Source organism: Cololabis saira, chromosome 6 (genome assembly GCF_033807715.1).
Source record: "Cololabis saira isolate AMF1-May2022 chromosome 6, fColSai1.1, whole genome shotgun sequence".
Taxonomy (NCBI): domain Eukaryota; kingdom Metazoa; phylum Chordata; class Actinopteri; order Beloniformes; family Belonidae; genus Cololabis; species Cololabis saira.
Window position 1 is genome coordinate 30,842,839 of NC_084592.1, and position 72,089 is coordinate 30,914,927.

The window sequence follows — 72,089 nt, forward strand, 5'->3', positions numbered from 1 at the left end:
ACAGAGGAGCTGCAAAGATGCCAGCAGATGTTTACAGTAGAAGATCACCCACAGCGGGCATTTTGCTGTGTTTAGATGACACTGGGATAGTATAAACTTCAGATTACTTTGGTTAGCTTATTAGCTGACGATGAGATGAGGAAGTGATAATGGTAGCCAGTGGCTGAGCCAACTATCAAGCATATTAGAAATAAATATATTGCCTTATATAAATCCCCTAACGTAATACAAAAAAAAAAAAATCATAACTCTTGGAGTAGTCATGGACATTTTAACATGGAGGTCATCGGAGATTAACTCGCTTTTGGAGGTCAGTCGAGGAACTGCAGCTTTTGTTACTTCTGTGTTGGTATCAATGTGGCAGTTAGATAGTTGGAGCTTGGCCTAAATGAGCAATATTGGTCTTGTGAGCTCACTCAGGTGGAGTCTTTTGAAGAATCTGTTGATGAATAGAAGGCGTTGGCCTTAGCGTGCTGATCCTCTGGTTTAAAAAACTGGTTTATATGACAGAGTTTCCTAATATGAGCCAGAACCCATTAGTTCTTCCTGGTAAAGACTAAATCAATTTAAATTCACTGTAACAATATCTTCAATCTATTTAAAAAAAAATGTCCAAGCTTATGTACCTTTATTCCGAATATAACAGATTTGATGTGAGTTCTCCTGAATTCATGAGCATATCTGCTTGCATTTTCTGCTTGAAAAAATTTTTTCTTCTTTGAATTGTTTATGTTTCACAGAAGAGAACGCAATCATACTTTTAGCTATGTTTGATTAAATGTGAAAACTGTGAGCAGTTTAGTTGTGTTGTTTTGGAAAAACAAAGTCTGGCCATGGTCACTGCTTTCAAAATTCCTGTACAGCCAGGCCTGGATCGTGTTGTTTAAATCTCAACAGCAGCTGTGTTGCCTAACTGGAAAGAAGAGAAAAAAGAATATTTTGGAAGAAGACACAGCTGCTGCTCTAAATCCATTCGTATGTTTGTAGAACTCGTCATTCACCCTTTGCATCAAGCTTACACAAACCTCTCCACTTGGATGGATGAAAGGATGATTGTTTCTGCTAGGAAGTTATTCAGCAGCATTATTACACTGGTGAGACCAGGTTTGCTTATACAGCTCAGACAGTCTGATCCACAAAAGTTTGGTTTCCGTTCAAGTTCTGTTTAGTGTGCCAAACCACCAGATCCTCCCTTGTGACCAGAGGGATCTCAAGAAAGAAGCACTTCTGAAATGGACTGGACTCAGTTCCGAGCAACTGAATCCAGTGTATTGTCTTCAGTTTCATACAATAATTACATTTATTAATAATGCAATTTAAAGTAGAATAAAAAGCTGTTGCCTTTCAACTGCTGTTGCTTTGTTACATCTTGTTCGAAAAATCAGCAATATTTTATGACTCAAATGTAATCCTTCCCCAAGTCTTTTCATGACATCAAACATCATTTCAAAGAACTGGCATCTGGAAACCTCACTGGTCCTGGCGATGAATTACGAATGTCCCTATAATTATGTTTTTAACGACTTAAATTGTAGCAGCCAATCAATGAGTAAAACAAGAGAAGGGAACATCTTGTCCAACTGCTGACGTATACAAATCACAACCTAAAAAGCAATTCACAAGGCTGTAGAAAAAACACCAATGTGCGTCCATGGGGCTTGCCAGAAGCTTTCTTAAAGAATTGCTTGTGGGTGACTACAAAATTTGTGTGTGGAGCTGGTATGGTGGATTTATTATGTGTCATTGTGACACAGTCAAGATAAGGGGTTCTTTACCAGCAGCACACAACTCACAGTAAGTTTTCCCACACCAGTTTATCCATAACACCCTTCTCATAGCTCAGGGACACACGCAGTCAGTATGATAGCAGGCCTGAGTTCTTGTCCTTTCCTTTGGTCCCAGCTGCTACTGTTTAAATATCAGAGAGGTTAATAAGAAGAGTGGATGCAGCTGGTCCAGCCTCTTCTGCTGCGATCAGACATTGTAGTTTTGTTTCATGTGGCACAAGCAATGACAATAAAGTGTTCCGATTCTAATTCTGACCTCAACCGCTACCCTACAGCTCCTCCTACAGCTCCTCCTACAGTTGAAACGACACCCTACCACCACAGTCCTCTACAGCCGTGATTCCCAACCCCCCGGCCCGGTACCGGGCCGTGGGTCATCTGGTACCGGGCCACACAGAGAGAAAAAATAATTTCTGTAGCATCCCCTGATGATCGATGACTCAAACTGATGGTTCACAATGTTTTTATTCCTTGGATGTACAATAAATACACTGCAAACACACCGTAAGAGCTATAAAGGAATAAAATAAAATAGAGTTAGTCTTTCTACATTCATATAAGTTTCATTTAACTTAAAAACAGACCGACGCAGCTGCTGCTCGCTCGGTAATAACAGCTACACAGGCTGATTTATGGTTCCGCGTTAAGGCTGAATTATACTTCTGCGTCAAAACGACGCCGTGTCTACGGCGTGTGGTTTTTGGACACGCAGAGGACACGCCGTCACATGCGCCGTCAGTGACGTGCACCTCCCGAAAATTGTAACTACGCGTCGAGGAGACGCCGTCCACACGCAGACCGAGAGGGCTGTGATTGGTTCGTTTGAAAGCGAAGCATTTCCGGTTTCCGGTTTGAATCAGTAGTGAACTTCCAGGGCTTTTTTCTTCGTTTATATGTGATTTTTTTTGTTTTTGTTTTTTGCACAATAGTTGTCCTTATTTCTTTGATTTACTGTGACCGGAAAAAGTCGGATAAACCATTCAGAAAAAGATCGCTAACTAGTGGCCGCGGGGGGTACTGCACCGCGACCAAACGGAGAGACGGAGAAGTCTGAACGATTCGTGACGGCACCACGGGTGCGCCGTGTGCTCTGCGTGTGTGTGACGCAGAAGTATACTCAGCCCTTTACACCTACGCAGGGCCTACGGCGTAGGGTGCGCGGCGACGCCGTAGGCTACGCCGTCGATTTAACGCGGAACCATAAATCAGGCCTACAGCTGACAGCAAAACTCAATATGTACATAAATAAGGCATAACATTTGCAAAGAAAACAAATCCTTATCAGAAGGTGCTTTTTGTGTCAGTTGGGCAGCACTTTAGCTTTCAAGACACTAGTTTAGTCTTTCAGACACACTTTCTACTGCCATTAAACTTTTACCATCAAAGTCCGAAGCTCAGGATGTTTACAATTACTCGGCAAGACGCCTTCAAAATAAAAGCACTAAATATCGGTCTCCTTAATAAATAAAATAAAAGCCTGGCTTTAAATAACGTTAATGACACATAAAAACATAAAAACACATTTATAGAAATACTCATATTAAAGGTAATTTATTATTTTATTTTATTTTTTCGAAAATTATGTTTTATTATTATTCATTATTATTATTACTATAGAGAAAATATCACAGTTTTTCATGCCGATCATGTGATTTTATTTAGTTTTTATCAACTGCACCTTTAGATTGGGCCGTGAAAATATTGTCAGAGATTAAACCGGTCCGCGGTTCAGAAAAAGTTGGGGACCACTGCTCTACAGCATGCAGTCAAAAGCACAAATTCACCCTTTCTAGTTTTCAACATAATTCATACTGGTGCAAATGTCCTACAGTGTTCACAATGCACTTTCTTTGTTTCTTCTTTTTTTTTGTGTATATTTTGAGTTTGACGTAGGAGGAAGTATTCCAAGACTTGCACATTCGTCAAAAAGATGTTGTAAGGGTTATGGAAGCAAAGCCAAACCAATCTCAACAGTTTGTAAAGGACCTTTACGTCTTATGATCAGCCAGTTATTAGCTGTTTCAGAACGGCAGCTCAGGACTCTTGACTTGTTTTTTAGGAGCTGCGCTTAGGTTAGAGGTCCTTCTGCATATATGAATCTGAGCTCAGAGCTATTGAAAAACAAACCATTTATTCACAGTTTGCATCTCACTGTAATCTTATTCATGGCCTTTTTGTCCTCAACATTTTGTCAGACCAGTTACTTCCTCGATGTGCAGAATGTCTTCGGACCCTTATATCCAACAGCAAGAAGCATCTTCCACACAGAGTCACTTTGTTTTTTTAGATAAATTAAATCATTTTAATTGTTTATGTTTAAAAATATTATTTTGGCAGAATTATGATATTTTGCATCCTACATAATTTTATTCAGTGTTATCTTCATTTAATGTTTTAAAGGAGACATACCCTCTTTTATCACAAAGCTGTCAGTTTTGTTGGGGTTGTAATGTATCATCTGTGATTATGTTTTTGTTGAAATGACTTTTTCACCCATCCATCTTCTAAATGTACTTTACCCTTTTAACTCATTTTACAAACATGTCTTTACTTCTGTTTGCAGCCGCTTCCTTACTGGACTCTACTTCATCCTTCTCTGTGAGAAGGATCCTTCTCTGCGTATTCAAGTTTTGTGCAGTCACGCAAATGTAAGTAGGGCAGAAATTGCACTTAATAACCCTTGAAGTGTGTTATTACCTTATGAGAGACATTGTACAAACACATGCCACAAATCGAGCTCTTACTCAAATCCTTTCCCACAAAATATATAAAAGAAGAAGAGGAACATGGCAAATTAGATTTGTTTGAAGTTACCTTTGAACAAATCTCAAAACCTCTGGAACATTGAACAAGTGCCACATTTAGTGAAAATTAAACAACATTACAGCACAAAAACCATATACCAACTGTCCAGCATGGCAGCGGAGGAGAGATGATTTGGATTTGTTTTGAAGCCATATGGCATTTGCCTTTTGCAGTCACATAGTTGACCGGGATGTCTTCTTTATTCAGAGGTTATAGATGAGAATACTCCGGAAGAACCTTCGGAAGGCAGAGAATAAAAGCTCAAAGAACTAAAGCAACGCTGTAACGAACAGTGAGCTAACATTCCTTCACACTTATGTGAGAGACTGATGCAGTATATCCAGGTTTTTTTTCACACTGCTTCTGCATTTGGGCTTTGCTTGTGTCATGTGTTGTTGTCCATCTGAGATTGTATTTACCTAGTTTTATGGCCTTGGCCTTAAAAAAAAACCCCCACTGAATTAGGAGGTTGTTTTTTTCTCACATGACTGTAAATGCCTCAGGGCTGGCTTCAGCTTTTGGATTGAAAATGAGATGTGACATTTGCGTTTAATTAGAATTGCCTCTTCACACCACATTGTCTTATTTTCATTTCTGAGGCAATGAAGGGTGATGATGTGGAACTACCACATCCCGAGCTGTGTTGAATTACAATGGAAAGTAACAGCCCTTTTAGTATTCTTTTGTTTATTTTCCTGAGTCACTTTCCGACGTGGCTGGTAAAACCTGTGATTCAAATGACCAGATGTTCTAGTCATGCCGTCTAAGTGCTGGACTGTTTCTCTCAGAAAAGCAACTGAACGTACTATATCTGTAGCTTGTAATTTTACTCATGTTTTTTTTATAACAGGGAATCATTTTGACCATGAGGACAGTATGTGTAATTCGGCCCACACAGTTTACACATATAGTCTCCCTAAAGTCTAGCTTTGGCTCAGTTAGGAGGTAACAAGAAGCTGTGGGATCGGAAAAACCTGTTTTCATGACATCACCTCTCTAAAATGGGAGGGCAGGACCAATGGGATAAACACATGTGCATTGCATAAGAACAGACATGTAAAAGCTACTCATTTTAGCGTAACTACAAGGCCCCACCAACCCTCATACCTCACATAGTTCCATCGGTTCCCCAGACATCAATTAGAAAAATAAAAAGTAATGTTCAGTGGAAATTAATTTTTTTTTTTAACAGATGTTTGTGAAACAATCTGTCAGTGACCCTGTTAAAGTCAAAATTCTCATAATTCTACTCCAAAAGGCTTGAGCCTTTGCTTCGTGTTGTGGACACAGATCATCCTCTCTCTCCTCAGGAATCTCACAGCCCTGCACTGATTTATTGTCTCATTTTGTCTTCATCCGGGAGAGAGCTGCTGAATCAACGGTGATCCGAGCAGATTTACTCAGCCCATAACTCCTCTTCTTCAAGCTTCCCTCAAAAGACCTGCTGATTTGGTTGCCAAGTCTTTGAAGCATTCATGACTCTTTAGCACAGTCATGCTGACATCACCAGAGGAACTTGTTCATAAAAAAAGACTCAGGGTGTTTTTCTTTTCTACTTTTTTATGCCTAATGTGCAAAATAGTGTTCATAAAAACTTTTGAGGTCTGAAGCCCTGTTTGGACTTTAGTGTCTGTCGTGGCATGTGGCATTAAAATGAGTCTCCATCTGAGCGGCAATCGGTAAACAGATGAATGATTTCCTTGCAAAGACAAAATACTTTTTCCTTTTTACATATTTTTACATTTTTAATCGCTTAATCTATTTTTTAGTCTCTAACTTTACCTTTTCTGTTTGCAAGTTGCGTTTATTATGAAATCTGTGTTTGTGCGGTGGGCTTCTTGTGCTTGACTTTTGGGGGGGGTAGCAGGCCTGGATGAAAGAAGTTACTTGTACTTTAGGCTGTCCAATTGTGACTCGATTACTTGGGATACATGTTGATACCGGGTGTAAACAGGGCCTCAGCTGATGAACTTGACATAAATCTGATGCAAGCAGATGGAGAGCTGAGATACAAGCAAGTCAATTTCATCAGGTAGCCTTTTATTTAGTGAACAACCATTTTAAATGGAAAATAGTTAAATGTGGACAACACAACCAAAGTGAAAAATAACTAAAAAGGAAATATGTAATGAACAATAGTTTTGATGAATTTCAGTAGTTTATTAATTCAAATGTCTTTACTTATGAATTCTGTTTTTTCTCATTTCAAGTATTTTTTATTGGAAGTAAGACTAGAAGTGGTGGGAGGTCAATCTAGAAACGTTGTAAGCAGTAGATCCACCAGAGGCTATCATCAATGACCAACTAGATTTCCTGTCCTGCAGAGTTTCTTTTGTCTTTCAAAAGGACTTCCTTTTAGCCTCAAGCATGTTCTCTCTGAAGTATCAAACTTCTCTTCTTTATAACTTGTGGCCTTGTTCCTTCCTGTACTTGTTGTACATGAATTACAGCCTTGGGAGGCCAGATTGAGCAATAGATGAATGAGTGCAAGGGTTTATAAATGCCACTGCACAATAATCTGAGTTTAAAATCTAAGTTTGTTTTTTTTTTTACTTGGCCATTACGGAGACAAAACAATAATAACACTGCAATCATGTTTTTGAGTAATGCATTTTAACAATTGACTATAATGAGACATTCCTTTGCAATCTTTCTTTCCTAGAGTACCATGTTATTTGGGTTTTTTTCAGGCTGGCACCCCACTGCGCTGTTAGTGGCTCCATTTGGTCTGGAAAAAGACTGAGACACTTCTGTAAAAAAAATCCTGCATTCCAGGAGTCAGGGAAAAGGGACATTCGAAGTTAGTCAAATTAAGTGCCTATCCTTTAAAGTTAAAAACAGATGTTTCATGTTAAAACTAGAAAATTGAAAGATAACCACTTAATTTGAGTTAATTTGAGTTTCTTACTACCTGTCTGAGGAATGCTGATCAAGTCATTGTGCTTGTACAAAGGGCTTATTCATGCTACATACAGTGCAAAGGAAATGTATAGCTCTGCAAATAACTCTTTTTTCTGCTTTAATTTGGCTTAAAATGTAGTAAGATTTTCATCTAAGTCAAAATAACAGACAAACACAATGTGCTTAATATGATAATACACAAACAACTATAATTGTTTTGCTGGTGTACAAACCAAAAGCCCCATTCACATTGGCAGGCCCGGGAGTCGAACCACAAACATTCTTGCAGTGAGGCAACAGTGCTAACCACTATTGCAACGTTGGGCTTAATGGGGACCAGAATCTCCTGTAGTTTTACTAATTGTCTGAGCAACAATACAGAACTAAGGATTCATTTGCACGGTTTTGCTCTTGTCCCAGAACAGTATAACATGAAAAATAATCTCAGTCATGTTGTTATGATGTTATTTATTGAAAGAACTTTACCATTTATTTACAATGATAGTCCCAGAAACAGTTCTTGTCCGGCGTACAGAGGCGAACATCACATTTGCTGCATTGGGTATTAATATACCCTTTACTACAATGTCTGCCACGTCCTCTGTTCACCTTCATCAGGAAATTTTTTAATTCAATTTTATTTATATTGCATCTATTCCTGGGGTGATGGGCACCGCTCAGCGTATCATGTTGGTGCCCCCCTGCAGCCTGAAGACGAATTGCTTGTTCTGTAGCTGCAGCTATGACTACTGGCCCTGACACACTAGAGTTTACACTAACTATAGGCTTTACTAAAAAGAAACATTTTAAGTGTGGTTTTAAAGGTGGAAGTGGTGTCAGCCTCCTTAACCCAAATTGGAAGTTGGTTCCATAGTAATCGTGGCTGATAGCAGAAGGCCCGTCCTCATTTGGATACTCTAGGAACTACGGGTAAACCTGCACTCTGAGAGCGGAAAGCTCTATTAGGAACATAAGTGATATTAGGTCTTGCAAATATCGCGGAGCTAGGCAGTTTTGGGTTTTATACGCAAGTAACAAAATTTTGAATTGGATTCTAATGATTCTAGCCAATGGGGTGAGGCTTACACTGGAGAGATGTGGTCTCTCTTGTTGATTCCTGTCATACGCGTGCTGCAGCATTTTGGATCAGCTGGAGCCTATTCAGCAAATTACTTGGACATCTTGCCAATTATTCATTACAGTAATCTATTACATGTATATAGTCTAGAAGATACAAATGTGTGAATTAGTTTTTCCACACTGTTTAAATGACAAATCCAGATCGAAAATAACACCAAGGTTTCGCACAGTAGTACTGGAGGCCATCACAACACCATGTAATCGCTTACTCAAGTATTTGGGACTAAAGATAATAACCTCTGTTTTACCTAAAATTCAAAAGCAAAAATGTGTGGACATCCAGTCTTTGATGTCCTTAAGACATGCCTGAGGTTAGCTAACGGTTCTGTTTCATCTGGCTTCATAGACAAATACAGTTGTATATCACCAGCATAGCAATGAAAGTGTATGCCGTGATTCTGGATTATACTTCCCAATGGCTGCATGTATAAACTGAACAAGATTGGCCCTAGCACTGATCCCTGCAGAACACCATAGCAGACCCTTGTCTGTTCTGAAGAAACTTCATGTACATGAACAAACTGGAATCTGTAAGATAGATTTTTATTCCCAACCACATGCTCTAACCTGTGCAGTAAAAAGCTGTGATCTACAGTGTCAAAACCAGCAATAAAGTCTAGTAGAACCGGTATGGACAGTAATCCCTTATCTGAGGCCATAATCTTATCTGAGGTGTGCACATGCTGTCTTGGAAGAGGGACGGTTTGGAATCTCTTCATCTGGGGATGATCTCTTCCCAGCATTCAAAGGACTCCCTGCGGCATCTAGGCTCCAGTTGCCTGAAGATGGTCTTCCTCTTTTTAGAGTTTCCAGTATTGTGTCCACCTGGAAAGAGAATATTCAATATTGATATTAACAATCAATTAATGTACATGCCAAAAATGCATGATGATACAAGTCAAAGATACAGTATCACAAACATGGTCAATAGCAGATTCTTACCAGAATGAGAGAAGATGCTAGTTTAGCCTGGAACTTTCTCATGTTCAGTATCTCCTTCTTTGGCATCTTGAGAGCTTGGCAGTGCCGCTTGTAGAGGAGCCAAGCTTTGACCACAGCAAGGGTGATGGTGTGCCAGAAGATGTACATGTACCAACGATGGGATTTCAGGGCAAACTATTTCGCTGTAATAGAGTTCTACAAATACACACCTCCCATGTACTTGTTGTAGGTACCCACAATGTAAGGCCTTTCAATGTCAATGTAGGTTTTGGTGGCTTTGTTCCAGTGTTGAATCTCCTGCACAGTTTCTGGTCCAGCGAAGGATGACACAAGTGTGACTGCCCTATTTTCATACCATTTGATAGCACAGATGTTGTGTTTACCCTCCACACTATAGTCAAAGCTTTGTCTACCCTTTTTCTTCAAACTCTTCGGGTTGCAGTTGGGTAGGCGTACCTGCCTGACTGCTCCCACATAATGGATTTCATTCTGAAGAAGCTTCACTACCAATGGAACAGAGGTGAAGTAGTTGTGTGCGTAGATGTTGTAGTTGTGATCCTTTGGAAGTGTGAAGGCACGCTTCATCGGAATCACCTGACAATCCTGACAAGTTCAGATTTTACTCCTATTCCAGTGTTGCTCCCTTGGTAAACGTCAAAGTCAAGCATCATCCCAGAGACTCTAGCTCTCACCCATACTTTGAAACCCAATGGGTATATAATGCTTGATGCTGCTGAACTTCCCTTTGAAAGGAATAATCATCTAATTCAAAGAATTGTGTTTTTCGGGTACCACCTGCAGGCCTTTCTCTTTGAATGATTCAAGCCATGATCTGAATTTCCAGAGTTTGTCCCTCTTTTCAGTCTCTGACACTGTTAAATTGTTCACAAAATGTAATGTCAGCAGAGATTGGAATCTGTTGTGGGACATCACATCAGCAACAGGGGGGTTGACGCATATCTGTCTCCCAATACATACGGGTTCCAGCCATTTGTACAACATTTTCTGTATTTCCTTTGTATTAGTGTTCACAGATCTTCTATCATTTTGAACGCTGTACTCATTTGTGATTGCCAGAGCTTGAATCGTGTCTTCTGAGACAAACTTTTTGAAGGGTTGTGGCGGTGTATGGAGGGAAGCAGCATCTTCTGTGACAACTGGACCAGAAAAATCAGTATTAGGACTGATAAAATCCTTTTCTTGCCAGTGATATCTGTCACGGGGCTTGATATGTTAATTTAATTGAGGCTCAATGCCCACATTGGCTGAGCAATCATTAGTTTTTTTGGTTTCCTTTTTTCCACAGAGGCCTTGTTATCTGATTCATTTTGACGATCAAAATTACATTGTGCGAACTGTACCAAGGATCTCCCTTTGCTGGTGGCATTTTGAAAGGGAAAAAATTAAATTGCATTGAAGTTACCTATTCACACATTTAACTGGTCACACAATGATGTATAGCAGACCAATTTAAAATTATGATTATGATACCAATAGGTATGAAGGTAGCCTCAAACTTACAATAACATACGGCAATATATCTTTGCACACTAGTTTGAACTAAGACAATAATGTTGTGAAAGGTTCGGGTACCCTGCGGAAATCATCACAGTTAGACTGCAGCTGAATCACTGGACTTTTATTCAGTAGCACTTTTCAGTGCAGCACACAGAGCCTTTTCCACAAAGGCTGCTCTTCCAGGCCCCCCTTTCCCTCTGCTTGTGCAGTCACTATATACAGGGAGGGGAGTGATTGTTAAGTTGATCCAGGTGTAGTCCCTAATTGGCAGTGCCCCCAGAGCCACCGACTCACCTCTGCTCTGCAGCTGAGGTGAACCACAATCCACCGCCATATATGTAATCTGATATAGGGCCAGAATGTGTAAATCGTGTGTAGTTTAAAGTTATATTGGGAAAATTTCAATTGAAGTGCTTCCCAAGACATTCCTCTCAAAACAGGGTTAATTTCAATTCTAATGCCTAGCTCTGAGGCCCAACTCTGAGCCCAGCCTCAATTTCTTAACGTTGACCGCATGGTTTGAAACAAAGGAACTTCCATAATGACTCAATGCCCCAGCAGACTTTGTATTTACGGCCCTTTGGTGATAAGGAATAGTGCCCTCATTGGGCATAGACCCCAAAATGAGATTTATGGCAGCCCAGGTAGCTATAAAGAGCAGCCCCCACCCCCCTTTCTTTTTTATTCTCCCAAGATCTCTTCCCCCTCAGCACTTTCTACTGCCCCATGGAGTTCTCTGTGAGCTATGAAGAAGGCTGCAGCTCCTATTTTAGCATGAAGAGCTACTAGCTATGGGCCGGCCTTCTCCATTATTGTGCCTGAAAAAGCGTCTGGTTGCCTTGAAATGGCAACCACAGTCGGCAGCGCTGCAACGAGTGACCCGCAAATGTTCAGAGCCCCAGATGAGCCGAACGGGGGACCCTTGCATGCCTCGATGAGAACGCCTTTGGACCGACCTAGAGCTGAAGGAGGCCCAGCTGCTGTGCCCATGCTGCATCCCCTCATCCACATGGAGACGAGCAGAGCAGGAGAGAAAGAGAGCTGCTCTTTATCAGGACCACCCACGGAGTGTAACCATCCAGCTGTTCACCAAGGAATGCTGGCTGGCCAGACCAAACCACCTTTTTCTTCACTTACAAAGATCTACTTAAGTGGCTGTTTTTGTGTCTGGGCAGAGAAACATAGTTAACACATTTAACTAGTTTAGTTTTACGTTGTGAGCTGGACCGCTGATCCCGTCACAACTGTGTTTATTAGCCTAAGTGTGTTTGTTTATTTTATCATCTATTTTATGTACTGCTGCATCCACGTTGCTGGATCTTGAAGACATGTTCTTCCACAACTGAAAACAAAGCCCTTCCTCATTTCCCAGTTGAATGACCAGAGCACACATGTGAAGTTAGTTTCACATTGGTGTGTCTCTGTGTGGTCTTTTGGTAGTGAGAAGTTATTCTAGTCTTGGGTTTTACTTTCTTCTCTATTTCTCTCATTAGCTCCTACTAACCATTGCACACACACACACACACACACACACACACACACACACACACACACACACACACACACACACACACACACACACACACACACACACACACACACACACACACACACACACACACACACACACTTTCGTCCGTCATTTTTTATATATTTTTTTTCTATAATACTCAGAGGTACTAGCAATGACAAGCCAAAAGCCTATAAAACAGTTTTCTCATCATTGTATGAACTTTTTTTTTTTTAATCTGCAAGAGAGAAAACAAACAAACAGAAACGGGGACAGGCAGAGACACAAACAGCAACCATTTCAGGTCTCTAAAACTAAATCAAGACTAGGCTACAGCGATTATCTGTGGGGTGAGTATGTAGGTGAGTGAGCAGGTGTGTATGTCTGTGTAACTGTGTGTGTGAAAAGTGAAAACAAGGCTTTACCTGAACTGCAACACCTGGCATACCTGAACTGCAACACCTGGCATAGGCCGATCAAGTGGCCAATAGGTCCACGCCCTCCAGGCCCAAAACCCCAACCCAGCAAGAGGCAGCCTGGCCGGAGAGTCGGGGCCACCCCGACAGTCGACGCCGGCACTTGCCCCAGTGAAAGCGGGAACCCCACAGCCAAAGGCGTGTCCAGCTGCAAGGGTAGCGGGAGGAAGCGGAGACGGGCACGGAGCGAGAGACTCCCCCAACAAGGAGCCACCTAGACAAGCCCAACAGCAAAGAGCCCCAAACCCAGGTAAGATAACGGACACCCATTCATCCATCCATCCATCCATTTTCTATACCCACCTTATTCTTAGCAGGGTCACGGGGATCTGCTGGAGTCTATCCCAGCTAATTACAGCTGAGAGTCAGGGGTACACCCTGGACATGTCGCAAGTCCATCGCAGGACACCCATTCACACAGACACTAATGGCCCTTTTCGACTAGTACCTACTCAGCGTGCCCCGGCTCGGGACGGCTCGTCACGCCTCGTCCCGCCTCCACCCGCTTTGTCCCCATTTGTTTTTCGACACCCAGGTGAGAAGTGGGCGGGTTGGCGTGAAGCTGCTGCGACGTACTTGATTGTGCAACCCCTTTGTTTGTGTCAGCGCTGATGAGAAATCAGCTGGGAGCCGCGAGCGGCTGAGAGTAAAACAGAGCGCCTAGTGGATATGAACATCTGCACCTCAGAGTTGGACGTTTGCGCTGTATAATAAAATCGCTGCGAGCCGCGAGTCGTTCTCTCGCTGACTCCCTATTTCCTGATTCAAACGTCTGATGGCCCCGCCCCCCGACCAATCAGTGGCGTGGAGGATGATGACATCAGGTACAGGGCCGACTCAGCATGCTCAGAACCTCGGCAGAAAAGGTACAGAAAAAGTATCTACTTGGTCAGCCTTTACCCGTCTCGGCCCGTAGTGGAAAAGCGCAAGACGGGGGCGTGTAGGTACTAGTCGAAAAGGGCCATAACATACACTCACTGCCAAAAACACGGATTATCATTCTCTCACCACTCCCATCTCCCCCTGGAGGCCTGGCACAGCCCAGCAGCCGTCAAGTCATCTTCTTCTTTATTAATTATGAATAACTATTGTGAGTAGGGATGCCCCAATCCGATCACGTGATCGGAAATCAGGCCCGATCACGTTTTTTCAGACTTGATCGAAATCGGATGTTGCATCCCGATCAGGGATCAGACATATATTTTATTCTCAAAATTTTGATCAGTGCATCAAACAGATGATGGAAAAAATGCTAAACAACTGGTGTATCAACAAGCAACAGGTTGCCTTAATTTTGCACGACAACGCTGCTAATATGAGGAAAGCTATGGGTGGGATGGGGGTGTGGAGTGTGGCCTGTGTCACGTAAAGTGAGTTCAATAAAGTTGTTTGTTTGTGGTGATCTGCAACAGTGTTACATCGGAGGCAAATAAATAAAAGTTAAGTTACAACGGTGACTGAAACCCGAACGAAGCTGGCGTCTGTGTTGTCTTCCTGGCGGTCAGAAAAACGCCACAGATGGTTTCACGCATTCTTGCCAACTTCGCGGGCACAAGGGCAGCCTGATGGACACCCTGGCTACTGCAAGGAAGATTGTAAGTCCCTTCAAACACAAACATTTTATTCTTTAAGCCAGAAAAGGACAGTAAGAATTAAGAGTACAGTCTAAAAAGCACATTACTGCCTCACTTTATGACACTGTTGCACTTTTATTTGCTTATTTGTTTACATGCCTGCTGGGTATGTTAAGTTGAGCTGCTGTTTTTATTTAATTCAAATTTATGTTTAAATTTGCGCTATTTTTAGTAGTTAATAGTTGCACTATTATTACTTGATTGTTCAAGCTACCTCAAAGAGAACTGCACTGTTTAAGTGCTAAATGATAAAATAAGGCGAATAAAATAAAAATGATTTAAAATAATGTGTTCATTATTTTAAATGTGTTATCAAAGTATCGGATCGGGACTCATTATCGGCAGATACTCAAAATCAAATGACTCGGAATAGGATTGGGGCCAAAAAAACCTGATCGGGACATCCTTAACCTTAAGACTTTTATTAATAACTCTCTAATAACTGAACCAGCCCTCCCTTTGTGGCACAACACAAATCAAGCTGTAAATAAAATGTAAGGCATATTTTCCACAATGACTTCATATGAACATGTTCTAGACACAATAGGACCAAATTAGAGTGTTAATGTGGTGAGATTTGCTTCAGTTCCTTGGGCCCTAACCAATTGCCATACCAACATTTTCCATAGAATGATGTCAGGGTGGCTGCTCGCCATTTGTGGTTCTGGAGACATTGGGTGGTGCAGCAGCAAAACCCTGAGCACTTAAGTAAATCCAACACAGAATGGCCTGGATCCGTCTAGTCAGAGGCCAGGACATAAGTCCATAGAGATCCTATGCAATGACCTCAAGCTCTTCATGACTCTACTGAGCTGGAACAGTTATGTCAAGTGGAATCATCAACAATTCCTGTTGAATGTATTACTATTGTTCGTGTGTTATCAGCTTAAGTTTCATACTGTGACATAGATGAGGATCAATACACATATTATGCCAAATGAATGTAGAAAATCAGTTAATTGCAAGGGGTTTACATACAGTATATTTTTACTTGCCACTGAATATGATAAATCACTACAATAACTATTATATCTTTTGCAATAAGTTGCACGTGGGACTTCTATTTCAAATAGTAACAATTGGTCTTCATTTAAAGCAGAGCAAACAACCTCAAATTTGAAACTGAACCAAAAAATTTAGTCAGCGGCTGCAGAACTACCAGAAATGTGTGTTTACTTTGATTTCAGACTTGTTTTCCGTGACCTCCAGAATAGTACTTGCTTTATGCAATAGCAACAGTTTAACACTGACCTAAGCCACCTGTTTTGTTAAGAAAACACAAAAGCGACTGTTTCAGGATGGAAACCTACAACAGATAATCATCTGTGAAGCCCGCCATCATGACACCCAGCCCCCAGTTATCCTAACCACCACCATCTGCTCCGGGGGTTGGGCTGTCTGTTTCCATGGTAACTCTGTACCCCTCCTCCCTATAAGATTCAGGCTTCTTTTGTGTGTCCCACGTGCGGTCTGTTTTAACCCAGCTATAGGGGTGCTGGTGTCGCTTGCATGACAGAGACAAGGGGGTTCACAATAGGATCTGTATTTCAGTATTGATTGCCCAGATGTTACAGGTGAGGGAGATTTTGCAAAAAAAAAAAAAAAAAAAAAAAGAATTGTCATTTTTATGCACTAAAAGAACGTTGGTCAACCGTGGATTAAAAAAAAAAAAAAAAGGATCCTCATCGGGCACCTCACTGTTCAGAGTATCAGTACCCTTCCCCCAAGCGAGAGAAGGTGACCTCGCAAATTAAGCCTATAGCCCACCCCCATCCCACTCTTTACCCGTGCCGAGTCACTCTGCCTCCCCCATGGATTGTTCCAGAAGTGAGATGATAAGCAGAAACTGGAAGCTGTAAAACTGTAAGGAACGAGCACTTAATAAGAAGACAAAGATTAAGAATATGGACAAAAGAAAGTTATGAGTAGTTTTCAAGTAAATTCAGCTTAAAAATCTATTTGATATTTATAAATGGAATCTCACCTACTTATTATTATTTTAAGGTGAGACAATGCAAATATACAGTATAAAGGCATCATGAGCATTCAGGACTCAGTGCTTTCAGTTGCTCAAATGAGCAATGTTTACAAAGTACTGGCTTTCATGTTTTTTTCTTTTTAATTTCAAGTTATTATGGGCCATGGTGCTGTAATTACACTGACTTTCACTGCCATATCACTAACACCTCTGGCTATTTCTTTACTACATATGGCCCTGTAGGCGTGATAAACCGCAAGGATTTCAGCCTTGCAGGCATATTTTTCTGTCTGTACAATTTTACCCTTTTACGATATAGGCGTGTGAGGCCTTTTAAATTCTCTACAAGTGTTAATAAGTTCAGTCCTCCTGTTTTTGATATATTATGGGGTTAAGTTAGAGTGAGCTACTTTGATCTGAGGGAGAACCTTATTAGGCACACAGACTCCAAAACAACACACAGATGGAAAGCATTTGTCGTGTTGGCAGGAAACTCCACTTCCCTAATGTGCTGTGAATTAAGATATTGCAGTAAGGACTAGGTTTACTGCTGAGTTTAACCAATGCAGAGAATAACAGTCCAAGACTCCACAGGTGTAGGTAGATCTGCCAAACCATCATTAATTAACTCTTTTCAATGAACATTGAATAGGGAAACTGATAAGCATACGTTCTTTCTGCTGCCTGAAAGCTTACTTAATGTAACCGAGGAGCATGCTCCAGAGATGCCATAGATTGTTCCTGGGATCATATTATTGTTAACAGTTTTTATCAAAATGTCTTCAGCATAGATTTGATAGAAGTGGCCCCAGAAACAATCCCTGGAGCATGCCCTTAGTTACATTAATTAAGCTTGAAGACAGAAAAAAATAATTGTTGCTAACGGTTCTGTATTAGCCTCTACACTTATAAAGGTTCTTTTTTGGTAAAACAGGCTTTTTGTACACCAAAGACACCTCTGTTGGATTTTCATGAACATGAATTGGATACTGCTTATGGAGCCCTGAGGTTCATTATGAACCTTAAAATATTGTTTATTGCTACTAACATAACATCGCAGCGTTAATATATTTTTAACATCTTAGTCGAATTACATTTGAACTAGACCAAACCTCACAGTTAGATTAACACACCCATATAATTAGGCTGAAGTAAAGCATTCAAATGTTTGATAAGACTGAAACTGGCCGAGGCACTCTGTACCTGCTCCAGATGTATTGTCTCAGGTTTTACTTCGGAGGCACTAGAAGAAGGCAGTACATAGCGATGAAAAAAAACAACTAAAGTCAATAAAATGTACAAAATGTACATAGTTGTAAGTCTGTCTCGTTCATCATTCACCATTTTTCAAATTTCCAGCCATTAGCTATACCAGAGATTAATCTTGTATTTTTCGAGGAAAAATCCAATGATAGCAAACTAAAAGTGGGCACAATTGCCATCTAAAGTGGTGGATTTTGACAGCTGTTGGTAAACGGATTCCCTTCACGTGCATGTAAACTGGAACAAAGAAAAGAGTCCAATTTGAAAGTTTTCTCTATAGCTGTATATCAACTACACTGTCCAATGTGCTTAGTGTTGCATCTTGTATACTCTTCACTTCCAAGAAGTCTTAAAAGCCATGTGGAAGCTGAAAGAAAGGTGTGAAAATGTGGCTGATCAACTGTCGATGGCCCTAATTTCCATCTCAGTCATTACAAAAAAATATTTTAAGTTTTTTTCAATAAAGGTTACATTTAGATTTTAAAAAAGGGTCTTTCAAGCACTGCAAGAAAAGGAAAGTCCATTTTGACCCAAAGCACAGTAACAGCTAGTGATTTATCTATTGCCATCTTGGGTGGTTGCCAAGCAAACATTGCGCAGGTTTAAAATAAATAAATAAATCCAACAACAACATGAAGCAAGCATTTCTGGTACAAGCAAGGCTTTATATGTAGAGGTAGTTCTAATGCAGAGAATAAATGTACTACACTGTTTTGTTTTTAAGTAGTGACAAATACATGTATGTATGACGAACGGTAGTGAGGAAACAGTCTAAAATTGAATCATGTAGGGAAAGTCCTATTTTTCCATTTATATTGACCTTGAACATTTCCTCTTCTTCCGTCAAAGAGCTGACCACAGCGATATTAAGGGGAACGTTAAAGCTTTCCTGAATGAAGTTGCAAAACAGTTCTAGGCTGACTCCATCAGAAAAAAAAAAAAACATCACAAGGGGATGATTCACTGCGGGCCAGAGTGTGAAGCAAACCAGAGGTCACTTCTTGAGCAACGCCCTTTCACCTCTTCTGTCAGATACGGTTTTGCAACTTCATATCTGTGGAGCTGGCATTTATTTGAAATGCATGTGGTAAAAGACCAAAGTATTACACTCAAATATATAATGAAACTGTGGTAAACAAGTGGTGGAAGACCATATCCACAGTTATGTGAATGACGCATATGGGCTATTTAAGTTTTAAAAACATTGAGGCCTACGCTAAAACTCCAACAGAGTTTCTGCCACTGGGTAATCACTGGCCACTTGTACAAGCAGCTCCAATGAGCTGCATTCAAGGAAGTCATTTTAGTTTCAATATTTGGACAGTGACATTCTGTTAGACTGGTCAGCTCCCTTGTAAAATTGATTGGTGCAAGTCCTGCTCACAGCCATTTCCTCTGGTATGGAACATACCAAACCAACCGGGTAGGGCTGGGTTATATGATCACTCATACAGGATCATCCAAGAGCCAGTATTCAAAACAGCCAAGATGGCGGCAGAATTGCCTATAACATCCTGCAGTTGTTACTGCAAAACCAACAACAGTCATTCACTGGTGTTTCTACTCCACTGCATGCCATTTTGGGTGGTTTTTGTTGGGACTAGTTTGATCGATGCACTGCCTGCATCCCATTCATTTCTCTGATTGGTTGTATGCCTATTTAAGGGGGTCCAGAGGCAATTTCTTCTGTGTCCATTACTGAAGCTTGGATATCAAAGTCAAACCCAGTAAAACCTGATGAGTTCTTTGTATCAACAAAAAAGGCCACTAGGATGGATGGCCAGACTGACAGTTTGTTGTGTGGGACAGCTGTGTCCAAAGCAATTTGAAATAATCGAAAACTCATCCCGAAGTCAGACAAAGGATGCTGAAAGAAGGTCCGGTAATCATATGAACCGTGTACTGGTTCATAAAGCTAGTGCAGGACAAATTAGTATTTTCGAGCAATGCAAAGCACTTCATATGGAGGTCCAAGCGGAGCAACCTACAAGATAATGAATATTTCCCAATATTTTATGGCTGACAGTTGTTTTTGAAAAAGTCTGTTTTCTATCTCAGTCAATGCTTAGCATGGATGGAAGAAAGATTTCTGTCAAAGGTTCCATTTCAAATCTCTGCATCAAACAGTTGGTTTGTAGCCTTTACATCAGAGGTTGGGACTGATTTGACTATCTTTTAGTTTCAACATCCCCAAAACACAAAACTTGTATGCTATTAAACTTTCCAAATGTCAAACTGTCCATTTTTAAGGGTCATTACTGGCAATATTAATTTTAACAGCAAAGGTGGAATTTGGCACATGCTAACAATGCATCCATCCACTGACAGTCCCCTGTGTATGCCCAACTTAATATGAATGAAATAAGACACAAATATCACAATAAGCACAATTAGCTGAGTGTTTACTTTGTTGGTACAAGCAGCCATGTTGGATTCTAAAGCTGGTTTAGGTGAGGTTTCTCCACCTTTCTGAGTTGGAATTGCTCAGACCTCAGGGGGGTGTACCAGTTGCAACGTACAACAAGAAATGAAAAAAAATCTGTCTTCCAAGTACAAAATAAACACACTATATATATTGCATCCCTAGATGTCTAATTTGGCCTTTCATGATGCAATTCTACATGCAATTTGGAGCATTACAATACTGATATCCCCCAATGTAGAAAAAAACAATCAAATATTAACCATAGCTTCAAGCAGCTGATACAGTACAGTAGCAAAGGGAACAATGTCATCTCAACATGTGTTGATTCTCTGTGTTTTTCAAGCAAACGGTTTATGAAAACGCATGCTTATCGAACAAAATAGCTAACATCAGCACATGGTCTGAAGGAGCCATGAGGCTGACTCACTCCGTCTCCAGGATTATCTCTCTCTGTCATTTGGACTGTGGTTTACCAGAGCACCCCACATTTTACCCTATGAATAAAAGCATGCTTGTGGTTCACAATAGAGCTTCAACTGCACCCTGAGAAGGGGGGAAGGGCAACACATTCCTCCACTGACCTCCTGTTTGCAGCAGATATTAAACAATAACTGCTCCTCTTCGTGCACTTTCACCATTAAAAGCCAGTGCTCAGGATCATAAAACGTGACTCAGCCGTGTGCATTAGCAACCAATGTGTGAATAGGAGGTATAGATGCACATTGTGTGTGTGTTTTTGTCCAGAGTGATGGGGATAGCAATGACGACTGGCATTTCAAGAGATCTGGAACGAACAATGTGATCATTCACTGTGAGCGACGACCTCAGGAGACTGATGTTGACTGGATGCCTGCAATGTATTAATCTCAGTGACTGCATTGTCCTTAATTTAAATCACCTCTCGGAAAAGTGCAGCATCAGCCATCTCAAAATTCAGCTTTGTCAAGGAGGTCTCACCTGTGATGGAATGCAAGTCAGATTTTATATTGCACAAAAAAATAGTAGATGCAACATTTTACCCCCAAATGCATCCATAAAGTGCTGAGCTCAGATAGCTCAGGACTTTGTGATTCATGGTCCCAAAACTGCAACAGAAAGTAGCTGAAGCAAAGTTAAACCTCCTTTGCCTCCATGGATATTACTCAGTGCAACTTGTAACTTCAAGAGTGTCAAAGGGGTGCTTGGTGGGGGTGCACAGGAAACCCATTTGCTGCCTTTGCCAAGAAAAGTGTGACAAATATAAAGGGAAGAAGCAACAACTTCCGAACATCTGCTGTGTTGTTGTGTGTAAAAGTCTTAGGCAAGGTGTAAAAGTCTTGTTTTATTAAAGTTATAATAAAATCCTTAGTTATAGTGTCCCGCCCCACCGTCTTTAAGATACAGACAAGTTAAAAAGAGTTGAATTTGTGTCCGGTTTTGAGGGAGGTCACACTCCATACTGACTTTTGCTTGAAGAGTTATTTTCTTCTGAACGCTGTGTGAATTTATTTTGGAGGTATTTTTATGGCTGATGCAGACAAGCTAAAAAAAGGGCAACATAATTGGGCTACCACTGATAATATCTCTGTGCATATAAGTGCATAAGGCATTTGCCTCCTACACCCCCCTCAAAAATAAGTAGAGCTATGAAGATTGCTTTGCTGCTTTCTTGTGCTCAAAGTAATGTGCAGATAACTAGGGTTGCCAACTCCCAGAAAAATAAATAAGGGACACCTCATCGGCAGGGCCGGCCGACACGATTGCCTTCACCCTTCCTGGCATGGTGAATTTTTTTAGCCCCTTTTTTTGTGAGTGAAACGATTTCTTAACTATTTGACTCGAACCTGAATTGAATTAGATGCATATTTTTGAATGTCATGAACACATGGAAAACAAATTATTATCCAGCAATTCACTTTAATACAAAATAACAAAATGAACTGAATAAAATAAGTCTTTCTTAAACTGAAACCTGTCCTGCTTAACTTGAAATTGTATAGATGTATATAAAACAATAGAAAGAAAGCAGAACATCCATTCTGTAATAGTGCAGATGTTTAGTGCAATAACAAAATTGCAAACAGAAAGTCTGTAGAAAACACATATTTGTGCCTCAAAGGACATGACTGTAGGCTACAGTTGTAGTAAAACAGAAAAAAATAACTTATGAACTCAACAGCCCAATGCCATTTTCCATTGGGAATGTATAACTATTTTTTTGACTCTCACAGTAATACGGGATAAAGTGCGTCCCTTTTCAGTTCAATACGGGACGATTCCGTTTTTCAAGGGACAGTTGGCAACAGGGGCGTCAATTGGGTATGGCAAGGTATGGCAGCCGCCACACCTTGGCTTCAAGGGAAAATTTAAATGTTTGTTTTTTAAATACATTTATGGAATTACTCTGTGTCTATTTGTATTGATTATTCTACTACTTAATAGGCTACATATAGAATAACTACACATGCAAATCAGAACAACATGATCGATTTCACTAATTATACACTGCAAAAACTGAAAATCTTAACAAGAATATTTGTCTCATTTCTAGTTAAAATGTCAAATTTTTAGTAAAAAAAAATCTCATTACATTTAAGACAAGACTCAAAAACAACATTTTTCACCTGTTTCAAGTAGATTTTCACTTAAAATAAGTAGAAAAAAGATTTTTTTGCTTGTAATGAGAAGATAAATCTTGTCCCACTGGCAGATTTTTCTACTTATTTCAAGTGAAAATGTACTTGAAACAGGCGAAAATGGTCAAATAAGTTATTTTTCTGGAGATGACTCTTGATTTAAGTGTAATGAGATTTTCTGACTAAAAATGAGACATTTTAACTAGAAATAAGACAAATATTCCTGGTAAGATTTTGAGTTTTTGCAGTGAGCCAGACTGCATTTGAAAAAGTTCCAATTTTCTTGACGACAAAGATAAGCTACATAAGCTACATAGCAGACTTCTGTGATGAGTATTTGCTGGACGTGTTGATTGATACTCTAGTTTAGTTCTGAGACTCGTAACCTTGCCATACCTTAGCTTCGACTGAATTGACGCCACTTGGTTGGCAACCCTACTACACACTCAAGTTAAAACGTGTTGCAGCATAAGTGGGAGTTCTTGTTTGGCAACCATAACAATTCTGCTACTTCTTGTAGTATTGAGCACGTGGCAGCCCTTTTCTGTCATTTATACACTTTTTGAATATATGAACTTACCAGTGGTTTATAAGACTAAGGAAGGATTGCATCAGGAGGAAAAGCCTCGCTGGCAGTTGCTGGTCTGCACAGACGGCGGTGTTGGGGGCGGAGGCTGAACTGGGAGGAGAGAAGTGTGGAGGGGGAGATTTGGGAATATTCTTTGTCCTCAGCCAGCAGTTCAACCCACACAACTGGAGAAGGACCGCGGCTCCTTCTTGGGGAGGAAAAAAAAAACGGGGTGATATAGCTGACTGCATTAAAAAGAAACAAAACAAAAAGGAAAGCCCTTGAGATTGACTGCAACTTTGAGGAGACGGTCGACCTACATTCACAACTGGAGGTAAGAAAGACGCAACAAAAGACCTTTTACCGCCTACACACGCAGCGGTGTGTGTTGTAGTGTGTGTGTGTAACTTCAGCGCCTCTAATGCATTCGTTGGTTTTCACATGTTTTTTGTGTGATAAACTCGTGCTTATGAAGTCAGTGTTGGATAGTATGTGCACATTTTTCGTCCGGCGCCAGGAGATGTGGCGGCAGCGCCAGTTCAAGGCTCTGGATGTCTGCAAGTGTCGGAATTTAACGCGGAAAAAAAGCAGCTCCACGTGTTTTCTGCTTATTTTCTGGCCCCGTTTAGCTGTATTTTCTACGTTTTTGTGATGGGAGGAATTAACTGGAATTTAACCCCCACCCTCCTTGAAAGCTCCCCCACACCCTCTTATGGGAATTTAAATTCTTAATAATATATTAATATATATTAGATATTTTGGGACTTAAAGTTAATAAAAAGGAACGCCTTTTGTCTCATTCTGCGGGTATAAAGCCTGAATTATTGTTCCGCGATAAATCGACGCCGAGACCTACGCCGTAGGGTACGGCGTACCCTACGCGGCGTCGCGCACCGTACGTTGCGCGTCGCCGCGTACCCTACGCCGTAGGTTCTGCGTCGTAACGCAGAACCATAAACCAGCCCTCCGTGACGTCGTGTCCCGCATGCCACGAGGATTTTCCCCCCGCTTCCCCCCAAAAAAGGGATGACTTGTCATTTCATGTTATGCGTCTTAGTAATTAGGACGATGGGGGTGAAATAATAGAGCAGAATTGGTTTGCATGGGTTTTCTTTGTCGCCTACTACTTGGGGGTGTTTTTTTTCTTTGAAAGCATTGCGTTCATCTTGGGGATAATGCTTGGGACGAAAGGCGAAATGGATTTCTTTCCCCCAGATTCATTACACTTGGCTTCTGATTTTGAGCCATTCTTTTTGTTTTTTGGGGTGATTTTCCACCCCTCTCCATCTCAGGGCCCCATCAGCCCCCTAGCTTTGAGTCAGTAACTATAACCAGTCTCCCAGATGTGGGAGCCACAAAGCTCCTCTGTTCTGCAGGATCCGGACACTGATGAAATCCTACTGCTTGAAAACAGACTGTTAAGCGTCAAGTGCCACATATGGCCTCAGTGAAGAGGCCTAATATTCACAAGATGCAGAAAAGATGGTACTGTTTAGATGAAAAACACGCAAGTCTGGGGAAATCTGCTTAAAAATGTAATATTTTGTGTGGCTCACCACATTTTGACATAAAATCGTTGCACTGATGGAATGTGGAATCAACCGTGATATAACAATCAGTGTTCTAGTTTTGGAAAAATACAGCCACAACACAGTGCTTTTGAATTGTAGCTATAGTTAGACTAAAGCTGCCTTTATGCTCGATGCGGAGGCCATTGCACGTGTGAAATCTGCACTGCACTGCTGGCATTGATGTGGAAGAGAGGGGGTTATTCGTTTAACGGAGATTTATCTGAGACTTTTCTCAATATGCATTCTTTTTATACTTAATTTTTTGAATGATCCATTTCAGCCCAAGTACTGTTCTGATTCACAGTCAGCATCCAGCCAAATACAGCTGAAGTCACCAGATGTGTTCTTTTTTTGTACTTACTTTTTTTTATATCAAGGATTGCAAGGATTGAGACCGTTGTTTTTTGTGTAATGTGGTGTAGTTTTAAGATGTTTTCTTTCATTTGAGAATGTAGCCCTTCTCATTTAGGATCTGTGGTTGCTACATCCAGATGTGCAGGTCTGCTAAACAATTCTCTATTCCAGTGGCACGATCCGAGCTGCGTCGTCCTTTCCTCCAAACCAGACCTATCATCTACACATGTCCAAACTTGCTGTGCTTGAGAAACAACCCTCGCGACAAACCACCTACATGTTTAAAAATTGATGCCCCCCCCTCCCAAGCCTAGTTGCTCTTTTTAGTACCTGTGGTCAAACCTCCGACTGCAGCGTGGCTGGGTCCCGTTTGCTGTGTCCTCTTTTCTCGTGTGTTTGTTTAAGCAACCTGAGACAGGTATGTTGAGACAATAGTTGATCCTTTTTTCTAAATGGAACAATTAACTTCCTGTTGGCCGTCCTGACTCCAAAAGCCAAACCCTGAAAGTTATCTGTGATTTTGAATAGAAATGTCCCTCTTACGGCTGCAGCTATCGAATATTTTGGTAATCGAGTATAGTAGGCCTATCAAATATTACACCGAGTAATCGGATAAAACCTTTGCTTAATTAATGCCTAATTATAAATGTACATTAGAAAACAAGACAGATGACTTAATAAAAAACATTTTGTTTCCTTTTTATGAGAAACATTTCCATTCATTTAAATATCAGGCAAACTAGTAAATTGTTTGTAAAATTTTCCAATAAAAATAAACAAAATGAATTCAGTCTTAACATTTCCAGAGATGAAATTAAATTCTTAAACAATGCCTTTTTAAATTGTGCAACTTCACATACAAAACCAATGTGTTTTAAATGCTTGGCTGTGGACTTACACAATGTGGACCGGGGGCTTAATTTTTAATTTAAAATGATCCCAGACCTTCGACATCTTCTGTCTTTTCCTCTGATTACTCTGCTGCGTTTGCTCTTTGTTGCAGTCAATGTTTTCGCCCTGGGCCGCCATCTGTACAACAAAACTGTTTGCACATTACGAAAAGCGCACCACTGTCTTCTTATATGCATACGTGTACGCACGTTGTCACACTAAAAATAATCCATGCAAAACGTGAGCTTTAAATGTATTTTTTAATTAAACGAGGCAGGAAATTCCTCATTTTTTGAAATCGAGGTACTTGAGGAATCGTTGCAGCCCTAAACCCTCTATTGTCTTAGTATCATCTCTCCTCGGGTTTGGGGTTTGGCTACGTCTAAGAACACCCACTAATTGAATATTCATAGAAAAGTTGGATATCAGAAAACTTGAGTAGCATGCCATCACCGAAAGAAGACTGTGGTCTTATGGTCCAGCACCAATTGTGGGATGCGCTCTTATTAAGAAGGATTTGGTGTAAATAATTACTAGGGTAACAGCTATACTAGTCGGTACCCCCTGAAGCTGCCTGTATCTGTACCTACATTTATAACAAAGTAGATGTTTTTCTGATTTGTTGCCAGCTTGCTCAGAGTCTTTAAAAAAAAAAACTGTATCACGACTGATTGCATTCTCAGCTAATAGTTTCAGTATCATCAATTCTAAGCATCCGCATCATTGCTGTGGGATGCAAAAATTGCTGAGGGTTTTTTTTTTCTCCAATCGACCCCTCCTTGCTGTCACATATGGCACTTTTCCACTAGTACCTACTCAGCTGTAGTCATCTCGGCACAACTCAACTCGGCCAAGTTTCTTTTCCATAATAATTCACCTGGAGCAGAAGTGGGCGGGTTGGAGCGAAGTTGCTGTGACGTATTTGATTGTGTGATCTAAACGAAGAAGACAACAACAGTAAAGATGTAGAACATGGAGGAGATGATATTTGTGCTGCTGGGTCTGTGGCTTGTGTTCGATATCAATTTAAAAAATGAAGAGGGAGGAGCTTCAAGTGGCGGTGCTCTTAAATTTGTATTTTTTGTTTGTCTCGGCGCTGCTGAAAAGTCCGTTGGGAGCCGCAAGCAGCTATGAAGTGACAGAGCTCCTGGTAGATCTGGTCGTTCCTTATCGCCCGTTTAGATCCCTTTTTAATTCTCTCCTCAGCCACCAGGTTTAGGAACATCTGCACCTCAGAGTTGGATCACGAAACAGGCTGGTCAAATAAAATGAACAAGAAGCTGCCGTCAGAGTCACTCTTTTGCTGATTTCCTCCTCCTGACTCAGACGTCTGACTCCAACCCCCCGACCAATCGGTGGCCTGTAGTGTGATGACGTCAGATACAACCAGCCCGCTTAAAACCTCGGCAGAGTAGTTACAGAAAAAGTATCTACTCTGCACCGTTAGACCCCTGGTGGAAAAGCGCCAAACCGAGGCGAGTCGGGCTGAGTAAGTACTAGTGGAAAAGCGCCAATAGTGGAGTCAGCATTCCTGAGGCATTGGATGTCACCTCTGACTAAACGCAGGGTGGTGACTTCTAACCTTGATTGTAAGTAGCCAGATGAGCTTTTGATGTTTTTTATGAATCCCTGGTAGTTTGAAAGAAAAAGGATAACGCATCGAATGCAGTGTAGGTTTTGTTGTTTTTTTAAATTTATGTTATTGCTAAATATTTCCAAAGTTCTTCCTTGAGCAACCGGTCTGATCTTGATGTAAGCACTGAGAAAACAATCTGTTTTTTCAGTGCTGTTTTTCCAGGCATGCAGGTGGGGCTGCACGAAGTCATAGATGAATGATAAGGACAGTAGTAGTCATGTGTGCGTTGTTTGTTGGTTTCTGGAAACACTGACACAGAACCATCTCTGCTCAAGAGCTGAACAAAAGAACAAGTTGTACAGTGAAGGCACACTTGGAATAACAAGTGTCAACTTGAAAAGTTGATGTACCTAGTAAATAAAATTAGACATTTTGTCTTTCATTTTGTAAAAAAAAAATGTTAATGTAAACTATTCTCAGACAAGTTTAGACAAGTTGACATATCTTTCTATTTTCATCTTAAAGATGTCAAGATTTTTGCAGATAAATTGATAAATTGTACAAGTTCCATTTCTGGTTTTACCTCATGTGAAGTGGCAGTTAACTAGTCTGCTTGTTAGAAAGAAGGTTTGTAAGTATTTACAATTTGAAGTTTTAGGACCGGGCTCTGGCTCAGATGTTGAAGTTTAGCCTTTTGTTGCATCATTTTGCCACATGACTCACTCAACCCAACCGTTGACTTTTGCAATGTCAATAATACTGTTCTTTCTTGCTCTGTGTAACACTATGGTAAAACTTATTCCGCTTAAACTTACACGTCTGCTTTTCTTGGAAATCTTGATAAGTAGGAGAGAATGGCACGCCAGTCTTATCCCAGCAGCCAGAGGGAAACTTCTCTGAGCCACTCCAGAGAAATTTCCTCTGCTGCTTTGCATTTTAGTCCTCCCATGCTGCGTTTTCTTTCCAGTTATTAGTTTTTCTTAACTTTCTTTTTTTTTCTTCTTTTTGACCTGCAGCACTTTACCAGATGTAGGTGACTGGAGGTAGTCAGTTGGGGCAGCTGCTGTTTTATGTTCAATATTTGCAATGAAAGTCCAAAGAAAACATCTATATTATCCAAGTCTTAAAATAAGTTAAAAACAAGTGTTTTTTTCTGAATAGATTAAATCGTGTAGGCCTTTACATAAAAACTTAAGTATGTGAATTTTTTTTGTTTTTTTCAATCCAATCCACATTGTCATTCCATTTCTGTGAATTGTCTCAGCATTGGATACTGATATCAATACTTGATCGGATCAATCCCACCTCAGTGATGGCTGGAAAGACTGTTACGGACTGTTAGCATAATTTGCAGTATCAGATATTGGCATCTATAGCAGTACAAGTAATGTGTTTTTCATCTAATTGGACAACTACATGAGACTTTTTACTTCCTGAAAGGAGTTTAGTGGTGCGGGCAGGAGGACAACTGTTGTTGTCAAACTCTAAAGCCTCATTTATGCTTTTACATCGCAGCTAAGAGTTATCCATTGTTGTGTTTTCACCACCCTTCAAAGAAACTGAACCACCAAAGTCAAGTCAGGGTACGGCTCAAAGGCACCAGCATGCAAACCCCACAGTTTTTGAGGTTGGTTCTATGCAGTCCCCCCCCCCAAAAAAAGTCACATTTCTATGGGACCTTCAAGGTCGTTTAGATTTTTTGTGGCTTCATTCTGGCACATTCAACGTTTGTTCACTAAGGCCTGTTTTTACATAACTGTCTAATATTGGAGTCTTGTTAACGCCTGGGAGTTGTCCTGTACAAACAACTTGCTATGAAGCTCTGTTGGAGCGTTGTGTAATATACATAGTTTCCTACTGCGTTCTTCAATGCTCTGATTTTGTGGGATTGTTGAGCACTTATTTACTTTTGTCCTATTTTGATCTGTATAGTTTTCCAGTTGGAAGGTTGTTTTTCTGCAGTTGTATAAGTTCAATGTTCAAAACGTCATAAGTACAGCTGGTAAGTTATTTTAACCAACCCATAAGTTTGGTTATTCAGCATTAAATGCACCACATAAAAAAACACATCAGTTCCAGTTTTGAGGACCAACATTTGTAGAAAAAGTACACTGAAGCTTTTTTTTTAAGCATTAAGTAGAAAGCAAGATGTTGACAAGCCCCCCCCCCCCACATCCTAGGGCATCTTTCTTTTTCTTTTTTTTTCTACGTACAAATAAAACTGTTTTGCTGTGCACTGACTTGCCTGAAGCACAGTGGTGTGGTTTATAATGAACCAGGACTCAACAGAAATTGCTCTTGAAGTTAATGAAGCCAAATACTTGTGGAAGTAACATATGCTCTGAAACCACAAAACCGCTTTATAGTTATACATTATTATGTCTCAACTACAGGCTTAACAATGTGCTTCTAAGTGTGTGTGTATAAATGTTCAGACTCGATTTGACTACAAAACATCTGTAAATCCTGTTTGAAATCATTGCTCTCTGAAAAACACACTGCATTATGTTGACATTTCAGGGATCCTTGCTTGAGCATGCCCTCTTCTTTGCTGTAGGCTATATGGACATGTTTGACTTGTAATTGCGTAGCGCCCCCTTGTGGATATCTTATGTAATAACAGGAGTTTGAAACGTGTTAAAGAACCACAACAAATTATATTTGGTTATGATTTACAACCTAAATTCTGCATTCTATGCAGAAGTCTAACGTTTTGCCAGATTGAGCTTCTCAATGGTACTAATGGCTTTTGATGTTTTACAATTAAATCTCTTGCAACACTTCTAAACTGACACACCATGTTTTCTGTGTGATATGTGAAAGTTTGATTTTCTTTTTTTTCTTCACAGGACTGAAAACATCTTTTTTCCTCAAGCAAAATGAGCTGGAGCTTCCTTACACGCCTGCTAGATGAGATTTCAAATCACTCCACCTTTGTGGGCAAAATCTGGCTCACCATCCTCATCGTCTTTAGGATTGTGCTGACGGCAGTTGGAGGCGAATCCATCTATTACGATGAACAGAGTAAATTTGTGTGCAACACACAACAACCTGGTTGTGAGAATGTCTGCTACGATGCATTTGCACCACTTTCGCACATCCGCTTCTGGGTGTTCCAGGTGATTATGATCACCACGCCCACCATCATGTACCTTGGGTTTGCTATGCACAAAATTGCTCGCATGGACGATGACGACTACATGCCCCGAACGAGGAAGAGGATGCCCATAGTGAGCCGTGGTGCCAACAGGGACTACGAGGAAGCAGAGGATAATGGGGAGGAGGATCCCATGATTGTGGAGGAAATCGAGCCAGAAAAGGAAAAAGAAAAGGAAACTGCAGCAAAGCCGAGCAAAAAGCACGATGGACGCCGTCGCATCAAGAGAGATGGACTGATGAAAGTCTATGTTTTTCAGCTGCTATCACGTGCTATGTTTGAAGCTTCATTCCTGTTTGGGCAGTATATCCTTTACGGGTTGGAAGTGGCACCATCGTATATATGCACACGGTCTCCTTGCCCGCACACAGTGGACTGCTTTGTCTCCCGTCCCACTGAGAAAACGATCTTTCTGCTCATCATGTATGGTGTCAGCAGTCTGTGTCTGCTCTTCACTGTGTTGGAGATCCTTCATCTTGGCTTCAGTGGAATTCGTGACTGCTTTTGCGCCCCAAGGCCTCGGTCTCCATCCCATCGACAGCCAGTCACGGCCAGCAAGAGATCCTCGATCTGCCACCAGCCCTCGGCACCTCCGGGCTACCACATATGCCTGAAGAAGGACCCATCGGGGAAAATGAATTTCAGGGACAACCTGGCAGACTCGGGCCGCGAGTCCCTGGGAGATGAAGCGTCGTCCCGAGAACTGGAGAGGCTCCGCAGACACTTAAAACTGGCCCAGCAGCACCTGGATTTGGCATACCAGAACGAGGAGAGCAGCCCATCCCGCAGCAGCAGCCCGGAGTCAAACGGCACGGCGGTGGAGCAGAACAGGCTGAACTTTGCCCAGGAGAAGCAGACCAGCACTTGTGAGAAAGGTAACCCCCACCTTTTCTGTTCTACATTGTAGGGCTGGGCGATATGGACCAAAAGTCATATCTCGATATTTTCTAGCTGAATGGCGATACTCGATATATATCTCTGTATTTTTTCTGTGCCATAATTGGAGTTTCCCCCAAAGCAATATAGCATAGCATCTCTGTTAGCTTCATTTTTTTCTGAGGCAAACCCTTAAAAAACAGTCAGTTTTAATACAAAGCCTTGTGCCAAATGTCACACAGGTTCCTTTATTAACAGAGGTCTGCACAATATCAAAATGTATAAAACAAATGAAATAAAAATAAACTGCCTGCATATATAGAATAAAATGCTTCTTGAATAAAATAAAACAAATATCCCTTTCCTGCATAACAATTAAATTAAAATACACTGTACAATTAATACAGTGTAGACAGTAACAGGCAGACTTTTCCACTGAGGTTGACAGTTGTGCAAATAACAAAACATTTGTGCAAATCTCAAATAAAACATTCAAGTCAATTTGTCACAAAATAAGCTATATCAAAATAATTTTTTTTTTTTTTTTTTTTTAATATCGATATAAACGATATTGTCTCGTACCATATCGCGTTTGAAAATATATCGATATATATTAAAATCTCGATATATCGCCCAGCCCTACTACATTGTAGTTGTGGTTAAAAAAACAAACAAAATGCTCACTTCACAACTGTTTGTTTGCAGGTCTCCGGGCTTAGGCTGTCAAAAGCCAATCGGTTCAACAGCGGGGGAGGAGGAGGAGGAGGAGCAGGAGCAGTGAGGACAGAAGGGAACTGAGCAGAGCACTCGCACACGAGTTTGATTTTGTGACTTTGCTTGAGGTGGATGAAGACGGCCCAAGCCATCCAGTGTTATGATCAGCTGAGCATCAAGTCATAGGAAAATGGTTGTCTCAAACAGCAATACTGGAGATGCCGGCCTGCGTGAAGATCCAAAGTGCATACGAACTGCCATCATGCAACAAGAATGGTCAAGGTTAACATGTACTTCTCCCTCAGGGCAGCTATTCTTTCTTTTTTTATATATATAAGCAGATATTTTTATTGTGAGACTCTGAGCTTTTAGTCATTTGTATGTTTTTTTTTTTTTTTTTTTTCATCATCTGTTGAAAATTCAGCGTGTGAATCTCAAGTTTGCCTTATACTTCAACTGAAAGTCTTTTTTTTATGGATTTCTCTTGGTTAATGTAAGGCCAAACCGGTGGTGAAAGTAAAAGAAAAAGAAAATGTAGAATTTTGTACTTTGTGTGAGAGAGATGGGTGACTGTAGGCATGAACAAAAGGTACTGAGGTTACTGTTTTTAAGTATAAAGGCTTAACAAGGTATTAATTGTTATACAAGGTCCTCTACGAAGTGTGTTGTTTTGTTTCGTCTGTTCGTTTTCCTTGTAGGTGTTGGCACTGCACCAGTCAACATTCCCAACTGTTACTTAGAGGCTGTACTGTGAAGCAGGCTTTGTGGCTAGGTTTTCAGTGTCATATAGCCGGGGACGTCACCTTGCTAAGTTCATGGTGAAAGGTTCTCATTACCTGCTCCAGGCAGGTGTGGTTGGTGAAAAATAAAACGGGCTTCTCTCACATTCCTCTGTTAGACCGTGCAGGTCTCCTGGACCCTCATCCTTTCCTTGCTCTGCAACTCACTGATACAGATTCTCAGCAGGAGGAGCTGCATCAGATGTTGTACTGCAATATGCCTTTTTATTTTGAATTTTTAAATCAAAACCATCTCAGTCCAGGGCTAGGATTGCTGTTAGTGAAATTGCTTTGCATAATGCCTGTGTCTTCCATTTTTCTAAGCGGCATTATCAGTAAACGTAATCCACACATTCAGATATCATCTGATAGTTTCCGAGTGGCTGATCGTTGGCGTGGCATTACCGCGCGTGATCTCAGAGGTTAGTTTTTAAGCCCATCAACCAGTGGCTAACATTGCTACATTGAACCTGCTTTGCAGTACACGCCTTGATGGTAACTGGAACACACTTGAGGTGCCTTTGTCCAAAGGAATAAAAAAAAAACCTGGGTAATGCTTGAAGAAAAAAAAAGAAAGAAAAGAAACAACTTTATTATGTATTGTATGAAAAGTTTGATACTGTTCTTTATTATTCTTTTCTAATTTTAAGTATTGTAGTCTGCTCTTGTCACTGTGGCATAAATGAATGACATTCACTACTGTCTGCTCCTTAGGCCTGGTTTCGTCAGTGGACCGGCGCATTCCCAAAGGGGTTCGGTACAGTTAGAAGCTCATGTGCATCAGTTTTCCATTCCTTAATGCCAAGCCGTTTTCTTTTTTCGATAAAGAACTTGTCTCCTTTGATCATAAAATGTTTACCTTTTCATCTCAGACCTGTTCAGTCGTCTATTGGTGGAAGGATGGATAATACTGTGTGCCATGTTCAATATCTGGAAGTGCTGGTTTTCTGTGAGCACTGCTCCAGAATCTGTACGATGGTAGGAATCAAATAATTTTAATGTGAATTCTGTGCCTTGAGTGCACTCTTAAGATCCCATCTTTTGTATTTTATATCATACCCACAGTGCCATTAGTACCAACTTAAATACTGTCATCTCATTTATTTTTGACCAATGCTTTTTGTACTTTTTTTATACTTTTTATATTGATAGTACTTTGTGGTTAGTTTTTCGAAATAAATTTTTGCAACCGTTTCCATATATGACCCGAGTTTGGTTTTATTTTGGTTGTATTATATTTTCAGTTTTGCAGGCAGAATCCTCAAGTGTTACTCGGTATATGATGCCTTCACAGATGATAGCTTCCATACCATCTTTACTAAGCCTCATAATCAATCAAACCAAAAACGCATAAAAATACATTAGAAAAAGGCAACTTCCATTACTGACTGCTAAAGTAAACAGTTTGAAATCTTGTAATATTGAATGGTAGCAAGTATTGTTTCTTTCTCTAAACAAAATATTTGAAATAAAGCAAATGAAAATATACAAAATAACTTTTCTACAGTCACACTTTAGTTTTAAAGAATCATGCTCTTTTTTTTTTTAATTTTCTTTATTATTATTATCCTCACATCTTACATTACACAGCTGATGTACAATTGGTTTACAATTTTGTCAGGGAGAAAGAAAAACATCAGCATGTCAAAACATAGCTGTTGCCCTATAGTTGCGTAATGTTGAAAGAAACAAAACCTGCGTATATTTATATTTTTTAAGGTAAAACGAACAAACAGAACTAACCAAAGACAAACATACACACACACACAAAAAAAAAAAAAAAAAAAAGGGAGCAATGATGAATCAAAACGGAATGTATGGGCTTGTAACAGCGACTTAATTCAGTTGCAGGGAGACCAAACTACGATATTATAAGGGTTTGGATACACACCCACATAAAATTATGCACGTATAAAACGCATGAAACCTGGCAGTCCATCAAACCAACAGCGAAATGATCGAGAAAGTAAGTGAGTGGAGACAAGTAATTCAGTTTCTAGATAATTGTGACTTTTGAATATAGGAGACCCATTTTGACCATGACCTTGTAAATGTATCCATTTGTAGCCGAAGTGAGAAAGTAATCCTTTCCATTTTATATATTTCGTTGACAATATCAGTCCATTCCTCCATTGTGGGGGGGTCGGGATGCAGCCAGTGACGTGTGATGGTTTTCTTGCCAGCAGAAATCAGAGCACCAAATAGATATTTGCTGAGATGTCCTGTGAGAAAACCAGTTTCTCCCAGTATAAAAGTTTTGAAATGATATGGAAAGAATCATGCTCTTAAACAGTAAAAAATAAACTTATCTCTTGTAGATGAATGTTTCAAACATTGTCATGTACAAAACATCAAATTTCTCATACCTCTTGCAAACAATAAATTTCAATGGTGACGTGACTGAAATAATGGACTTGAACATAATTATGTCGGTTATAGCTTGTGAATGTCGGTCTTGATTAGTTTTTGGTTAAATGCCCAGCCCTACACACTCCCCACTATAAAGCCATGCTGTCACTGTAAAATCTAACTATTTTCAGATCAAATCTGTCCAGGTGAAGGTAACGCACAAGTACTCTTCTCATTGGTTAAAACCCCACGCCTACTGGACCCTCATTTCTACCTTACAGAATATTGTACTTAAATTTTGGAACTTCTTAATGCAAATAATCAGAATCAGCTTTATTGGCCAAGTTTGAACATGCCAGGCAGGGCATGATTGACAGTATTTATTCATCAGAAGTTAGTTTAGAGTTCATGCACTTAACCTCCCCCACATGTTCAAACATCCTTTTCGGAGGAAGCTTCAAGGGCCAGCTGCAGTCCATTTCCTGTGTAATTCAAGTCAAATGAAGCAGATAAAAGGGGTGGAGTTGATGTACGGTATTGAGCTGATATTTGGCAGTTCTTTGACTGGAGATACTAATATGAAGTTGAAAGAGATCTCAAATCAAGTGAAAGAGCCCGTCATTGGGCTGAAAAATTTACAAAAACATAACAAGAGTTATCTTTGGGAAAATAAATAGTTTTTGATTCAAGCAATATCAGAATCCCTGGAATCCCTGTAAGACAATTGAAGACAATTAAATTGGGTGATTGCAAATGAAGTAAAAAAAAAAAAAACCCTTCACAACAGCAACAGAGGCCAAGAATACTCTGCACAAGGTAGGTTTATCTTTGTCAAAATCTACAAACGAGACGCCTTCAGGAATGTAAATACAGAGGGTTTACAACGAGGATTAAACCACTGATAACGTTCAAGAGCATGAAAGGTGGAATAGACTGTCATCTGGAAAAAGCCTCTCATGCTCTGGAATCAGATTCTTGGGACAGACGAAACCAAGCACAATGGAAAGAGATAACTATGCAGAGGTAAAGGAACAGCTCATGGTCCAAAGCCCAACACATCCGGTATGACACATTTCTGTGTGCACTCAGATGCTCTCTGTACATCTACAGAGAAACAGTGGTTTTCCCTTTACTCTTCCATCTGCAGTCTCAAAGCAAAGGCTGCGTCTGTAGTGCTGCTTTTTTGGCATGAAACCATACAGCTCCTCATAAATCACTTTTCTCAGCCTCGCTTCCACTACTCTTTTCCGTGTTTTTACGGCGTGGCTCATCGCTTTTTTTAAACATCCATAGTTGCAATTTTTGTAAAGAACTAAAGCAGCAGTTTCCCAGTTTCAAAGTCCAAATTTTCAAGAGTAAAATTATGTTTTCTAGAAGGATTTTAGGCAGCTGCAAAGTTGAGTATTAGTCTGGGATGAAATCCACACAGCTTGAATTAAAGCTCAATAATATCTGCAATGTGTGTGTGCAACTTTTTGTATAAATGGTTAAAACAACCTCTTATTTTGTGTGACCCGTTAGTGCAGTTGATTTAAGCTAGTCCCCATATCTGATAACTTTTCATGTTCCACATTTTAGGGTAATTTCAAGGATTCAAGCTTCTTGGAAAGAAAATCCAGAAATACCCATAAAGCAGTTTTTGGATGAAGGCACATAATTTGTTGCAAAAGAATATTCAACCAGAAGTTACTTTCTCTGCTTTGTTGCTTTACAGGCTGTAACTTCAGCGAGTATGTTTTGAGTCAACACCAAATAGTCCACATTCCTGAAAGGGAAATAAGAGTAGAAAGAGGTTGTGAAAAAAAAAAGAAAGATTGGAAATTGAAATATGCCAAAGGTTACTCCGAAGGAGCTCGGGCCAAACACTTGTCAAAGCTGGGATTTAGTAAAAATTGTTTTAAAAATAAACCCCAACTGTTTAAAAAAAAACAAAAAACATGCAGAGATCTCAAAAATACATTTGGTAGACCTGCCACATGAGTGGATGCAAGTGTTTTAGTCAAATAGGACTTGATTTAAATCTTTTGGCTATTAGTGTAAAACCCCTCATGACATAAATCCATATTATCACCCGGAGCACACTATACCCAAGGGAATCATAGTACTGGCAGCATCACAATGTGGGAATCATTTTTAATCATTAGAACCTGGAAAATTGATCAGAAATGAACGAATAGTGGATTGTTCATTCATTTATTTTCTATGCCTACGATAACAGGGGTGTGCTGGAACCTATTCCAGCTCATTATGGACACACGGCAGGGGTGCATCGCCAATAAGTAAGGTACATACCAGTCCGCCACAGGGCAACATATGTACACAAACAACCATACACACGCACACGCACCAGAGTCATTTAGAATCATCCATTAGTCCTAATGTACATATTGTTGGACTGTGAGAGGAAGCCAAGGTACTTGGAGAAAACCCACGGAAGCAGGAAGCATCTGAGCATCTGTGGTATAACTCAAAGATTGCTGTAGATAAACACAACAAATCTGGTTTGGAAAAAAACAGAATAAAATAGCAAGATCTCAGTACCAAGCTTTTATAAACATACCACAAGTTCCTTGCAGTAGGGATTGTTGGAAAGAGATGAAACATAAAGAAAACATTAAACAGCGAAACAAAAAAACAGTACAACATAAAAAATTCAAAAAGAGGTTTAATATTTTCACAAACCACTATTTCAATGGTGTTCCAAACAAGGTTCAAGATTCATCACTACATTACTAACTATTGTACAATTAGCATTTTCTCTCAATTTCTACCGTGTCAACATGATTAAAACTTGTTAATATAGTTACAAATGATCAAATGAGTTGAATACTGTAACTGTTTTCTTCATTGGTTCATATATTGATAACTTTAAGTGAGAGGCATAGGTGAGTGGTTTTCATCGCCTTTCTGAACAAAAGGCTCCGTTTAGTCCTGCAGTGCTCCCTAGTGGCGTATCTTGCAGATCGCATGAACAGTGGAGACGAATATCCAGGCTCGGCAGCAAGGCTTAGCCTTCCCAAGTTCAAATCCGGTAGGTTACGTTGATAGGATATGATTTGTTATTATCAATCATAATGTCATCAAATGATACTGATGGTATACTTTGAATGCAGTAAAACATTTGACACAGTTTTATCAAAGTAGATTTTTACGGATATTTTTATTATAGTTGCATAAAGAATTTTATCATGTAATGGATTTTTAAAAACTCCAACAGCGGTAACAATGTTGTGAAGATGTTCACCCTGTTTATGGGAGATGGTATTTTGTGAAGGATTTAGAGTCAGCGGGTACAGTTAAATGTTTATGTGCTCATGAAACTAGAATTTTCTCTCCATTTCAACTGTGTCACTATGGTGACTTTTCTTAGAACGCACTCTTTTTGCAATGAAGCAAATAGATAAACAAACTGCTCCGCACGCTGCAACAATCAGCAGAGAAAATGTGGTGTTCAGTCCCGTCTCAGCTTCACTGGTCGACAGCCTCATACCCAGGAACCTCACAGGGTTGTCAGTAACTGGCACACTTGTTCCTGAAGAACAGACAAAGAGTAACATATTTACAGTATGTCCAGTGGAGAAGAGGGGCAGGACAGACACATGATGTCTCTTGGCTGGCGGGGGAACGGCTTGGTATTCCCCCAGAAATGATAGAGGAGGTGGCTGGGAAGAGGGAGGTCCAAAGATCTTTGCTTAAAATATGTGTTTATGACTTAGTTGACCAACCCATATAGTCCTTAATACTAACCATGGAGCTTTGTGCTGCCTTTGTTGATAGCACTTTAAAGGCGGTAGTGGAATATTTTTCAGCAGCTGGCACTAGAGTTACCAGAAGTAAGCCATTTAAGTGTGGTTGGCTTAGTGTGATTGGACATTAATTCTGATTCTGAATTCAGCTGGTGCTAGGGTTGCCACTTTTCAGAAATAGAAATAAGGGACGCCCTGATTTCAGCAGCGCAGGAGCCAAAAAAAAGCCCCAAAACTTCTAAACTGAATAAAAATGTGTTTATTTTATATGAAAAAACTAAATGCTTTGATTTAAAGTTTAAAGTGCTTTAATAGCATTGAACTTGCATGACTGTAGAGACAGCCAACCATACTAGCAACTGAAATATCCTCCTATGCTGTGTACGTCCACATCAGCCCAGATGTATAATATAGCCTACAGGTGAAGAATATGGTGTAAAAGTTAATTTATTTCAATAATTCAACTAGAATATGGTGTAAAAGTTAATTTATTTCAATAATTCAACTAGAATATGGTGTAAAAGTTAACTTATTTCAATAATTCAACTAGAATATGGTGTAAAAGTTAATTTATTTCAATAATTCAACTAGAATATGGTGTAAAAGTTAATTTATTTCAATAATTCAACTAGAATATTGTGTAAAAGTTAACTTATTTCAATAATTCAACTAGAATATGGTGTAAAAGTTAATTTATTTCAATAATTCAACTAGAATATGGTGTAAAGGTTCATTTATTTCAATAATTCAACTAGAATATGGTGTAAAAGTTAATGAAAATACGGTACAAATCGTGTCCTGTATTAGTTCAATATGGGACGCAACATTTTTTTCTCAAATAAAGGACAATTCCGTATTTTACGGGACGGGTGGCAACCCTAGCTGGTGCCCTCTACTTAGCCCTAGTTACAAAGTTTCAACTATGGGGAACGATAGCTGCTTCAGGCTGCTTTGCTAAGCTTTGTCCCACAACCATTCCAGAAAAGTCCAGAACCGGTCACAGAATATCTTAGTATAGTTAACAGCACAAAACGTTAAAAATAAGAATGACCATCCCATCCTCTGTTAGATCATCATGCAAAGCTCAGGAATCAAGTAAAGACATTTCTAAGTAGCTAAAGTGGTGACAGATATAGCCGCATGTCAATCAAAATACCAAACTCTTTGTATACATAGATTTGTAGATGAATATAATTTTACTGGAATTACATTAACAATGATGGTTATTCTGTCCCTGTGTGTGTGCGTTTAAGAGTGATGTGTGTTGTAACCTAAGTTACCTGCGCTATGCATTCATGCAACGCTTGAAGGTTAAACTCAGACCTTACCCAGCAACAAAAGATTGTATTTTCTGATTGGCTGATAGGTTGGTAACTCCAGACAGCTGCGTAGTCTACCTTTGACTCTATTGTAAGATGTGCTGTTCGAGTTACTGTGCGGTGGAGTTAATTCCTCAGCGTGAGAAATGCCATGTGTGGCGTGAGGGCGTGTGAACTTGTTGAAATGCACGAACTTGAGAGCCCTGGTGCTATACTAGAAATTTTCAGTTTAAACCATCTTCACTGATCCGAGAACCGGTGATCAACTGAACCAGCTTAAATGCTAACAAAAACAGCATGAAAGACGCTACAGTCATTCATTGCAATTGTGAGGAAAGGGTCTATCTTGAAATATCAATAGATGTGACATCATGCAGAAATTGCTTACCCCAACTACCAATTATGTAAATTTGTGCTTATCGTGTTACTATAATCAGGGTCATCTTTAAGCTAAACAGTTTAGGTTGATCAAATCCTGGGGAGAAATGTGTCTTTAATTTTTGCCTGACTATCACACCTAGTTGTCTTCGCTACTGAAAAAAATAGCTTTCTTTCTGCATTACTTAAAATTGTAATGAGTTTAGGTGATTTGGTGTAGGTAAAATCAGCTATAGTGCATTGAAACCTATCAATTTGCTGTTATGGTTGATTGCAGACTTGGACAATTTAAGTATCATTTGAATTTAGAGACAGTTAATAAAGAGAAGTGGTGATTTGATTTGATTTGATTTGATTTGATTTGATGTTTAAGACTGTATTATCTGAGATGTTTTCTTGTGAAGTGCTATTGTGGCTGGTTCTAGCCTTATTTTTACTTCTGGTTAAAGTACAGCTAAGTTAGCCACATGCTAACTGATTGTACAACATATCTCTGAGGAAATCTTATTTGTTTACCTTCAGGAGTGGGGTTCACACAATCATTGGGTCCTAATGCAGGGTCAGGGAATCCGTTGCAGTTGATAACGGTAGAGTACAAGGACACAGAGGCTCTGGCAACCCGAGGTAGTTTAGGGTCTGAGCGATTAACATAGAAAAGGCCAAATCTCTCTGCAAATCCAGTGGCCCACTCCAAGTTGTCCATCAGTGACCAAGCTGTGTAGCCACGGATGTCCACGCCATCAAGTAGGTAAGCTGGAAGAAAAAGAAAAAGAAAAGATTTACTTTATCTTTTCTTTGTTTTTCCTTAACTGCCCAGTTTACACCGTAGATACAGTTGATTCAACAATTCCTTCAATACCTTTCAGCACTTGGTTGATGTATTTTTCATAGAAGTAAACTCTGTGTGTATCATTCAGATCAACAGGTCCTCGCTCTGAGACACCATTCTCAGTGATGATGATTGGGGGATTTCCATACTCCTCCTTAATGAAGTTCAGTATTCGGCGCATTCCAAATGGTGTCATCTTCAGCCAGCCAGAACCTGAGTCCAGCCAGGTACGATCAACAACTGTCCCTGCTCCCCTGTCACATTAAAATAATTAAGATTCAAAGTTAAAATCAGGTACATCATGAATAAGGCACAATGTTTGAATCAAATACCATGGAATTCTATGAAAATGTTCCAAAATGCTGTATATTCATGGTGTACAATGCAGAAGTGGCAGAAGATTGATGGATGGATGAATGGATTGGTCATGCTGCTTACTCACCGGTCTGCATCATAATGCTGGAGGTTTCTGTAGTCTACAGGGTATGCCAGAACAGTCGTGTAATGATTGAATCCAAAATAATCATAGGTGCCTTTAATTCTCTTAATCTCATCAGGAGTAAACTCAGGCAGCCTGGAGAATTTAAAGTAACACTTCATTTCAAAATGTAATGTGAACTACAAATAAGTAGAAGCTACAACTGGATGTGTTTAATAAGAAAGGAAGTGTATTATTTATTTATGCAGCTGTACTTTAGACTTATAAAAACAGATCAATTATAACTAAGCTACTTATAAGTCATGAAAGTCGTCCTTCATGTTTTAATGATATATTTTATAATACCGAGATTTGGGTAAACCAGCCGCAAGACTTCGCTCTCGAATGATTGTCTTCATCACATCATTGTAATCACCATTAAATATGGGATGAGCAAACCAGCCAATGTAGAACTGCACAGAGAGCGAGAAACACAACAGCTATCAGTGATATGAACTGACATGTAAAAACAAGGGGCCTTGGCATACAGTACCTGCACCACACGTCTGGCAGCATCAATGTCCTCTTGTTTATAAGGGTTTCTGGGTTCTGACCAGTCAGAGTTAATAGTGATAGAGATCATTCCTTTTTGTTCAGCCCGATATTTGTCATTATAGAGGTGCCAGACTTCAGCATGAGCTTTAAGGAGGTTGTGACCAACAATATAAGGTAAGGTGCCTGGTTGCAAACTGATCCCTGTAAAAACACATGGTATAAAAGACATTCATGTAGCAAGTATGTTTTTTGTTAATTTGTTTTGTAAGTCTCGTCGAAAAATTTTTAAATTTTTTTTAAACACAAATCCATAACCTGGCCACAACTTTGATTTCCTGACATTGCCAGCATTCAAACTTACAGAACATCCCACATACACACCTGGGGCAGCTACTCCATAGCCATGGCCTACCATGGCTATATTGTATGGCTCATTGATGGTGATCCAAAATTTCACTTTTTGGCCAAAACGACTAAAGATGACATCAGCATATTCCCTGAATTTGTCAACAATAGTCTCATTCTTCCAGCCTCCATTATCCTGCAGAGCTTGAGGAAGGTCCCAATGGTACATAGTGACCTGATACAAAAGGAAAACAGTTAAGGTTTACAAAATTTGACAAGTAAATATGATATTTTTTAAAAGCAAAGAATAGTTATACTTACATGAGGCTCGATGTTTGCAGCAAGCAGAGCATCCACCAGTCTGTGGTAGTACCTTAGTCCAGCCTCATTAATGTAACTGGTGGTACCATCAGGAAGCACTCGCGTCCACGATATGGAGAAACGATAGTGGGTCACCTTAAGCTGTTTCAGCATAGCTACATCCTCATCTACTTTATTGTAACTGTCACAAGCTATATCCCCATTATCATCATCAGAGATTTTGAGGGGAGTGTGAGCAAAGGTATCCCAGATGCTGAGACCTTTCCCATCTGCTCTCCATCCCCCTTCAATCTAGAAACAGTAAATGAAGAACAATAAAAAAGATGACATATCTATATCAATGACATATCTCCTTATCTGGTTTTATTATTATTATTATTATTATTATTATTATTATTATTATTATTATTATTATTATTATTAATGATCAGTTATGTTTGGATTTACCTGGTATGATGCTGTTGCAGTACTCCAAATGAACTCCTTTTGGAAGTGTCCATACAACATCTTCTCATCTTCTGTTATGGGGAAACCATTATCCTTCATGACTTGGTAGTAAAAATGAGCAGAATACTTGGGTGTTCTTGGTCGGTTTGGGTTAGTGAAGTCCACATGGTGCAGGCCAAACCCAACTTTGTTGCCATTTAACCACTCAAAAGAATCCATGAGAGATGTAGCTATGAAGGCTTTTACCTTTGCTCCATCAAGTTCATAGGCTGTCATTTAAACAAACACACATAAATTAATCTTCAAGACTACAATCTTTCACACAAACTATCAGATGTATCTGTTGATGTACCTTTGAGAGCCTCGTCAATATAGGTTTTGTAAAAAAACACTCTGGCAGTGTCATCCAAAGTTGTCTTTACTTCTGTAGCCACTCCGTTCTCAGTGATGTAAATATCAGGATCTCCATATTCCTCCTTGATCCAGTTGAGGAGTCTTCTCAAGCCCCATGCTACAGCTCTTTGGTTTTTGATGGCAGTGGTTGGTGAATCAACTTCGTCAGATTCTGAAAAGTCCCAGTCATATTGATAGGACTTTGGAAAAAGCCGGCCTGTAACATGGCTTACTATCTTTGTGGTGTAATGATTTACGCAGAATATGTCTGCAGTTCCCTTGATGACATTCTTCTCCTCTTCAGTGAAGGAAGGGAGTCTTGACTCTGGAAGACCTTGGAGTTCACTTTTGTTTCCAACTTGCCATTTCATTGCATCTGGATAATCACCATTCTTGAAAATAGGATGAGCAAACCAACCCAGTTGGAACTGCATTGCACGGTCGGCAGCCAAAACCTCCCGGTAAACATTAACGTTCTTAGGTTCAACCCAGTCGGCATTGAGGGCTATGGATACTAGACCACCTTGGGAGTTCCGATAATTGTCATTATATGTATGATAGGCCTTGGCATGAGCTTTTATTAAGTTGTGTGCAACTTTATATGGTGCAGTTCCTGGATTCTTTTTGTCATTTGGTGGCATCTGCCCAAGTCCGTATCCTAACCAAGCAATTGTTTGAGGCTGATTGAAGGTCACCCAGAATTTCACTCTGTTGCCAAAGGTGGCAAAACAGAAGTCACAAAAGTCATTAAAAATATTAATCATCTCTACATTGTCCCAACCACCAATGTTTTGCAAAGCCTGAGGAAGGTCCCAGTGATACAGTGTCACCATAGGGGTTATATTATGTGCCAAGAGGCCATCAATAAGTCTATTGTAATAATCAACACCCTTCTGGTTAAGGGAAGTACGTCTACCATCTGGGAATATCCTGGACCAGGACAAGGAAAACCTGTACGACTTCACCTTTAGAGCTCGCAGCATGTAGAAGTCCTCATCAAGTCTGTTGTAACTGTCACAAGCTATATTTCCATTAGCATTATCAGGAATATTGCCATTTTGAGTGAAGTTATCCCAGATGCTGGGTCCCTTACCATCAGCATTCCAGCCTCCTTCAATCTGGTAAGATGAAGAGGAAACGCCCCAGCTGAATTCTTGTGGGAAAGTGCCGTAGTGGTACATCTTTCTCTCTAATTTTGACTGGTGAGAGAATTTGTCCCAGATTACCTTTGATTTAGATGGAACCTCAGAGGGTGGCAGAGTGGTTAAACGTCGCTTAACTGGTATTTCTAAGCCTTTCAAAGCATAATTTCTGCTTGATAGAAAACCATTTTGCTTGATAAGTTGAGAGAAAAAATATGCAGACAGTTTCGGGGTTCTTGCTCTATTACCATCCTCAAAGTTAACATAATGAAGACCAAATCTTTGGCTGTAGCCTTGCTTTCCCTCAAATCCATCCATGAGTGATTGGACTGTGAATCTCTTCACATCTACTCCATCTGAGATTATTGCTACAAAATGGACACACAAAACAAGACATTCATTTTGATTAATTACCAGTATAATATTATTTCTACATAGCTTAAAGGGAACCCTGGTTATTAAGACTTGTAGTCCCTAATTAGCCACAATTGTTCTCTTATACTAAAATATGTTGTTAGAAACACATAAAATAATCTAATTGCTTTAAAAATCTACAATGTTTATCACATATTTTTACCTGCGGGAGGCGCCATGTTCTACCTGCGCAATGTATTCTGGGGGCGATGACGTACAACGGTGGCTCTGGGCGGATAAGCCGCGTTAGTTTAACTGGGACAGGTATCTAAAACATAGTTGAGCAGCATCTCCCGGCCGTGGAGGCTGACGAGGGAGCCCATAAGACGTCTCGGTTCAGGCAAACTGGATCAAAGTTCTGTGATGCACGGGAGATCTGCAAAAATGATCAATGTCGTGAGCATCTTACCAGTGCATTAGGCTCCTGCGTAGACGGCGTAGCCTACGGCGTAGACGGCGTAGGCTACGGCGTAGACGGCGTAGCCGGGGCTTAGAGCCTGCAGCGCTCCGCTCTCCGCTCTCCGCCACCCGCTCTCCGCTCTGCGCTCTCCGCTCTGGCCGGGATGGAGACGCCGGTGAGCATAGCCCACCCCTGCCCCCCCCTAAAACCGGCTTCGGGTGCTGGGTCCACCGTTTGATGACAGACCAGAGGCTGAGGGGACTGGCCCGGGACTTTGACAAAACGGGAGGCGCAGACTTCGCTTCATATAGGCAAGAACATCTTTATTTAACTTAATGACGCCAGATCTGGCTGGGGTTTTTATTGTAGCATCGGCTATCTGCTAGTTGAAACGTGTGGTCTGTTAGTCTCTGAGTTTTATGGTGTTTTGTAGTTCATGCTGTATGGTGCTGTACTTTTTTTTTTTTTTTTTTTTTACTTTTTTGTCGGTTCGCCGTCACCTTAATGTTCAGCTGTGTTTTGATCTGTGTTTCTGGTGCGCCGTCACCTGTTTAGCTGTGTTTTGATCTGTTTCTGGGTGTCAGAACAGTGTTCGGGGGTTAGCAGGAGCCACCGTGTGACGTCACTACCCAGAATGTAAGCAACAATGGCGACCTACATGTTAAATTATATTTTCAAATTTTATAAAAACGAAGACATCAAAAAGGTTTTTTATATCACATTGTTATAATTGATACCAACATCTATCTTTTAAGACCTACATGTCTTAATAGCCAGGGTTCCTTTTAAAAGAGTTCACTTAAGGACACTAACCTTTTAGGGCTTCATTGATATAGCTCCTCATGTACTCCACTCTGCTGGTGTCGTTTAGGTTATCCCCACTGTACTCTGTTGGCATCCCATTCCCAGTTATGTAGATAGGCACTTTGGTAACATTCAAGTATTCAGTTGAAATGTAGTTTAGAAGCCTTCGCAGTCCCCACGGTAAAGAATAGATCCAGTGAGAGGCTGTCGGAGACCATGTGGGGTCCACATCTGTCTGGAAGTCTCCCACACCTTCAGGACCAGGGTTGCACCCACCTTCACTGCTGTTGACCAAACGGGAAGTATAGTGGTTCAAACCAAAAAAGTCAGCAGTTCCAACTATCCTCTGCTTCTCCTCAGGACTGAAAGCTGGAAGAATTGCTGGCACAGAGTCTGGACACTTATTTCTTTTCTTTTCAATCTGAGTTTTAAGTGCAGCAGGATAATCTCCATCTACAAATATGGGGTGCGCAAACCAGCCCAACATGAATTGCAGGTAGCGATCTGCAGCTGCGACGTCTTCAGATTTGGATGAGTTCATAGGTAATGCCCAGTCAGAATTTAAAGCAATGCCCACTTTCCCTCCCTGTGTCTTCCTGTACTTGTTGTTGTAGACGTGCCAAGCCTCGGCATGGGACTTGATAATATTATGAGTAACCTAGAAATGTAGGAGTAAAAGATAAAGGAAAGTTACTTAGGTAAAAATGAAACAGAATTTTATATTTTTTTCAACTTAGCAACAAGTCTTCTTACCTCATAGGAAGAACTGACATAGTCCTTTACTCCAGGAGGATGCTCGCCGGTGCCATACCCAGCATGGCTCACCACCCAGGGGCTACTGAATGTGTTCCAGGTTTTGACCCTGTCCCCAAACCTGGCAAAGCAAAAGTCTGCATAGTCTTTGAAATGTTCCACAATGGAAGTGTTGGTCCATCCACCGTCATTTTGGAGAGCTTGGGGCAGATCCCAGTGGTAGAGAGTGATAACAGGTTGTATGCCAGAGTCAATGAGACTATTGATCAGCTTGTCATAGTAGACAGCACCTTTCTCTGATTGACTGTCTCTGTGACCTGAGGGAAACATACGAGCCCAGGAGATGGAAAACTGGTAGGTGCTGACTTGAAGTCCTCTCAGAAGGTAGACATCGTAATCCACCTTGTTGTAACTATCACAAGCAAGATCAGCTGTTTGATTTGCAAAGGCTAAGCCTTCATGACCAAAGCGATCCCAAATGGTCTCTCCTTTCATGCCCTCCGTCCATCCGCCTTCCACCTTGAAAGACTCAGTTGAGGTGGCCCATTTGAAGTCGGAGGGGAAAGATTCTGTGAGGAAACGATCCCGCTCTGTTGTGGTTTGGTCCTCAAACTTATCCCAGACATTCTGATAGCTGTTCTTGAAAGCTGTCATGCTGATGTAATCTGGACTACCATGGCTTTTGAAAAAGGACAAGACAATGTTAACATTGATGAATAAATACTGACAGTCAGTGGTTGATTGTTTTTTTTTATTGATATCTTTTATTTCGAACATAAGCACAAAAAATTTAAATAAAACACCAGAATTAATTAAATAAAAAAGAACAATAATAATCACTAAATATTAAATGTACCATCGTAAACAAAGTAGATGAGAATTCATAAATATGCTCGAAAAAGGAGTAGGAAGAAGTAAAAAACTCCTACCCCTTGAACTGACTACTACTATTTTTTTTCAGTTGGACCCTTGTTTTTAAATATTAAATAACGTGTGTGCGATACTAGCTTCATTTCCATTACCCATAGATTTTTGCAAAACCTAAATGTTGCAAAGATAATACTGTAATGGAAACGTGCCTAATTTGAAAAAAACTGCCTAAAATATTTCAATAACTTTTTTACACTTTCACAAATGGATTATTCAGACATGTCAATCATCAATCATGTCAATATTCCATAATTAAAAAAAAAAAAGTTATTGTGTCGGGGTAGCCAGACACCCCCCAAATACGCCACTGCTCAACAGTGGTGGCGGCAATCGCAATAATTTGTTAAAGACTATTCTTTTTTTGTCCATCATCTTAAGAGTCAAGAACTTTTTTTCATTGTTTTGAAGAACAGTCTCAAAGGAGGAGATACGGTAAGTTACGGAGTTACGGAGCGAGAACTAGGAAACTTACGCTCATACTGAGAAAAACACTGTTCACCGGAAACACCTATCCCTGCAGTGGTACCTTTATTGCTGTCTCAGTTTCGCTTTTCTTTTGCAAAGAAATGTAATGGAAATGCGAGTACTGGCAAGTTCATTATAATTTTTTTTTAAACATTCATGTTATATCAGAAATGGTCTTAATTCTTTGAATAAAAATCCTGGTTTTGCAAAATATTAGTCTAACTATCAAAAATGTCTATCTATTTTATATTTTCACAAGTAGAATAAATGTTTCACAAATCAGAAACTGTGTTAAATTTATTCTTTATTATTTAAGAAATAATCCAATCCAGGGTTTGGTAGTTTTAAACCAGTCTGGTTTTCAGACTGGACCTGGTCTAACGCCTCATTGTTCTAAAGTGCAGTAGAATGGTCCTTTATCCTTTTGGTGAATCAGAAACTCACTTCATTGCTTTCCTGCTCCTCTTCAAAACTCACCAAAGAAAGACATTCATTACAGTCTTGGTGTTGTTACTCATTTCATCACCTCTTTTCAATGTCACACATACATTGCATCACATTGTACATCTTACAACTGCTCTTTAAACTGATTGAGACTGACGTGTGACAAGATCTCTGTCACTCAAAAATATTATATAGGTTCACCTCTGTAGAATACTGATCAGAGTTCTAAGCAGAGCTCAGATAGGTAAGTTAAGTTGGTCGTATCCGATATTTGACTGCCGTAGAAAAACTATAAAGGAGTTGAACTGTTGTAGATGTTAAAAATATATATCTTATAATTATTCAGAACTGAGAATCATGAGAAACGTTTAGTGTGGATGTAGATGGGATTCATGATGCAGGGGCTCAGTCCCCGGACAGCCCAACTTAACCCCCGCTGACAATACATATGAATCTGTGACATCAGTTCTTACCTGATTGGAGCATCCTTCATGTCCAGCTTGCCTAATACGTCCTTCATGTCAAATCCCACAATATTTAAGGCATTGTTCTGTAGGACTGTGATAAGTTGAAGACACATACATTTCTGAGACTGTTTAATAACTTTCCAATCCTCTAGCTTTACACTGTACTGTAACAAGAAATGCACAGATCCCTCGCAATCTTTTTTTGAGGAAGTCTGTTTTTAAACATGTCATTTACTGTCTCATACTTTTGTACACAAAGTGGAGATTTTCTTCTCCTCTTCAACTCTTTTTGTCCCCTGTTTTGATTTTACGCCTTGTTTCCACTTGCTTCTGTGCACTCATTCCACTCATTTCAGTGGGGAACTGCAATCTCTGACACAGTTGCAAAATTCCTCCTTCCCATTGTAATAGCTTGATACTATGCAATAAATCTCCAAGAAGCTGGTTTTATAGATAATTTCATTACAAACATCATGTGTGCTATACTGGTACTTACCATGCAGTAAATCTCCAAGAAGCTGGTGCTGACTGTGGGAACAATTATGATCATTTATGTTGTACATGAGGATGGGTAAGTTCCCACTGGATATCTACAACACAATAACATACATGTGCTTGAATTATACTCATAATGTGAAAAGCAGAACAAAAAAAACTCACACACTATAGCATTAACTGTACCTGCAAGGTGCTCAACTCCTGGACAAAGTTTCCAGTTGAGGCACAGTTATATTCAAAGTGTACTGCCAAGAAATCCACCTTGTCGGAAGGAGAGAAACAGCACAGAATGACATCATACTCATGCCTCTGAGCGAAAACTAAACATTGCTGGCACTGAAATGAATTCCTTGAATTTAGATTATAGAAAGCGTGTGGCAGAGTGCCCAGGGAGTGGGGACACGAGGAGTGAGTTAAAAAATGGAGTGGTACAGGACATGCCTAAGGGCAGCAGGACAGAAGTGAGGTGTGTAGTAGGCGTAACAGAGGGGTTTCAGGTGGATGTGAGACTTCATCAAGGATGAGATGAAGTCAGGCAGGATTCTCCATGGTCTATGATGTTTAAAGATGACTTTGAGATCTGTAGTGAGAGTAGGGAGCTGGTGAAAGAAAACTGGAGAGAAGGAGATATGCACAACAGATGAGAGGAATGAATGTCAGTTGCAGGAAGGCAGAAAATATGTGTGTACATGAAAGGGAAGCAGGTGGAACAGTAAAGATGCAAAGAGAAGGGGTAAAGAGGGTGCAGGAATTTAATTTCTAGATCTCAGCTGTGCAGAGCAATGGTGAGTGTGGAACAGAGATGATGAAGACAGTGTCAGCAGGATGGAGTGATAGTAGAGTAGCATGAGAGTGAATGAAAAGCTTACAGGACAGTAGTGAGAGCAGCCCCTCTGTAGGGCTTGGAGACGGACAGGAAAAGGATCTGGAGGCGGCAAAGTTGAAGATATTAAGATTTTTTTTACCCATCACTGCCCCAGCAGCGTACAAAAAAATGTTGAGCCATCTCTACTTTTAATAACAAAGAGACAATAAAACAAACGAAGCTAAGCACACACGACCTCCTTGACAGGAGTTTAAAACATTGCAACATAACCATTAAATACGTCTGAAAGTTTACAACACTGCTTTCAAGTAGGTTTTTTCTTTTTTCCATTTTAAATTTTTATATCAATCAACACATGGATTTATATAGTAAATATGAAATGTTTGGCTTACATTTGTTGAGGCTTTAATATGTGAAAGTATCGTCACATCTGTAGCTTTCAACCCAACTGACAGACGTCTTCCTGCCAAGCATTAAAAACACCTTTGACATGATGTAATCTGGGGAATAGGTGCTTTATATACCATGTCAGGGCAATTTGTCTGCTGGGAATAAAAAAATGCTTATCCGGCACAACTTTACAAGGACGAGATAGCTTTGCTGATCTCACATGGATTGATTATCAACATAGGATTGATAAGATTTAGACATGCAATCTGTTATGAAGAAGTCGGTCAAGGGTTTTCGTATTAGCTGGTCATGACGTAGTTTTCATTTTCACTCATGTCAACAATACACATAGAAATGGTCTTTTACTGAAGAAAACCAGTAGTGCAAGTTCTCCCACTTAAAAATATAAGAGGTATATCTCAACTATGAGAGACAAAATTAAAAAAAAAATCCAGAAAATCACATTGTCTGATTTTTAAAGAATGTATTTGCAAATTATAGTGGAAAATAAGTATTTGTTCAATAACAAAAGTTAATCTCAATACTTGTTATATACCCTTTGTTGGCAATGACAGAGGTCAAATGTTTTCTGTAAGTCTTCACAAGGTTTTCACACACTGTTGCTGGTACTTTGGCCCGTTCCTCCATGCAGATCTCCTCTAGAGCACTGATGTTTTGGGGCTGTCGCTGGGCAACACCGACTTTCAACTCCCTCCAAATATTTTCTATGGGGTTGAGATCCGGAGACTGGCTAGGCCACTCCAGGACCTTGAAATGTTTCTTACGAAGCCACTCCTTCGTTGCCCTGGTGGTGTGTTTGGGATCATTGTCCTGCTGAAAGACCCAGCCACGTTTCATCTTCAATGCCCTTGCTGATGGAAGGAGGTTTTCACTCAAAATCTCACGATACATGGCCCCATTCATTCTTTCCCTGACACGGATCAGCCGTCCTGGTCCCTTGGCAGAAAAACATCCCCAAAGCATGATGTTTCCACCCCCATGCTTCACAGTGTGTATGGTGTTATTTGGATGCAACTCAGCTTTCTTTCTCCTTCAAACACGACAAGTTGTGTTTCTAACAAAAAGTTCTATTTTGGTTTCATCTTACCATATAACATTCTCCCAATCCTCTTCTGCATCATCCAAATGCTCTCTAGGAAACTTCAGACGGGCCTGGAGATGTACTGGCTTCAGCAGGGAGACACGTCTGGCCCTGCAGGATCTGAGTCCCTGGCGGCGTAATGTGTTACTGATGGAACCTTTGTTACTTTGGTCCCAGCTCTCTGCAGGTCATTCACTAGGTCCCCGTGTGGTTCTGGGATCTTTACTCACCGTTCTTGTGATCATTTTTACCCCACGGGGTGAGATCTTGCGTGGAGTCGCAGATGGAGGGAGATTATCAGTGGTCTTGTATGTTTTCCATTTTTCTAATAATTGCTCCCACAGTTGATTTCTTCACACCAAGCTGCTTACCTATTGCAGATTCAGTTTTCCCAAACTGGTGCAGTTCTACAATTTTGTTTCTCACGTCCTTTGACAGCTCTTTGGTCTTGGCCATAGTGGAGTCTGGAGTGTGACTGTTTGAGGTTGTTGACAGGTGTCTTTTATACTGATAACCAGTTAAAACAGGTGCCATTAATACAAGTAACGAGTGGAGGACAGAGGAGCCTCTTAAAGAAGAAGTTACAGGTCTGTGAAAGCCAGACATCTTGCTTGTTTGTAGGTGACCATATACTTATTTTACAGAGGAATTTACCATTTCATTCAGTAAAAATCCTACAATGTGATTTCCTGGATTCTTTCCACCCTGTCCTCCACCTTTCTGTCTCTCGTAGTTGAAATGAACCTATGATGAAAATAACAGGCCTCTCTCATCTTTTTGAGTGGGAGAACTTGCACAATTGGTGGCTGACTAAATACATACATATATATATATATATATATATATATATATATATATATATATATATATATATATATATATATATATATATATATATATATATATATACATACATAAAATCAGAAAATCTATTAAAAAGTACAAACAAGTAAGCAAATAGTTTTCTTTCACCTTTGTCAGGAAAGTGTTGATGGTAGATCCGGTGAAGGTTCTTGTTGAGCTGGAGGATGTTTTGCAGAAGACGGGGAGCATCGGCAGGCTCCCCATCAAGCCAAATGTCATCCAGGTGACTCAGTGTCACCCATGTCTGTGCCAGTGCTCCAAACTCCTGGAAGGAAAACTCAGCATACTGCTGAAACACCTTTACAAGCTCCTGACTCTCCCAGCCTCCATACCGTGATCTCAGAGAGTCTGAAACTGCTGATCTGTGGAGGATGATAAGAGGCTGAAGGCCCACGTGCAGCAGCTGCTCCAGCAGGGTCCGGTAACACCTCACCACATCCTGTTGGGGTTGACTGGAGACGCCCATGGGAAGAAGTTGAGTCCATGACAGTGGCACTTTGAAATGGGTCACCCCTCTGCTCTGGAGGTACTCAAAGTACTGTTTAGAGCCAGAAGGTATAGGACGACTGCAGTCAAAGGCATCACTCCCCCCTCTGCCTGTGCCTGGTGACACCTGCTCTATCAGAGGACCTGCAAGAAGCATAAAATCCTCCTGTCCATTAGCCCAGTTGCTCCCACCACCATGTAGACACCAAAGCTGCAGACACACAACCCACAACAGCTTCGTCATTCTGGAAATGGTGAACTGCCGTTATCCACTAATCATGAAGCTCCTTCAAGCAAATATGTTTTCCTTTTATAAGACTGTACCACAATTAAGATCAATATCAAAGCCACTTATTGCAGTGTTTTATTGCAGCCGTGTGATATGATCAGAAAGACTCTGGACTCACATAGCCACCATCCCCATCTCATACTCATGCTTAAGGACTTTGAAATGTGCAAATGCTGTGTGTTCTTCAAGTATGGGACAATTTCTAAAGACTAAATTCAGAGAAGCCAAACATAAACTATGTACATGCACGTAAACACACAAATAACTACAATTTATTCTTTCTCTATTCAACACACCCATTAAACATTCATAGTGCTGTAGGAATAAATAAGTGAACTGTAGTGGTAAATAGCTAGCTGTTTCAAGGTTTTTCCCTATGGCTGCACAAAATTCCTCTTTACTGAACGGCTTCAGCTGATTTTGTGAGTTGTCTGGTGTGACTGAACGACTGTCTTGATGTCCTTCACTAGCATCCCTGTGGTGTTAAGGTAGGGGTTCTGGGCGGGCCACTTCGAAAGATTGCATTTCTGTTTCTGGAGTCTTTCCGTGGTGGACAATGGTCATTGTCCTCCTATGTCATCAGCTTCATTTGGTGGACAGCCACCCTGACATTATCCTGCAAATTATTTTGTAAACATGCAAATTAATTTTCTGCTTGATGATGGCATGTTTTCCAGGCCCTAATTCAGCAAAGCTATCCCAATCATAATTCTCCCCCTACCATGCTTTAACATTTGTTGTTCATGTCTTGACATTGGTAAGTTGTGTCCTATTCACATCATACATTGTGCGGATCATTCTTCCTGAACAATTGATCTTTTGTATCATCAGTCCAGAAAACATTTTCCCAATACTGCTTTGGATCACCAAGGGGGCCTGAGGCAACCTCAAGTTTGCAACAGTAACTACACTGTCTCTATCTATAGACAATTTGTCCAACTGTGGACTGACAGATACCTTAACACTTTGTGATTATTTTGCATGACTGTTTTGCAAGTCATGGTTCACATCATCTGCTGCTTCTTATGACCTGTAGACTTGAATTATGTGTATTGTGTATGTTATTAACTGAAGTAGAACTAACCCACAACTCGAAAGTCATTATTTAATTCGACTCCAGGTGTCATTGAATCTACTTACTTCAATAAGCTTTGGTTGAACCATAGTCTGTGGTTTTACTTACTTTTTCCTGCAATGCTGTTAATGTTTATAGTTGTTCCCAAGAGACATGAGGAATTGTAAATGTGTCTAATCAGCTTTTTATCATTGTATATGACAGCTGACATAGTAGTGAACCTGACCTATTATCAGTCTGCATCTAAATAACCACTTTGTCAGCAAATTTGTGATATTTCAAACATCTGATTGGGTAGACTCAAGAAAAACATGATCATTGTATTCAAAGATGTCAGTTAGCAAACTTTCCATGAGAGATGCTCTTAAAGGCTGATGACTGTTTTTAACTTGCAATATTTTTATTTTTTTTTTAGATTTTTTTGGGCACTAGTGGCCCTTTATTCAAAGTGTACAGACAGGAAGGGGGTAGAGAGAGAATGACATGCAGCAAAGGTGCACAGGCCAGGATTCAAACCTGCGACCGCTGCAGGAGGACTGTAGCCTCAGTATATGAGCCGCTGCTTAACCCACTGCGCCACCAAGCGGCTCAGCTTGCAATATTTTTGTAACGCACTTTGTACTACATTCATAGTCGAAATAAAGATGTATTATTTATTATTAGTATTATTATTTGTGGTTGATGTAGGAAGGGATTGGGCGTTTGTGGTCATTCAGATTGCACCAGTTTGTTTTGGTGAAGAGGATGCTGAAACAAAAGGCCAAGCCCTCTGTTTACTGTCTGATCTTTGTTGCCTGACCTATGGTCACAATGTGCGGGTGCAAATCAGAAGAATAAGATTATGTATACAAGAGGCTGAAATAAGTTTCTTCCACAGGGTAGATGGACTCTCCCTGAGAGAAAGGGTGAGAAGTCTGGTCAGTCGGGAGTGGCTTAGAGTAGAGTTGCAGCTCTTTCACATCAAGAGTAGCCACATGAGGTGGACCAGGCATCTGGTGAGGATGCCTCCTGGATGCCTCCCTGGGGTGATATTGTGGTCATATCCGACTGAGATGAAGCCCCTGGGAAGACCCAAGACATGCTGGAAAGATCAGGTTTCTCAAGTGAGCGGAGAATGCTTTGGTATCTCCAGAAAAAGAACTGAAGAAGGTAGTTGTGGAGTGGGAGGTCAGGGGCTTCACGTACTAGTGGTTCACACACAAAAAAGTTCCATACACCATGTCCCATGCACCAGTTCGGTTTGTGTGTACCACCATTCAAATTCTGTCATTTGACTAGTGCCCAACGATAAAGTCGTGAAATTAGCTTTTATACATAGCTTTTATTTTAGTGACTTCAACACTCAGACTCTACTTTTTTACATTGACTTTTATGTTGGAATATTTTTTTATTACTCATTTGCATGGTTATTAATGGGAGGAGAATTTGTGGTATGCTGAATTCAACATCAGTTGGGTTATATAAAGGAAATGTGAGCAGAACCAAGCAAACACACAGATTCATTAATTTTAACATTTCTGCCTGTGTACTTGTCTACATTTAGGCGTATCCCATCTTTTAGTATGAAAGCTGCGTAATCCCTTGTACATGAGGCCCCTGGGCCTCTCTGCTTAGACTTCCCAGACTGACCCAAATTCAGATAACCAAAAGTTAATGGAAGGATGGGTTGAGTGTAAGAATATTATTTCATCGTGATTTAAAGTGAGTTTCAGTGTGACTGCAGCACTTATCAAAACCTGGCCGAGAAGTTAAAAAGCTAATCTCTTTTTTTCTTCTGATTCTGGGAATTGTCCTGTAAATGTTCCATGTGATGACAAACTTAATCATCATGGACTGTTCTGTTCAAAGGGTGTGTCTAATATGTCATTTCTCAAACTACTCAACACTGCAGTGGAAAAATGTAGTTTAGAAAAGTTGAAGACCCATTTAATATTAAAAGTTTTTTACTTTCACATTTTCCCCATTCAGTTCAGATGCTTTTCAGTGAAATCAGAACAGTGAAATAACTGTAATATATCACCATGCGCAATCTTCATCTTAAATACAGGATTTTTATTCAGTCAGCTCAATCAGATGCGCGTGATGAAACACACGGTGATCTGATCATATCATATCGATCGAGTTCACAGTGTATAACTGATTATATAAACTTCTAAATCTGTAACAAGTGTGTTAACTCTGGGAAAACAAACAAACAAATAGACAAAAATTAAACCCATTAATTGGCTTGCTTTCTCATAATAAATGGAAATAAGTAATACTGTTGATATTAATCAGTCCACCTTGACAACATCTAAACACAGACTGAGTGAAGACTAGAAAAATAGAGACTTCTAAGCCTCGGAGGTGGGCAGGAGTTTTCTGTGATTTTTGATGCAATCTTACCATAGTTTTATAGCTTTTAACATGGTATAATAAATTGAAAAGATGACAATGTGTACAATATAAGAACATGAATCTTATTGATAAAAAAAGGTAAGATTAGAAAGGGGAGGAAGTGTAGAGATGCATACCTGTGTACAAATTTGTTGGTACCGCTGAATTAAAGAAAGAAAAACACACAGTGATCAGGAAAAAAAACTTAAGACTGACGTACGCAGTGATGTACAACAATTTGCTAAAGAATGACTAAAGAAAATGGTGCCATCTTCAGACTGCGGGTTTCAGCTCTTTCCACAGATGTTCAATAAGATTTCAATCAGGACTCAGATGGAACCTTTAAAACAGCCCAATGTTTTCTTCTTAGTCATTCTTGGCTGTTTTTAGCTGTGTGTTTTTGGACATTATTCTTTTGTAGGACCCATGACTTGCAACTGAGATCAAGCTTTATTCAAGACACTCTGTACCAGATGCAGCAAAGCAGTTCCAGAACATAACTGAGCCTTCCCCATGGTTCATATTATAAATCTTTTCTTTGACCGGTTTATTTTAGCATCCATGAACATCGCTGACATGACTTGGCAATAGTCATGGATATTTCCTGGAATCTTTGGTTACCATCTCTTCAATTTGTCATCAGTTCTTCTCTTGTGTCCACATACAGGGAGGTAGGCTAAACTCCCATGGACCCTCGGTGTCAGCTGAACAAACACACTGATTATTTGTTAACAGATTTTTTCAAAACACTGTAATACTACTACTTCCTGATAAATTACGGTTATTTGAAGTTTATGAGTAGTTAGAAATAGTCCTGCCACTTAAAAATTTTAATGACTCTGCTGTCTTTATTCCTTATATGTTTAACAATAAATGTGGGATATAGGAATGAAAAAAGCCACTATAATAAGCTGTGGTTAATGGGGGGACATTTTTTAACAACAGTGCTTTATTTGTTGATATGAGAGGATTGTTATTTACCTTTTATTATTTTTAATCAGTTACCTCACTTGACTAGCTCAACTCAAGATTAATTTTAGTATGAGAGATAATCATGACCGTAGCCTATTTTGCTAATGAGGGGTAATAAATTATGGCATGTTTATGGATCATTTAATGGATAACAAATGTCTCCATCATAGTTTGGCAAACTAAGGGTCCTCAAACAGCGTCTTGCATAGAACCCCCACAAGCTACAGCACTTCTTCTATAGAAACATTACAAAATTGTCAAAACCGTATGTGTCATGGGCTAGGTTTCCATTTCAGTTAAACGCTCCCAGGAAAACTCCAGGACACAGATGATGAATTTCCATGAAGTTTACTTGGAATCTTGTGAAACTGTTCAACACAATACAACATAAAGGTCTGAATTATTAAATAAAATAAACATCACAGCAGTATCTGATAATGACAAAGTAGCATAGCTTAGCTATCCTAGCAGTGTAGCCAAAATGGTAAGTAGTAGCAAAATACGGAGCTAGCCTAGCTTACAACACAATTACCATCTCAGCAGTCTCATTATTCACAGGAACTCAAATCTCTATAAACATTATCATCATAAGTTTCCCAAGTTTGTTACTGAATAAATAATACGTACAGACATTGCCTTAGCAAAGAGGGAGAAAGAATTAAAGCCTGCTGATTGAAGAGTTGATGATGTATCTTCTAGACTAGATTACTGTAATGTGTTATTAGCAGGATGTCCAAGTAATTTGCTGAATAGGCTCCAGCTGATCCAAAATGCAGCAGCGCGAGTGCTGACAGGAATCAACTAGAGAGATTTTAAATAAATAAACACGTCTCTCTAGTGTTTCGCTCCATTGGCTACCCGTATAATACAGAATCTAATTCCAAATTTTATCATTTGCGTTTAAAGCCCAAAATGGCTTAGCTCCGCGATGTTTGTGTAACCGGGGTTATTTTATTATTTTATTTCTGTATTTATTTTAATTCATTTGCTAGGGTCCTTAAACACCACACACGCAAGCACAAGTGTTGTGTACGATGTGATGCTAGAAATTCCCACTGTCCTTGAACGCACCTCGTGCGCAGACGTTAGCTGCCTGCCAAATGCGGTCAAACAGACACAGAAACTCGTCTCTCTGCAAGCTGCAAGCTGCGCAAGCAGCACGGACAGGTCTGTAGTTGTGAAAATATAGTTTTATAGTTGGAAGTAATGATTATAAACCGAATATAAACTGATACACTGACATTTTTTCCGTCAGAGAGGAAGTGCTAAGCAGTCAATTAACTGTGGAAGTGAACTCCATCGGAACCCTAATTGGTGTTTCTATCAAGATATCCTGGTGAGTCAGCCACCAAAAAAATAGTTGGTTAGAGTCAAGTTGGTGTCACAGATTATTAAGTTGTGTGTTATTTTACAACATGATGTGTTATGAAGAAAAAAACAGTCAGGATATGACCTGTAACACGGAGATATGAGGACATAAGTTTTGCTGAGTCATGCTGTCGGCCCAACCACGGCCTAGAAGCTAAGCTAAGACCTGCTAAGTCTTTGTTCACGCAGGTGGAAGGTTAAAGGTGAAGGTTTATATATTTTAAATGTGAAATGCCTTATTGTATGTTAAATTTGGATGTTTATATGTAATACTGTACAGATGTAGGTTTAAAAATAGTTTATTTTTGACTTTATGGTAATTTTTTCCTGCACACTTGTGTAGGCTGTTTTTTTCCGAGGGAAGATTTCACCGGTATAGTGGAGCTGTCCCTCCTGTGATCCAGAAATCATCCCGCTGCTTGAGGGTGCCTTCATCCTGTCAGGACGTGGGTTTGTGGATGCTGCACTGTTCCCAGGGACAGTAAGGACAAAACCAGAAGAATCTAAGGAGTTTAATATTTTATTTTGATACTTTTTTCCACTGAGATCTCAGGTATTTTTTGTTCTTGGGCCCAAGGTAACCAGAGACTAAAAAAAGTGACGTCATAAGCGAACTTTCTGTTAGAAATGAATAAGAAGAGACAATTAGAATAGTGTGTTTCAATAAATTTGTGTCTTATCACATTTTGTTTTAAAGAAGTGGTTGAGTGTGTTTTATGTGGGCTGGAGTTCTTGAATTGCTACTTCCAATCTCCCTTCCTGAACCTGTGAGAATTTAAAACTGAGTGAACCTGTGATTAGTTGTTGGTGTTTTATATTTTTGAAGATGATGATATTTTTGTAGATTAGATATTAAACGCCAAGGTCAAGGGTATAGAATCCCTACTAAAGGGGATTACAAGACACAGGTTACAAAAGTGGTGGCCCGTACGGGGAGATTGGATTTCAGTAGCCACTTGATTTTCCATCCCACATTTCACACCTTTTTGAGTTATTAGTTTACCAAGTTTAAATATGGATATTTGCAACCGTTTTGATGTTGACGGTCAGTGTTCCCTTTATATAACGGGTGTTAAGGGAGATTACACACATGACGAAATAGCTGGTACATTTGAAGTAAATGGAGAAATATCTAAGATAGTCAAGATCCCTGATGAGTCAGGACAACCAGAGGGCAGAGTCCTGCTCCAGTACGTATCTGATAAGGCAATCTCTAAAATAGACCCCATTACATTAGGTACCATACCGAGTCCCAAAGACCCTGCTGTGGTATGGTCTGTGAGAACTATACGAGATGTCTGTCAGGAAGAAATAGGCAGAGAGATAGCCCGTAAGTACCTGGATGAACTGAGCTTTGTAGCAGGCAGTAGCAGGGCAGGGTTCTTAAGTATCCTTCAGAGCGAGTTGCAAAAGAGTCAAGATGCTACATCGACTCTACACAGTAGTGACACACAGCAACATGTAACTCAAAGTAGTAGCACTCCTTACCATGACATTACACGAGATGATAATAGTGAACCAGCAGAAGCCACACGTGTTCAGGGTGCCACTGCTAGCGTGCCAGCGAGCCAAGTTCACATTGATGAGAACCTCTTTAACCCACCTCAGATCCAAAAGGTGATTGTAGAACATGTCATCCGAAATGAGTCAACTGCTCCATCATCCACACCAGTTAGAATGCGTACCTTCTCCGGCCGCATGCCAAGGCCTAATGGTGAAGTCGACTATGATGCTTGGCGCACTCAAGCTGATCTCCTCCTTGCTGATCCTTCCTTGAATGACACTCACAAGGTCAGAAAAATCCTTGAAAGCTTGCTGAGTCCAGCTGTTGATGTTGTGAAACCTCTTGGGATCTCCTCACCTCCAAGTGCTTATATTACACAACTTGACTCTGCTTACGGTGTTGTGGAGGATGGAGAGGAGCTATTTGCAGCATTTCTCAGCTCCAACCAAAACAATGGAGAAAAACCTTCAGTTTACTTGAACAGACTCCACAGTCTCATCACAAGGACAATTTCTAGAGGGGGAGCCTCAGCTGAAAGGTCCAACGATCATTTACTCAGACAGTTTTGTAGGGGCTGTTGGGACCAGAGCATTATTATAGGTCTGCAGTTAGAGTGCAAAAAGAGCAACCCACCTTCATTCCCTGATTTTCTCCTCATGTTGAGAACTGAGGAAGATCGCCGTTCAGCTAAGCTAGATAGAATGAAGAAACATTTAGGTGCTACAAAAGCTACTTCACATGTCCATAACATTTTTAATTTGCCCTCCTATGATTGTGAGCCTGTCCCAACACCCAACATGAAGCAAGATGGAGCCTCAAACCTTGAAAAGAAAGTTAGTGAGTTAACTAAACAAGTGGAAAGGTTAAGCCAAAGGTCATTCAACCCCGCTCATCACATTTCCCCCCACCCAGTGCCAAAACAAAAACAAGATGAAACCTCCAAGCTTGAGAATAGGATAGTTGAACTAACGAAACAAGTCGAAAAGCTATCCCAAAGTCAAAAAGAGATAGCCTGTCTTGCAATTAGAAGCAATGATGTGAAAAAACCTTTTAGAGTCCCTGGAATGCCACGGGCATGGTTCTGCTTTAAGTGTGGGCAGGACAATCACATTGCCGCACAGTGTTCAAATGAACCAAACCCCACACTAGTTCGCAGCAAGAATGCAGAACTCAGAGAGAGGCGAGACAAGTTCTTAGCCCAACAAGCAGCCTCACCCTTTGCTTTAAACTGGTAGCAGCTCCTGCTAGGGGACACTCAGGAGCTGTAACCCCAGATGAACTCCGTCCCAATAAACTGATCGATGGCACTGAGACACAAGGAACAATTATGACACAGACAACTAATGATGAGGCAAAACAACTCATACCCCCAGGACTTATAGGTCCTCGTTGTGCAGCCTCAGTTTTCCTGGAAGGTACCCAATGTGAGTCCATTATGGACACCGGGTCACAAGTCACAACAGTTTCTGAGCGCTTTCATAGAGACCATCTATCTCACTTACCGATCCATCCAATTCGTGCTCTCCTCGAAATTGAGGGAGCTGGTGGACAGCATGTTCCCTATCTTGGCTACATAGAAGCTCATGTTACCTTTCCCCAGCGCATCACTGGCAGAGATGAGGACCTAGATATGTTAGCACTTGTAGTCCCTGATTGTGATTTCAACCGTAGAATCCCCCTGCTGATCGGTACGAATGTGCTATTACCACTCTACGAGCACGTTCTTGAACGAGATGGCCCAAAGTTCATTCACAAACTCAATTCAAAGGACTTTGTAAAGATCTTCCAGCACATTGCCCAGACACAGGAGACTGACAACCACTCATGTCCCGTCAGGTTACATGGAAATGACTCCATCACTATTGCTCCAAAACAAAAGTTCTGTGTCATTGGTGATGCCAGGCCGAAAAAGAACAGCCAGAGTACATTCGTGCTTGAACCACACGAACACCACGGGTTGCCAGGCGGCCTTTTCCTTGAAGCTGCTTTAATTGATATCCCCTTTAAATCAAGCAGCAGGGTCCCTGTTGTTCTGCGCAACCTGGGTGAACACAGTGTTACTCTGCAACCAAAATGTGTCATAGCCCAAATCTGTGCAGCTCAGCACATCACACCACTTGGAGATGAACAAAGGATGTCTCCTCAAGACAAGCCTGAGAGTGGCGATCTCCAGTTTAACCTGGACGATTCACCAATCCCTGAAAAATTTAAAGAGCGCATTGTCAACAAGCTTAAGTCAATCCCAGAAGTCTTTGCTGTAGACAGCCTATCATATGGTCATACTACCACAGTGAGGCACCACATTAGGCTGAGTGACGAAACACCTTTTAAGGAGAGGCCAAGGCCTATTCATCCTCGAGACAGAGAAGCAGTCAAGCAGCACCTCAAGGAACTGCTTGATGCAGGAATAATCAAAGAGTCAGAGAGCCCATTTGCATCCCCAGTGGTCTTAGTGCGGAAAAAAAAATGGTTCAATCAGGCTATGCATTGACTACAGGAAGTTAAATACTCGAACCATCAGAGATGCATATGCCCTCCCGAACATTGAAGAGACATTTACGGCCCTCAGCGGTGCCAAATGGTTTTCTGTAATGGATCTCAAATCTGGTTATTATCAGGTTGAGATGGCTGAAGAAGATAAGCCCAAAACCGCTTTTGTGTGTCCCCTAGGCTTCTTTGAATTCAACCGCATGCCACAGGGTGTCACAAATGCTCCCAGCACCTTCCAACGCCTCATGGAGAAGTGTGTTGGTGACCTGCACTTAAATGAGGTACTTGTGTTTCTGGATGATTTAATTGTGTTCTCTGATACATTAGAAGAACACGAAGTACGGCTCATGAAAGTGCTGAACCGTCTAAAGGACTATGGCTTAAAACTGTCTCCAGAAAAGTGCCATTTCTTCAAGTCCTCAGTTAAATACCTTGGTCATGTGGTTGATGCTCAAGGAGTTCACACTGACCCAGACAAGGTGTCTGCCTTGAAAGACTGGCCTCGCCCTTCTACCAGGAAGGAGTTGAAGTGTTTTTTAGGCTTTGCTGGATACTATCGACGCTTCGTCAAAGGGTATTCCCAGATAGCCAAACCTCTGAACAACCTGACAGCAGGCTACTATCCACCGAAGAAAAGGGGCAAAGCGTACAAGAGAGACCGCCCCAAATCTCTTTTCAGCCCTGATGCACTCTTCGGGGAGGAATGGACACTCGAGTGCGAGAATGCATTCCAAACTCTCATGGAGAAATTGACATCCTCACCTGTCCTTGCCTTTGCAAACCCCCAACTACCGTATATCTTACATACTGATGCTTGTCGTGAAGGCTTGGGGGCTGCTCTCTACCAAGAGCAGGAGGGGAAGCTTAGAGTTGTCGCATACGCCAGTCGAGGTCTTTCAAAAAGTGAGATGAACTATCCTACCCACAAACTAGAGTTTTTAGCTCTAAAATGGGCGGTTAGTGAGAAGTTCCACGATTACCTTTATGGTACAAGCTTCACTATACTTACAGACAACAACCCCCTCACATATGTGCTAACATCTGCAAAGCTAGATGCTGCTGGACATCGTTGGTTGGCTGCCCTTTCCACCTACCAGTTCACCATCAAATATAGAGCAGGGCATGCCAACGGTGATGCAGACGGGTTATCCCGCCGGCCTCAAGACCCACCCAGAGAGGACAAAGCTTTCATTGAAGAGAGGGAAAGAATTGAGGATATGAAAAGACGACTCTTGGATTCAAGAGATGACATGAGTCATGAAGTGTTCTCCGCCTTATGTCAACGCCATCTCATAGCAGTTGGGGGTGAACACCATCATAATCCAGAACAACCTATTGCAGCAGAATCTCTGGTTATCGACCCTTCCTTGATACTTGGTGTCTTTGGTGAAGACACATTGCCATCCATGACAACTTCTGATTGGTGTAATGCTCAAAAGCATGATCCATCTATCTCTCGGGTTATCACCTTTTTTGAGAGAGGGGTAAAACCCAGCTTTAGAGAAACCAATCTTGAACACTCCTTCTCCTTCCTCCTTCTCAGGGAATGGAAAAGACTTGAACTCAGGGACGGTGTACTGTACAGGAGATGGGTAGAGCGAGGCAGTCATGTCTACCAGTTAGTCTTACCTGAGCAGTTCAGAGAACAGGCACTACAGGGAGTGCATGATGATGTAGGCCATCTTGGTTCCGAGCGTGCTTTACACCTTGCTCGTGCCAGATTCTACTGGCCAAGAATGGCCAGAGCCATTGACGAAAAATGCAAAAAATGTGAGCGCTGTTTCAGAAGGAAGGCAGTGCCTCAAAGAGCTGCACCCTTAGAAAACATCTCTGCTACGTACCCACTTGAACTTCTGTGCATAGATTATCTGTCCATTGAGCCAGATAATAGAGACACTAGAAACGTATTAGTTATCACTGACCACTTTACAAAATTTGCTGTTGCGGTGCCAACTAAAGACCAGAAAGCAAAAACTGTTGCAAAAGCCTTGTGGGAAAATTTTATTGTCCACTATGGATTCCCTAGTCGTCTGCTCAGTGACCAGGGCAGAGACTTTGAGTCTCAGACTATCAGAGAGCTCTGCACACTGATAGGAGCTAACAAAGTACGCACCACCCCATACCACCCCCGTGGGAACCCGGTGGAACGATTTAACCGGACACTCCTGGATATGCTAGGGACCCTGGAAGAGAGAGACAAACACCATTGGAGGGACTTTGTCAAACCCCTGGTCCATGCATATAATTGCACAAGAAATGACACAACAGGCTACTCACCTTATGAACTAATGTTTGGGAGGCAGCCCAGACTGCCAATCGACCTAATCCTAGGAATCCACCCTGATATGGGAAACCATAAGACCCACTCAGAGTATGTTAAAAGCCTTCGTCAACGCCTGCAAGAGAGCTATGCACTAGCTACTAAGAGTTCTCAGAAAATGGGGGAAAAGAACAAGGCTAGATTTGACAAAAGAGTCAGGGCAGCAGAACTCTCTGAGGGAGATAGAGTCTTAGTAAGGAATGTTAACATCAGGGGAAAACATAAACTTGCAGATCGATGGGAGCAGAGAATCCATGTTGTTGTAAAACGGATCGGAGATAGTCCCGTCTACGTAGTGAAACCTGAAACAGGAGAGGGACCTCGTCGTACGTTGCATCGAGACCTCCTTTTGCCGTGTGGGTTTCTCCCTGCAAAAGTGACCCAGGAATATGGTTTTCACACTGACGCACCAAAGAAAATGAGACTGAGAGACAAAACAACAAAAGACACACAAAGGGATGCTGATGATCAAGAGGATGACATGAGCAGTGATGACGATGAACTGTATCCTAGCATGCAAATGCCAGAAATTATCACTAGAGGCCCTTTTATACACATTGAAGGAGAACGTCAGCCACTCTCAAGGGTGTTAAACCCTGATATCCCTGCCTTTGTGCCACAGAAATCTCACACTCCTTCTGAACCTAGCCAGACCCCCCAGTCAGATGTTCTTGTTAGCTCAGAGAGAAGTGGTGCTGTGACACGTTCTACTCCACACTGTAGAGCCCCTGATTATGTTGTCATTGATATCCCAGAAGCTGATGTGACAGGCGAATCACCTGTCAGAGATAGCATAGGTCACGTCACAACAGAGCCCACAGTTGCAGACCATGGGAATGCATCATCTGAGAGTCCAGATCCTGAGCCCCTAGAGTTGAGGCGTTCCTCTAGAGACAGGCGCCAACCTCGAAAACTCACTTATGATGAGTTAGGAGAACCTTTGATTTTGGCCATTAGCTCGTTTTTTCAGACATTAGGGACTGTGGTTTCCCACACTGCACCCTTGCACATATATACAGATAAGCCAGACGTGCATGAAGAGACTCATGCGGTTTAGAGGGGGAGAGTGTAACCGGGGTTATTTTATTATTTTATTTCTGTATTTATTTTAATTCATTTGCTAGGGTCCTTAAACACCACACACGCAAGCACAAGTGTTGTGTACGATGTGATGCTAGAAATTCCCACTGTCCTTGAACGCACCTCGTGCGCAGACGTTAGCTGCCTGCCAAATGCGGTCAAACAGACACAGAAACTCGTCTCTCTGCAAGCTGCAAGCTGCGCAAGCAGCACGGACAGGTCTGTAGTTGTGAAAATATAGTTTTATAGTTGGAAGTAATGATTATAAACCGAATATAAACTGATACACTGACATTTTTTCCGTCAGAGAGGAAGTGCTAAGCAGTCAATTAACTGTGGAAGTGAACTCCATCGGAACCCTAATTGGTGTTTCTATCAAGATAACCTGGTGAGTCAGCCACCAAAAAAATAGTTGGTTAGAGTCAAGTTGGTGTCACAGATTATTAAGTTGTGTGTTATTTTACAACATGATGTGTTATGAAGAAAAAAACAGTCAGGATATGACCTGGTTACACGGAGATATGAGGACATAAGTTTTGCTGAGTCATGCTGTCGGCCCAACCACGGCCTAGAAGCTAAGCTAAGACCTGCTAAGTCTTTGTTCACGCAGGTGGAAGGTTAAAGGTGAAGGTTTATATATTTTAAATGTGAAATGCCTTATTGTATGTTAAATTTGGATTTTTATATGTAATACTGTACAGATGTAGGTTTAAAAATAGTTTATTTTTGACTTTATGGTAATTTTTTCCTGCACACTTGTGTAGGCTGTTTTTTTCCGAGGGAAGATTTCACCGGTATAGTGGAGCTGTCCCTCCTGTGATCCAGAAATCATCCCGCTGCTTGAGGGTGCCTTCATCCTGTCAGGACGTGGGTTTGTGGATGCTGCACTGTTCCCAGGGACAGTAAGGACAAAACCAGAAGAATCTAAGGAGTTTAATATTTTATTTTGATACTTTTTTCCACTGAGATCTCAGGTATTTTTTGTTCTTGGGCCCAAGGTAACCAGAGACTAAAAAAAGTGACGTCATAAGCGAACTTTCTGTTAGAAATGAATAAGAAGAGACAATTAGAATAGTGTGTTTCAATAAATTTGTGTCTTATCACATTTTGTTTTAAAGAAGTGGTTGAGTGTGTTTTATGTGGGCTGGAGTTCTTGAATTGCTACTTCCAATCTCCCTTCCTGAACCTGTGAGAATTTAAAACTGAGTGAACCTGTGATTAGTTGTTGGTGTTTTATATTTTTGAAGATGATGATATTTTTGTAGATTAGATATTAAACGCCAAGGTCAAGAGTATAGAATCCCTACTAAAGGGGATTACAAGACACAGGTTACATTTGCAAGACCTGATACTACCTTATGTTCCTGGCAGAGCTCTCCGTTCTCAGAGTGCAGGTTTACTCGTAGTTCCTAGAGTATCCAAATGTAGATTTGGAGGACACTCTTCTGCTATCAGGTACCATTACTATGGAACCAACTTCTAATCTGGGTTAAGGAGGCTGACACCACCTCCACCTTTAAAACCAAGCTTAAAATCTTTATGTTTAGTAAAGCCTATAGTTAGTGTTGTAAACCTCTAGTTAGCGTTCAGTAAATCTTTAGTTAGTGTTAGTAAACCTTTAGTTAGTGTAAACTCTAGTGTGTTAAAGTCAGTAGTCATAGCTGCAGCTATAGAACAAGACTATAATAGCTTGTCTCAAACAGCTTCGTGGTAGATATGCTGCTATAGGCCTCTGCTGCAGGGGGGCACCGAAATGATCCACTGGGCGGTGCCCCTCACCTTCTGTTCTCCTCTCCCATGTTTTATTAATTATAAGTATCTCATAGCCATCATTGTTGTCCATCGTTCTTGTAGTTTGTTGTGCTGGGGCCTCATTTATAAAGCTTGCTTGCACACAAAACAGGGCTTGAAAGATGCGCAAGCCACCTTCTACGCAAAGGTTGGGATTTAAAAAGAAAAAACTAACCGAAAAATGTGCGTATCTCTACGCCAACCCTGACCCTCCCGTAGGAACATATTTAAGATATGGGGAACTGGCGACGCAGGCCGTGAGGTGGTGAAATGAAGGCAGATTCATGTCATACTGTTAATGTCATCACATATCAGACTTATAATATAATAGCGCTGATCGTGTCCCTCTGTGTTTGAAGCACAGCGTCAGTCAGGACTCTGGTGCTGCTGGTGCTGCAGCCCCGGTGGACACGCCGTGCCGGGCACCTCCTAGTCACCCACCGTGACAACTGGAGAGTGACTGAGGACAAATGACAAATGAGTGCCGGGCCACTCTACGGAGCCCCTAAAGGGACTCAGATTTTTTTTACATATATAATGAGTTTTACGCGCGGGCGTAAACCTAAATTATGGTTCCGCGTTAAAACGACGCCTACGGCGTAGGTGCGCGTCGCCGCGTACCTACGCCGTAGGCTCTGCGTTTGTGTGACGCAGAACCATAAATCAGCCTTGAGCAGCACTGAGGGGAGAGGGGAGGGGAGGAGGGAGGAGGGGGAGCAGGACTGCCGTGCCGTGCCGTCTTTGCATCTGATGATTTGCAATTACAGGCTGAGCCTACCGTTAGTTTTTAAACTGTAAAAAATGGGGGGGACAAAAACATGATTTTGAAAAGTGGGGGGGGCATGTCCCCCCTGTCCCCAGTGGAAATTGCGCCGTGGAAATTGCGCCGTGGCACTCACAGCGTTTAGCGCAGAAATGGCGTGCTGCCACTCACTCGCTTTATTTTATACTATTTATATACTTTTTCTACTTTTACTGTGACCACCAAATAATGTGGTTTTCCTGGCCTCCACCTCATCCACAACATCTCGATCTCAGTCTCCGTGAAATTTTGTGGCACGGTGGCTCGACACGTCTCATTCATCCTGACGCGCAGCAGAAACAGGCTGCAGGAAGCCGCTGCGCATGCTCAGCAGGCTCATTCATATGAAAATACTACTTTGCATTGCCCATTTATGGTATGAAGTGGGCGTGTAGAGGGCGGGATATGAGGCGAATTCACCTGCGCAACCTTCCAGCTGGACTGTGATCTATAAAGCGAACATTGCGTGCAAGTGTGCGTGCACAGGGTTTTATAAATCCAGATTTTTTTTTGCGCATTTTCGGCTTTTGGGTTTACGTGCACTTTTAGTATGTCCTAAACACACTTTTATAAATGAGGCCCTTGGTCTTTAAGGGGACTACGGGAGTTTTTTACCTGCCATTGTTTATTTTATGTTTATGCTCGGGGGTCATGTTCTGGATCTCTGGAAAGCGCCTAGAGACAACTTCTGTTGTAATAGATAAATAAAATTGAATTGAATTGAATTGAATTGAAATTAATTCACTTACTCTCTGATATCTGACATTGAATCTTGTAAATAAAGATACAAGTGTCCAAATAAACCAAATACTGTGTTGGTTTTATTTTCTATTTATTTATTTTTTTTGGTTGGATTACGATTTTAAAGTTAGAGGCTAGGTCAGTGGTCTTTCTTCTTCTACAAAAGGCTCACTTTAGTCCTGCAGTTCCCTCAAGTTGTGAATTTTGCAGGTAGTGATGATGTTGATGGTATACTTAAGATGCAATATCTAAAAGTGTTTCTTACTGTAGACATGGGAAGAAAAACGTTTTAAGAAAAAAGGGACGGTTTTATCAAAGTGGGTATTTGCTTTTTTTATTAAAAAAAAATGCAGATATTTTATTTACAAGGACATGAAAATAGCATAGACCATGTAAATGATTTTTTTAAATCTGTTTTTTTTTTTTAAACAGCTGTTGTGTTATATTGTGTGCTAGTGGATTGGGATTTAGAGGCTACAGTTAAATATTTAACTGTAACCATATACATGTTATGGACTTCCATTGTACCTGAATGGAAATGCTGTCATCATTTCCTCTGCATTTCTACCACTTCAGCATAGTGATTTTTCTTTGAACGTACTCTTGTTGCAATTAAGCAAATAGATAAACAAATGGCACTGAATGTTACAGAAAATAGCAGAGCAAAAGTGGTGTTCAGTCCAGTCTCGGCTTCCCTGGCAGACAGCCTCATACCC

General features: G+C 40.6%; 2 protein-coding genes across 2 annotated transcripts; one reads left to right on the forward strand and one right to left on the reverse strand.

Moving 5' to 3' along the window:
- Positions 1–23,716: 23,716 nt before the first annotated feature.
- gjc4b (gap junction protein gamma 4b) lies at positions 23,717–34,680 on the forward strand. The gene is made up of 3 exons (XM_061723933.1): positions 23,717–23,896; positions 30,804–31,986; positions 32,693–34,680. Exons 2-3 carry the CDS (start codon positions 30,834–30,836, stop codon positions 32,704–32,706), a joined length of 1,167 nt encoding a protein of 388 aa, XP_061579917.1. The 5' UTR covers positions 23,717–23,896; positions 30,804–30,833; the 3' UTR covers positions 32,707–34,680.
- A 3,796-nt stretch (positions 34,681–38,476) lies between these two features.
- On the reverse strand, positions 38,477–54,824 carry LOC133446121 (lactase/phlorizin hydrolase-like). The gene is made up of 17 exons (XM_061723934.1): positions 54,188–54,824; positions 52,116–52,186; positions 51,081–51,158; positions 50,896–50,989; positions 50,406–50,490; positions 48,094–48,772; positions 47,350–47,998; positions 44,540–46,090; positions 44,188–44,456; positions 43,741–44,031; positions 43,456–43,654; positions 43,073–43,275; positions 42,886–42,992; positions 42,544–42,675; positions 42,132–42,355; positions 41,789–42,025; positions 38,477–39,361 (listed from the first exon to the last, which is right to left on the reverse strand). The coding sequence occupies exons 1-17, from the start codon at positions 54,807–54,809 to the stop codon at positions 39,150–39,152; spliced, it is 5,703 nt and encodes a 1,900-aa protein (XP_061579918.1). The 5' UTR covers positions 54,810–54,824; the 3' UTR covers positions 38,477–39,149.
- Positions 54,825–72,089: the final 17,265 nt, after the last annotated feature.

Bases quoted from the DNA above. Each gene is read 5' to 3' on its own strand.
- gjc4b (XM_061723933.1), top strand. From the start codon at position 30,834: ATGAGCTGGAGCTTCCTTACACGCCTGCTAGATGAGATTTCAAATCAC.
- LOC133446121 (XM_061723934.1), bottom strand. From the start codon at position 54,809: ATGACGAAGCTGTTGTGGGTTGTGTGTCTGCAGCTTTGGTGTCTACAT. The intron at 43,655-43,740 runs GTAAGTATAACT...CTTTTGTATCAG, and splicing joins CTGCAAACATCGAGCCTCAT to GTCACTATGTACCATTGGGA. The intron at 42,026-42,131 runs GTATTGAAGGAA...TTTTTCTTCCAG, and splicing joins CATCAACCAAGTGCTGAAAG to CTTACCTACTTGATGGCGTG.